Raw genomic sequence first — 61,392 nt, forward strand, 5'->3', positions numbered from 1 at the left:
TAAAACGGAGCAATCCGGCAGTGCTGTCGGGTAAAATCCCGATAAAACCACTTAAACCTGGATCGAACAAAGCAGCATAACTCACACGAAGGCGAGTCCAGAGATTACAACAGCTCACAATATATTACAACACATAGAGTTTAACATGACTTCAGGATTACAAACCAAGTTCCAATTTAACGAAGTACTTTTCAAAGCTAACACATAAGAAGTTCGACAGAGTCCTTTACTTTAGCGGGAAGTACACACGAGAACTAACGACGAAAGGGGTGTCACGATGAAGCCCGGTTCGTGACATCACTCGCTCTTGTCATCGTTGGCCGGGGACGGATCCCACTCCACGGACCAACCAGGCGGAAGGGTGCAAGGCCAGGTTAAACTGGCAAACATGTCCTCCAAAGTATTTCCTGAAACAAAATGAGCCACAAGCAAGGCTGAGTATTCTAATACTCAGCAAGGCTTACCCGACTGAGGGTATACTTAGCCCTTTAACTAGACATGCAAGGCTTTTGGCTTGAGGGGTTTGTTTTGCCGAAAAGCAGTACAGAGTAGATCCTTAATCTTAGGTTTTAGCTTTCCGGTTCTAGTTCAATTAACCACTCTAGGTGAGCATCTATCCAATAGCATACATGGTGGAAACAATTTTTTCATCAATCAACCATATTCATCATCAACATCTTTCACTTCTTACTCTATGTAGCAGAAGGGTTAAGCAGTCCCAAACCGTGAGAAGCGGACGATTCGAATCGAATTTGTTAACCTGGCCAGGCAGACCTAAACACACGTCACGTGGTTACTCACAGAGTCACACGTTGCAACCTTCTTCCCTTCAATTCCCGCCTTCACGGAACAGGCCCACCGCCTCAAGTACAGCAGTACGACGACTCTGTACTCGCCATTAGCTAGATGTGAACGAGTTCAAGACGGTGGGGAGTATATTCCGGCTGCGGTTCAATCCAGTACTTAAGCTTACCGATTACCATATTCTCAGCATTGTGATTAGTACGTTCAAACGCTTAACCACCACTACCACACACTGCGGCCTTATCACTTTTCACTAAACAGACGGGGCATCCAGAGTATCACGACCCCGCCCGTAGACCTTATAGTGGTAGCAAGTAGTAAACAACCAATTCCTATAATTTCTCGCGAGTGACCGGAAATCACTCGACTTCTACCGAACCATTAGCATAGCTAACTAGCGACCTACAACATACTAGTGTTCAAGCATCGGTACCTAGGATCATGCAACTAAGGTTTCAGTCAAATCCTGTAACTTAAATGCACAAGTAGATAGGAACAATAATAAGTTACATAATTTAAAATAGAAGGACATGCTCCGGGGCTTGCCTTCCTGGGCGTAACTAGTTCTGGGCTCTTCCGAAATCGGGTTCGGGTCTTCAGTAGCTTCAGTTAGGTTCACTTGAGCTTCACGCTGCTCACTCTCGGACTCGGGCACCAGCTCGTATGTTCCGTCAGCAAGAGTAGTCGAATCTATATGAAATGCACATGTATGAGTGTGTGTGACGATAACAACTTATAACTTGCTTCACTAAAAAGTTGTAATTCGAGTAAAACCCGAAGTTTAAGAGTGAAACACTTCCACTCATATTTTACTGGGCAATCGTTTATAGAGTAGTAGTAACTCAACATTTCTAACTACGCAAGACAACATGATCAACCTCACAAAGAACTATACTAACTTCACCAAGCATGTTGAAGTGGTTTCCTATAACACGTAAATCACGGTTTGCTAATAAATCAACAACTCAACACATAATTAGCAACAAAATTCAACAAAAAATTACATCAAACATAAGATAAACAAAACTAACTATCCTGCAAAAATCATCCCAACACTTGTAGCCAAATAACCAGAACAATTCATGTAATCAGACAACTCCTAGAACAAGATTGAATTACACAGGTCAGACTAGAGTATAAAGAAACTCAAACTTTAACAGTAGGTCTAAAAAGGAATGAATTAGCTACTGTGAATTTTTCAGGATTTATTATGCACATAACTAATAGGAGAAAATAAACAAACATACATTAGTTTAACAAGATTAATTTTTAGACCCCTGTTCTGGTCATGAACTAGGGCTCAAACTCCATGGACAAGCTAAACTATTCAAAAAGAAAACTCAGAAATATTTTCATGATTTATTATCAACATAAACTATTTATCATAATTACTAGCTACTAACACAAGCATTAATCAAATAAATAGCTACACAAATCTAAAAATATTGAAACTTAGATAGAGGTTCTAATTAGTATTGGAAGTACACAGAAAAAGTTTCATACATATATCTAAGTCATACATCCAGAAATAAAAAGCAAAACATTTTATTAGATCTAGCCAAGACTAGGGTTTCATCTAGTTACAAAGGTCAAATGGTGCCTCAAATTTTTACACAAACACTAATCATGGACTGCGCTACCTACCAGCCAAAAATCACCTATAGATTCTAAGTAGAACTCCTAGAACAATTATAGTCTATGAAATCTAATCTTTTTCCTAGATTAAATACCGACAGAAATTAAATATGTGCATGTAAAGAAAGTTGTAGATATTGTTGCAAGGATTCCAAAACAATTGGATTTGCATTTTTCCGATTTTTTCTACGAATTTCTAGGAATTTCAAAGTTTGCTGTTTTGAGTTCAAGGCGTTTTTGCACTTGGCCCCCTGGACTTGGCTTCTTCTCAGGGAAAGTCCCTGGCCGCGAAACAGGGGAGCAAGGGCGGCGCCATTTCCGGCGTACAGGGTCTCCGGCGGTAGGGGATTCGAAGGGGAAAAGAGAGAGGGGCACAAGAGCTACCTTTGGAGGGGCTTGGAGCTCGCGGATGTGGACCGTGGTGGGCTCGCCGCGAAGAGGGCGGCGGGGAGGCGGACTGAACCGGCGGCGGCGGCGCTCCAGAGGGAAAAGGAGGGGGGTGGCCGGGTGCAGGAGGTTCAGGGCGGCGAGGTGGAGCTGGCTGAGGGGTCTGTGGGGCGCGAGGAAGAGCGGAAGGATGGGCTCGCGGACGGAAGCCTAGGAGCGGCGGCGCTAATGGCGGCCCTGGACACCGTAGGCAGCTCGGCGGGAGCCTGGAGCAGGGAGTGAAGTAGAGGGGGAGGAAGGAGGCTCATTTGCGAAGCAAAGGGAGGGAGGAAAGCCAGGTGAGGGCGGCGAGCGGCTGGGGAATTGGTTCACGGCAACTGCATCGGCCCGTCGTCGCCGTGGCGCACCGACGGTCGTCCTCGGCGTGCGCGCTAGGAAAGAGTGCCGCGTGGAGAATCCGAGAAGCTACGGGAGCAGCCGAGGTGGAGCGGACTGGGGGCGCGGTGAGGGAAGCGGCGCGTGGCCGGGAAACGGCACACGGCCATCGGCTCTGCTCGGTCGGCAGGAACAGGGGAGGAAAGAGGGAAAAAGAGAGAGAAGTGAATTGATTGATTCAAAAATCAAATTTTTTTCTCAAGAATTCCTTTGAAACAAAGAAAACTCTGAATACGAAAGTTGCAGAGAATTTAAAAACCTACAACTTTTATTTCAGGAAAAAGTTTATTCGAGCAAAGGTTTAAAAGTTATTTTAAATTTCCGAAAACTATAATTCAAATAACTTATCATTTCATGTGATTTTTATCATTTGTACCCCTAGCGTTCAACTAGACATTTACAAAGCTTTTCATGGTGAACATGTCTATTCATTTTCATAAACCTACTTGCTTTGGTTTGAAAGTTAATTGAGTTTCCTGACCTAGGCACACATACACATACACACATGCATTTGTTTTGACATTTCTTGGTTAAGGTACAAGATTTGGTGCTAAAGACCCTGGTTTAGCTAATGAAACACCTGGGGTGTTACAGCCTACCCCCCTTAAAAGAATCTCGACCCGAGATTCGAGTAACTAGGCTAAGTGTGGAAGGTGTGTATACCTTGGAGGGAAGCTAGAAAACCACGGTAATGTTCATTTAGATAGGTCTCAGTCTCCCAAGTGGCTTCTTCTTCAGTGTGATGACTCCACTGAATTTTGTACATTTTAACTACTTTTCTTCTTGTTACCCTTTCTTTCCGATCCAGAACTTTGATAGGGTATTCCACATAGGAAAGGTCCGGTTCTACCCGTATATCCTCTTGTTCGACAATCTCCGTGGGAACTCGGACACATTTCTTAAGCTGAGAAACATGGAATATGTCGTGTATGGCGGATAGTTGTGGAGGAAGTCTCAATCTATAGGCCACGGGTCCACAAGCTTCGATGATTTCATAGGGACCAACATACCGGGGAGCTAGTTTTCCTTTCACCCCAAATCTTTGTACACCCCTGGTTGGAGAAACCCGAAGGTATACATGATTTCCAACTTCGAATTGCAAGGGATCTCTTCTTTTGTCGAAATAGCTCTTTTGCCTAGATTGTGCCGCTTTAAGATTTGCTTGGATTACCCTCACTTTTTCTTCTGCCTCAGTTACAAGATCAGGTCCAAATACTACTCGTTCTCCGACTTGCGACCAGCTCAAAGGAGTACGACACCTTCGACCATACAAGGCCTCAAATGGTGCCATTTTCAAACTCTCTTGATAGCTATTGTTGTACGAAAATTCTGCTAGTGATAAGCACTTATCCCCACTCTTGTCAAAGTGAATGACACAAGCCCTCAACATGTCTTCTAGGATTTGGTTTACTCTCTCTGTTTGTCCATCGGTTTGTGGATGATAAGCTGAGCTTCGAATCAGTTTGGTACCAAGAGAAGCTTGCAATTGTTCCCAAAAGCGTGCTGTGAATTGGGTACCACGATCAGAAATGATCGTTTTAGGTACGCCATGTAGGCACACAATGCGATCGAGATAAATCTCGGCATATCTCTTGGCATTATAGGTGGTGTGCACTGGGATGAAATGGGCCGTCTTTGTAAGTCTATCCACGATAACCCAAATGGAGTCGTGCTTCTGGGATGTGTTTGGCAATCCAACAATGAAATCCATACTTATGTCTTCCCATTTCCACGATGGGATAGATAAAGGTTGAAGAGGGCCGGCTACTTTCAAGTGGCTGGCTTTTACTCTCCGACAGGTATCACATTCAGAAACATATTTAGCAATCTCCCTTTTCATCCTAGTCCACCAGAAGTTTTGTCTAAGATCTTGATACATTTTGTTACTGCCGGGATGAATGGAGAACTTGGAAAGGTGTGCCTCATCGAGGATTTGCTTTCGGAGATCATGATTCTTTGGAACGACTATGCGGCTCTCGAACCATAGAATTCCATTGTGATCTTGGCGAAAACATTTATATTTTTCTTCCCCTTGAGAGAGCTTCTGCTTGATGATGTTAATACCTTCATCATGTAGTTGCGCCATGATAACTTGATCGTGGAGGGTTGGTTCAATGGAAATGTGGTTTAAAGTGCCTTGGGGAATCATTTCCAAATTTAGTCTTCTCATTTCAGAACACAGTGTCTGGTCATAAGATTCCACAGCTAGGCAATTACAATGAGTTTTGCGGCTTAGTGCATCCGCGACTACATTGGCCTTGCCCGGATGGTAGTGCACCTCGAGATCGTAGTCTTTGATTAATTCCAACCATCTTCTTTGTCTCATATTTAGATCGGCTTGAGTGAAGATATATTTGAGACTCTTATGATCTGTGTAGATATTGCAATGAGTACCCATAAGATAGTGTCTCCAAATCTTTAGAGCATGAATGACGGCTGCTAACTCGAGGTCATGAGTAGGATAGTTCTGCTCATGTGGCCGAAGAGATCGTGAAGCATAGGCAATGACTCTATTGTCTTGCATGAGCACACAACCAAGACCCGTACCCGACGCGTCACAATACACGTCAAAGGGCTTGGTATTATCAGGTTGAGCCAGGACAGGGGCCTTAGTCAGCAACTCCCTTAGAGTGTGGAAAGCTTTCTCACATCTTTCATCCCAGACAAATTTTATTCCTTTCTTCAATAGTTCGGTCATAGGCTTAGCAATTTTTGAGAAGTCCGGAATGAATCGACGATAATATCCAGCTAGACCAAGAAAACTGCGAATTTGATGAACGGAAGCAGGAGATTTCCAGTCCATCACTTCTTGCACCTTACTAGGATCAACGGCTATGCCTTCACTGGATATAGTATGCCCCAAAAATTTCACCCTGTCTAACCAGAATTCACATTTGGAAAACTTAGCATATAATTTATGATCTCTGAGGCGTTGAAGAACAATGCGCAAATGTTGGGCATGGTCCTCTTCATTCTTGGAATAAACAAGGATGTCGTCAATGAAAACCACGACAAACTTGTCAAGATCAGGCATGAACACCGAATTCATAAGGTACATGAAATAGGCAGGTGCATTTGTGAGGCCAAAGGACATGACTAAATATTCATATAGTCCATATCTTGTAGAGAAGGCGGTTTTAGGAATGTCACAGGGTCGGATTTTGATCTGATGATATCCAGAACGAAGATCCAACTTGGAAAACACCCTAGCTCCAGCCAACTGATCAAATAAAACATCAATGCGGGGGAGAGGATATTTATTTTTGATTGTCACCGCATTGAGAGGCCGGTAGTCCACACACAACCTCAAACTATCATCCTTTTTCTTCACAAATAGGGCCGGACAACCCCAAGGTGACGCACTAGGGCGAATGAAACCTTTGTCAAGAAGTTCTTGAAGTTGAATCTTTAATTCGGCCAATTCCTTAGGTGGCATTCTATAGGACCTCTTTGAAATAGGTGCAGTGCCTGGCTGCAATTCAATAACAAACTCTATGTCCCTATCCGGTGGCATTCCTGGCAAGTCATCCGGAAAAACATCGGCAAACTCGCATACCACTGGGATTTCTTCTAATCTGGATCCGCTCATGGCATATGCACAAGAATTTGTGCACTCTGGGGAGGGTAAATAAAGAGTAGTGGCTCCTTGGGTTGGAGAGTTTATTTCAACGGCTCGGGAAGGAATGTCTAGGGTTACTCCGTGTCGAGTCATCCAATCCGTTCCCAAAATAACATCCAAACCTTCCAGTCCTAAGATGACAAGATCACTGTTGATGATTTTACTACCCAGCTTGATTGGCACAAGGCGTATCATTTGATTAGAAGCAACTTTACCACCGGGTGTTGATATCATGTATGACCCCTTCGTATGACAGAAATCAAATCCCATTTTTGCACCAAATTTTGCACTAATGAAACTATGTGATGCACCGGTATCAAATAATATCACTGCAGGCTTGTGATGGATAGAAAATGTACCCGTCATTACTGGCGCTCCTTCCGGCAGTTCTGCAAGAGTGGTGAAGTTGACCCGACCTTGCTTGACCTGAATAGTCTGCCTTCTTCCCTTGTTCTGGTTGCTTTGAGTAGAGCCTTGACCCTGGTTTTGTTTCTTAGGCTGTGGACACTCTCGGGCAAAATGAGTTGAACTCCCACAGTTGAAGCAACGATTTTTATCGCCTAGACGGGCTGGTGGTGGGGCAAATGGTCTAGGACCAGTTAGCTGAGGAACAGGAGGTCGCATCTCACCCTGTTGTTGCGGCGGCCTAAAAACCCAACGCCCTGGCTGAGGGGCCTTCTGAGGAATTGTAGGAGAAACATTCTGCACGAAACGATACCTCGGTGACTGAGCACTCGAGGGTCCAGGTGGAGCCTTCCGCTTCTTCTCAGCACGATGAGCCACAATGCAATCCTCTTGGGTAATGGCCAGATTAACCAACTCATTGTATGTATCGACTTTAATGGGGTTCAGACGTTCTTTGAGTTTAGTATTGAGTCCTCTACGGAAGCGGTCACGCTTCTTAATATCTGTGTCAGCGTGATAGCCCGCGTACTGACAAAGACCATTGAAAGCTTGGGCATATTGGATAACCGTACGAGTCCCTTGAGTAAGAGCCAGGAACTCATTCAGTTTCCTTTCCATAAGACCTTCTGGAATATGGTGACCCCTAAATGCATCCTTGAATTCATTCCAAGTGACAATATGATCGGCCGGGAGCATGCCATGGTAGTTATCCCACCAAAGACGCGCAGAACCGCGAAGCTGTTGTGCGGCAAAGAGAGTCTTATTTCCCTCCGAACATGGCACTGGAAGTAGTGCAAACTTGGACTCGATTGTGTGAATCCAAGCATCCGCATCTAGTGGTTCTTCTGTCTTGTGGAACAGAGGAGGCTGGGTTGCAAAGAAATCCTGATAACCAGCAGCTTGAGGTTGATGGGCGTGGTGTCCACCTCGCTGCTGCCCTTGGACAAGTTGGCGAAGCAACTCAGTCTGGGCGGCCAGGACTTCCGCAATGCCTGGTGGTGGGGGTGGCGGCTGCTGCGATCCGCTACCACTCGCGTTCACGAAACCCTCCGGATTGCCACGCGTAGATCCCACCATCTGGAACATGCAAAAACTCTTTTGTGAGCAAGTAATATACAATGCCCCAAAATACAAAAGAGTAATGCAGATAAATGAAACTTGCATGAATTATATAACATCATGGACAAAAGGTTGTTCGTTTCAAGATCAGCTCTTGACAGCAGAGGGATATTTTAACATTCTACTCAAGCACTTCGGCAAATAAAGTCCTTTGCTGAGTTCGGTAACTTCCTATATCCAGACATGACAGACAGAACAGAGCCTAGATAGACCTTAATCGTGAACAAAAATAACATGTGCTCAGGTGCAAACCTCAGTATTTTCCTATTACCACATGTACTTTTATTGATTTCCAGATTAAGATCATGATGCATGCACGACCTATTCGTCCTCACAAAACAAACAACTGCCAAATAATTTTGGACTTACGGGGTTAGCGCCGGTAGCATAGCACAAAATTACGTCTCTCCCTATATATGTCTAGCCGAATTCTAACCGTTCTTATCTTAGCGAAATCACGGTTAGTGTACCTGCAAAAGATGCATAGCATGTATATATATGAATATTCACGACTGGACCCTTCGTGCCAGCACTCACGAACGGCCCCCATGTGTCCTACGCCACATGGGTAACGCATATGCAGTTGCCCACATATTCACCCATACATTGCCATTCACTATAGAAACGGCAGCCATACAATTTTCCGCCGTATGGCCAACGTTAACATACGCTACCGAGATAGCGTATTCACGAGTTCCTTTACTCCCAATATAATCGACTGATGGTCGATATATTGGCAGCAGCTCAAGTAGGCCACTGCTTGAGCACAGCGTTCGGTTCGCATCACCGACGGGAAGGTCAGACTCCCTCAGCTGACTGAGTATACTTTACTCCCAATATAGTCAACTGATAGTTGGTATATTGGCAGCACCTTAAGTATGCCATTGCTTGAGGGCAACGTTCGGCTCGCATCACCGACGGGAAGGTCAGACTCCCTCAGCTGACTGAGGATCCTTACCTCCTTACCTTAGCGTAGGTGCGTCGTTACAGAATTCAAGGGTTGATTGTGCACAAAATAAGGTCTGACAGAAGGTAAAGTGCTGGAAGTCAGGTACACACAGACATAAGTTAGATAGCCACCTAATAACTTCCCATAATTTCCCTAGGGCTTTACGAACTAGGCACCATCTTTAACGAACCAACGTATTTTGCAAACGCAATTGTTATGGCCAAAATTTAATGAAAATCCTTCAAAAACTCGTCACAACCTCTGGTGCATGCTTTGTTCGGCTCTGATACCAGCTGTGGCAGCCTCGCCCGACATAAACCGGCTTAAGTGCGCTAACCACCAACAAACCGACAGTCAGGGTTAACACGCACTTAAAACGGAGCAATCCGGCAGTGCTGTCGGGTAAAATCCCGATAAAACCACTTAAACCTGGATCGAACAAAGCAGCATAACTCACACGAAGGCGAGTCCAGAGATTACAACAGCTCACAATATATTACAACACATAGAGTTTAACATGACTTCAGGATTACAAACCAAGTTCCAATTTAACGAAGTACTTTTCAAAGCTAACACATAAGAAGTTCGACAGAGTCCTTTACTTTAGCGGGAAGTACACACGAGAACTAACGACGAAAGGGGTGTCACGATGAAGCCCGGTTCGTGACATCACTCGCTCTTGTCATCGTTGGCCGGGGACGGATCCCACTCCACGGACCAACCAGGCGGAAGGGTGCAAGGCCAGGTTAAACTGGCAAACATGTCCTCCAAAGTATTTCCTGAAACAAAATGAGCCACAAGCAAGGCTGAGTATTCTAATACTCAGCAAGGCTTACCCGACTGAGGGTATACTTAGCCCTTTAACTAGACATGCAAGGCTTTTGGCTTGAGGGGTTTGTTTTGCCGAAAAGCAGTACAGAGTAGATCCTTAATCTTAGGTTTTAGCTTTCCGGTTCTAGTTCAATTAACCACTCTAGGTGAGCATCTATCCAATAGCATACATGGTGGAAACAATTATTTTTCATCAATCAACCATATTCATCATCAACATCTTTCACTTCTTACTCTATGTAGCAGAAGGGTTAAGCAGTCCCAAACCGTGAGAAGCGGACGATTCGAATCGAATTTGTTAACCTGGCCAGGCAGACCTAAACACACGTCACGTGGTTACTCACAGAGTCACACGTGCAACTCTTCCCTTCAATTCCCGCTTCACGGAACAGGCCCACCGCCCTCAAGTACAGCAGTACGACGACTCTGTACTCGCCATTAGCTAGATGTGAACGAGTTCAAGACGGTGGGGAGTATATTCCGGCTGCGGTTCAATCCAGTACTTAAGCTTACCGATTACCATATTCTCAGCATGTGATTAGTACGTTCAAACGCTTAACCACCACTACCACACACTGCGGCCTTATCACTTTTCACTAAACAGACGGGGCATCCAGAGTATCACGACCCCGCCCGTAGACCTTATAGTGGTAGCAAGTAGTAAACAACCAATTCCTATAATTTCTCGCGAGTGACCGGAAATCACTCGACTTCTACCGAACCATTAGCATAGCTAACTAGCGACCTACACATACTAGTGTTCAAGCATCGGTACCTAGGATCATGCAACTAAGGTTTCAGTCAAATCCTGTAACTTAAATGCACAAGTAGATAGGAACAATAATAAGTTACATAATTTAAAATAGAAGGACATGCTCCGGGGCTTGCCTTCCTGGGCGTAACTAGTTCTGGGCTCTTCCGAAATCGGGTTCGGGTCTTCAGTAGCTTCAGTTAGGTTCACTTGAGCTTCACGCTGCTCACTCTCGGACTCGGGCACCAGCTCGTATGTTCCGTCAGCAAGAGTAGTCGAATCTATATGAAATGCACATGTATGAGTTGTGTGACGATAACAACTTATAACTTGCTTCACTAAAAAGTTGTAATTCGAGTAAAACCCGAAGTTTAAGAGTGAAACACTTCCACTCATATTTTACTGGGCAATCGTTTATAGAGTAGTAACTCAACATTTCTAACTACGCAAGACAACATGATCAACCTCACAAAAGAACTATACTAACTTCACCAAGCATGTTGAAGTGGTTTCCTATAACACGTAAATCACGGTTTGCTAATAAATCAACAACTCAACACATAATTAGCAACAAATTCAACAAAAAATTACATCAAACATAAGATAAACAAAACTAACTATCCTGCAAAAAATCATCCCAACACTTGTAGCCAAATAACCAGAACAATTCATGTAATCAGACAACTCCTAGAACAAGATTGAATTACACAGGTCAGACTAGAGTATAAAAGAAACTCAAACTTTAACAGTAGGTCTAAAAAGGAATGAATTAGCTACTGTGAATTTTTCAGGATTTATTATGCACATAACTAAATAGGAGAAAATAAACAAAACATACATTAGTTTAACAAGATTAATTTTTAGACCCTGTTCTGGTCATGAACTAGGGCTCAAACTCCATGGACAAGCTAAACTATTCAAAAAGAAAACTCAGAAATATTTTCATGATTTATTATCAACATAAACTATTTATCATAATTACTAGCTACTAAACAAGCATTAAATCAAATAAATAGCTACACAAATCTAAAAATATTGAAACTTAGATAGAGGTTCTAATTTAGTATTGGAAGTACACAGAAAAAGTTTCATACATATATCTAAGTCATAACATCCAGAAATAAAAAGCAAAACATTTTATTAGATCTAGCCAAGACTAGGGTTTCATCTAGTTACAAAGGTCAAATGGTGCTCAAATTTTTACACAACACTAATCATGGACTGCGCTACCTACCAGCCAAAAATCACCTATAGATTCTAAGTAGAACTCCTAGAACAATTATAGTCTATGAAATCTAATCTTTTTCCTAGATTAAAATACCGACAGAAATTAAATATGTGCATGTAAAGAAAGTTGTAGATATTGTTGCAAGGATTCCAAAACAATTGGATTTGCATTTTTCCGATTTTTCTACGAATTTCTAGGAATTTTCAAAGTTTGCTGTTTTGAGTTCAAGGCGTTTTTGCACTTGGCCCCCTGGACTTTGGCTTCTTCTCAGGGAAAGTCCCTGGCCGCGAAACAGGGGAGCAAGGGCGGCGCCATTTCCGGCGTACAGGGTCTCCGGCGGTAGGGGATTCGAAGGGGAAAAGAGAGAGGGGCACAAGAGCTACCTTTGGAGGGGCTTGGAGCTCGCGGATGTGGACCGTGGTGGGCTCGCCGCGAAGAGGGCGGCCGGAGGCGGACTGAACCGGCGGCGGCGGCGCTCCAGAGGGAAAAGGAGGGGGTGGCCGGGTGCAGGAGGTTCAGGGCGGCGAGGTGGAGCTGGCTGAGGGGTCTGTGGGGCGCGAGGAAGAGCGGAAGGATGGGCTCCGCGGAAGCCTAGGAGCGGCGGCGCTAATGGCGGCCCTGGACACCGTAGGCAGCTCGGCCGGGAGCCTGGAGCAGGGAGTGAAGTAGAGGGGGAGGAAGGAGGCTCATTTGCGAAGCAAAGGGAGGGAGGAAAGCCAGGTGAGGGCGCGAGCGGCTGGGGAATTGGTTCACGGCACTGCATCGGCCCGTTCGTCGCCGTGGCGCACCGACGGTCGTCCTCGGCGTGCGCGCTAGGAAAGAGTGCCGCGTGGAGAATCCGAGAAGCTACGGGAGCAGCCGAGGTGGAGCGGACTGGGGGCGCGGTGAGGAAGCGGCGCGTGGCCGGGAAACGGCACACGGCCATCGGCTCTGCTCGGTCGGCAGGAACAGGGGAGGAAAGAGGGAAAAAGAGAGAGAAGTGAATTGATTGATTCAAAAATCAAATTTTTTTCTCAAGAATTCCTTTTGAAACAAAGAAAACTCTGAATACGAAAGTTGCAGAGAATTTAAAAACCTACAACTTTTATTTCAGGAAAAAGTTTATTCGAGCAAAGGTTTAAAAGTTATTTTAAATTTCCGAAAACTATAATTCAAATAACTTATCATTTCATGTGATTTTTATCATTTGTACCCCTAGCGTTCAACTAGACATTTACAAAGCTTTTCATGGTGAACATGTCTATTCATTTTCATAAACCTACTTGCTTTGGTTTGAAAGTTAATTGAGTTTCCTGACCTAGGCACACATACACATACACACATGCATTTGTTTTGACATTTCTTGGTTAAGGTACAAGATTTGGTGCTAAAGACCCTGGTTTAGCTAATGAAACACCTGGGGTGTTACAGTCGGCCTGCCCGGGCCACCAACCGCCCCCAACTTCTTCTGGCAGGCTGTCTTGGGCCTCCTCGTCTGATCCATGTTGGGGTTGGCTTGTCTTGACTTGTTTGAATTGGGTTCTTGCATCACTTTTGGTCCATCTGACCCTAAATCGGTGCTCTAATAATTTCTGTAATTTTATGTCGGGCCAAAGTGTGCTTGTAACCTGCATATTAGCTTGAAAACACAACTTGCATATTCTAAAAGGTAAAGTGTGGTTTAGGGACTTTATTAGATAAGGATGCGTGTAAGAAATGTAAACTCTCATGATTTTCTGATCAAGTTGACGCCTGGAAATGGTCGTTAGGGAGCATCAACAAGATCCCCCAAGCTATCCTTTGCTTGTCCCGAGCAAAGTAGGACAAATCAGGTTGTTGATCAGAAAATCACTTTGACTCGTACCTTACCTGTCATAGTCTGAAGCAAAGAGATTCATCTATAAGCTTAAATAAGTTGGTTAGCATACATTTGCCCAATTACCTTACTCCCTCATGGGGCTTTTTAGCTGTCTCCTTGTCTTGGGCTGTTGAGAGTTAGAACGGTGTATAAAGTAGTACTTGTTCATAGATCCGCAATCCATCTGGAGACACTTTTTTGAAAGATTTTTGAAAACATGGCAAAGCTCCCAGGATAACTCTCTCGAGGCACTCATCTTGTATTTTCTTACCAGGGCAGTGTTTGCCTTTGATCTTCCATACTACTACAAGCCTTTGTGGAGCTCAAGGTAGGATAAGAACAGGGCACACTTGTATTCTATTTATTGTAAAGTCAAAGAGATGATCCATGGAGAAACAAGTCATGCAATCTCGATCAAAAGGTGCAAGTGTATGAGTGGATGGATGGATGGATGAATATGGCTTACTCCTTGAGGTAATGGCTTTTCTCTCTCGAATCATCCCTGTCTCTCTCTCTCTCTTTTTGGGTCATGCTTCTTTGGCATGCCATCTTTTCTCTTCTTTTTGGGGCAACCATAATCTGACTTTGTTTTATTTCAGGGATGTTCTACGAGAGAGATCACCGAGACATGGAGCATTTATTGATGTGGAATGGATGGTGGTGCTAATTCCCAGTGTATAAATATATCAAATGGATGGGACGTGTACGTGCTTATGATCGAGAAAGCATGAAGAGTATCTCACTAGGGTCACCCAATTTGACAAAACTCAACAGAACATCAAGCAGCATATGTATTAGGATTTTTTTCATGGAATATGACATATGGCTCTGGTAGAACATTGCATATCGCTGGGGAACTTGCCTTTTAATTTATTTATTTTCGAAAACAACTCCAGACTTCAAGCATCACTAGAACAAGCTTGCATAACCTTATTTACCATATCTGAACTCACAACAACTTAGACTCGGATCAAACATATGCAACCCACAGAACTTTCATGTTTATTGGCAATATATTTATATAACCAACTAATATAAACTCAAGAGAACTCTTATTTTCAAACTAGGCACAACAGACATGATAGAGCAAAGCAAACTCATCATTTCAACTTATCAAAAGGGAGTTAAAACATTCTTACCGCGCATCATAAAAAAGGAAAATAAAATAGTAAATTTTTATTTTGTTTTTGAAAGTTTTTATCAAATTTTATTGAAAGCAAATAAAGGGATACAGTTGACTTAGGGGAGGGAACCTCCCCCAAGCTAGCTCTTGGTTTAGGGTCCGAAAAGCAGGACCTTTCTCCATACCTGATCAGGTTGAGGTCATTTCGTCCATACCTGGAGAAGTAGTAGCGGTCGATGACGTCTTGTTCTTCTTGCGCCACACCTTTTTGGTCTTCTTTGGTGGTGTAGGCGGCGCAGGAACAGGATCCTCGAATGCTGGATAGACGATTTCCAGATCTTCCCATACTGTATTGGCAATGAAGTCAAGGATCTTCTGATCATCTTCCACTGGCTCGGTTGGTAGAGTATGAATTTCCCAATCCTCCCAAACTGGCTTGGAAGAAGGGTGATAGTCTTGATCATCCCAACCGGGCTCTACTCATTGCCTTTGTTTCTAACTATCCTCATGAATCAGGAATACCTCTCTCTTGTTTTGGAACTTAAATTTCATGGTCTTTTCCATGATACAGAGGCTGATTCTTCCTCTCCCCACATTAATTCTGGTATTTGTATCCTTGAGGAATGGTCGCCCAAGTATGAGCGGAATTCCAATATCTCCTTCTATATCAAGGACTACGAAGTCCACCAATATGTAGGTATTCTTGACTTTTACCGTTAACCTTTCCACAACTCTTTCTGGATATCTTATCATGAAATCTGCCAGCTGAACACACATAGTGGTAGGAGAAATTGATGGATAGCCTAGCTTCTCGAAAGTTACCTTGGGCATGATGTTGACGCTAGCTCCAAGGTCACAAAGGGCGTGATCAAATTCATAATCAGAGATTGAGCAGCTGATCACTAGGGTTCCGGGATCTTCTCTTATTGTGGCTGCTAACTCGCCCCACGCACCTCTTTTTGGGCGTGTGAGCTTCTCTGCATAGCTAAGGTGTGTCCTACTAAGGGGCTCTTTCCACATAGCATTGATGACATTCACGCTTTCTAGAGTAGACTCGGGTTGCCCCGAAATCTTCTCTAGTTCAGCCGCAGGTGTAGCAGCAGCTAGTTGAGCCAATTGAGTTTCTAGCGCCTTATTAAAACTCAGCTGGTTCTTCATAGCCGTGGAGAATCCGTCCATCTTGGCATGGACAGTCTCCATAAATTTGTCTAAAGCGGCCAACTTCTTCTGAAGGGACTCATTGATCTTCGCTTGGCCGTAGACAAGATCTCTCAAGGTAGGCTGGTTAGGACCGAAAGAATTCGAATTCCCATTACCTCCTTGGTAATATGGGCGTGGTTGATTCCACTCCTGACCTCCTTGTGGACGAAACCCATTGCTGCCATTGAGGAATAGAGCTTCTTCTTGAGTTTCTGGGCAATTGTCGCCCGAATGTCCAACATTCCCGCAGACCTCGCACGTCATGCGAGTTTCCAATGCTTGAAGTGTTTGTATCTGAGCCTTATCTTAGGAATAATCCTCAAATTTCTTGAGGAGGAGATCAATCTTCATAGCGAGCATGTCGGACTCCTTGACGGAGTGCATACCTCGCTGGCGCGGTTGGAGGCGATCATCGCTCCAACCTTGGTTGGAAACCATCTTCTCGATCAATGATGTAGCTCTTTCAATGGTCAGCGAGAAAAAAGCTCCACCCGAGTGGCATCCACATGATCACGGGATGACTATGTCAACCCATTGTAGAAGTTCTGTAGAATGAGTCAATTATCCATTCCATGGTGCGGACACGCCAGAATGTACTCCTAAAGCCTCTCCCAAGCTTCCGGAATTGACACATTTGATGCCTGCTGGAAGTTCGAAATCCGACCACGAAGAGCATTGGTTTTGCCCATCGGGAAGAACTTCGAGAGGAACTCCTTGGCACATTTGTCCCAAGTATCCACAGCAGCCTTGTTAGCATAAAACCATTGCTTCGCTCTCCCCAATAAAGAGGACGGAAACAGACGTAGCCGGAATGCATCTTGCGATACACCCTTGATAACAAAAGTAATGCAGAGCTCCAGGAACTGCTGGAGACGAGCTGTGCTAGGCTAGCTATATCTACACTTTCTCATTGGTTAGCTCGTCAGAGATTAAACTACACAATAGGGAGATCACTATCGAAGTAACGGGAGGAGCCCGTACACCCCGGCGACTTTATGTACCTCCTACCCCCCATACCGAACGTGAAGGATTACTAAAAGGCTCGAACAGGGCTGTCACCACCTACCGGCTACCTCTACAAACCGTGGGTATAGTTGACATCCAGCAACTCTTAGCTAATCTAGACACCATGTCTACACTAGTAAGGGATACTCTAGTGTCCCGCGCGGAGCTCCCACCCTTCGGATGGACAGACATCACACTAGAGCAATCATACGAATACTGGAGCAGTTGATAGAGTTCTAAGAACAAAAGACTAACCATCTCCAGCACAGGGCGATCATGCAATGCAAGCATTGAATAATAACGCAACCATGACAAGAAGCATATACTTGATAACTCAGAATATACTTCAAGCAGATATCGGTAACCATAGTCTAATTCTATTACAAACGACCAAATATTTCAACTTCAGCTTTGAATATCTTAAATTTATCCAATGCCTCAGATCTTTCTTTAATTGGATAAATGTATCCAAAACGGGAGTAATCATCTGTGAATGTTATGAACGAGTCACAACCATCCACACTTCGCACAGGAAAAGGACCACAAATGTCTGTGTGAATTATCTCTAAAATTCCTGCGCTTCGTTTGGCACCCTTTTTAATTTGCTTTACAAATTTTCCTTCAATGCATTCTATGCATTGTTCAAGATCAGAGAACTCTAGTGAATGAAGAATTTCATTCTTTACTAATCTTTCAATTCTCCCCCTTGAAATATGGCCTAAACGACAGTGACATAATTTCGACGATTCAACTTGAGTTCTCTTTCTTTTCTTTGTTTCTTTCTTTGACAAGGACTCATTAACATTCACATCACACACAGAATATACTTTATCATGCATAGATAATAAATAAGGCTCATTGTGAAGGAAAGCATCACCAACACAATTATTATCAAACCATAGTTCACATTTGCCATTTTCAAAATGGCAACCATAACCATCTTTGTCTAGACATGACACACTAATCAAGTTTCTTTGAAGCGAAGGAACAAATAAAACATCTCTTAATACAAGCATAAAGCCATTAACTAGCTCGAGGGAGACATCGCCAACAGCTTCAACTTCTGCTTGTACTCCGTTCGCAACTTTAATGTGTCTTTCGCTTCTTAGCGTAGTCCTTGTAGAAAGGAACCCCTGTAAAGAATTTGCAACATGCACAGTTGCACCAGAGTTAATCCACCAAGTAGATTTAGAAAACTGTATATACAGGAATTTATTTACAAATGAAATTACATTATCACCATTTTTTGCCATTATCATCTTTAAGTAGCTGGGACAATCTGCTTTACGATGCCCCTTGTTATGGCAGTGGAAGCACTCATCTTCCGCTGGAGGGCGCTATTGCTGATACTTATGTGGCATAGGAGCTTTGTCTTTGGACTGTGAGGAAGAGCCAGCTTGGAAAGGCCTTTTCTTTTTATTGTGCACAAAGTTAAGTGAACCATCATTCTGTCGCTTTAATCTATCTTCTTCTTGCACACACATTGCTATTGCCTTTTTCATGTTCCACTTCTCTGGCTGTGAGTTGTAGTTTACAACAAATGTTGCAAACTCTTTTGGCAGAGAGGCGAACACTAGGTGAACAAGAAACTCTTCCTAGAGATCCAAGTCCATTGGTTTGAGCTTGGAGTTCAAGGTGCTCATTCCCATGATATGATCCCTTATAGTACCGGCACCGCCATAGTACTTCTTTGTGACCAACTGCTCTATGATTTGTGTGGCATAAGTCTTTGAAGAACCAGTAAACTGATTCTTTATCTTTTCAAGGTACTCTGCAGCAGTATCACACTCTCCAATTGAGCCCAAAATGTTAGGCTCAATTGTGTTCTTTATTACTGCCACACATTTCTTGTTGGCATTGGTCCACTTTGTGTTTTTCAGATCATATGCCATCCTTATGGGAGCATGATCCCTCTCCTTTTTCTGCCACTGTGCATTAGTGTCATCTGTCGCTCTCACCGGAGACGGTGGCTTTATGGGCTTTGGAGTGGTGATGATCTCATTCACCTCTCCACAGACGAAAGCAAGTTTAACTTTCTTGATCCATTCGCCATAGTTGTCTCCTTTGAGGGTCGGGATGTGATTGATGAAGCCCATCAAGTTCATCCCCGCTGAAAATTTCAAAGATAGTGAGAACATAATAACAATAATTACATATAATAATTGCAACGTTGGTCAAAATAGAACATACAACTATTTATGCAATTAAATCTATATCACTGTTGGGCAGAAATAGAAATAAATGCACAAGAACTATACAAGAAATAGAAATAAATGCACAAGAACTATACAAAAATTATGATATTGATATTAACAATGCTGGTCAGAAAATAACAATATAATAATACACTTTTCAAGTAATCTCTTTAAAACATGATGTACAATTTAATTATCCCGTTGGTTCGAATTAAATTAGAGAGCAAATAACTTTAAACTTTGCAGCGGAAACTTGTAAAACACATATATTCAGAAGCAATAGGACTGTACAACTTTTCTTTTCTCTAAACAAACTATCCCGTTGGTTCAAATATGGATAGAGATCAAAAGACTATAAAAAAAACTACCAAAATTGCCTCTGAAATAATGAAAAACCTTAAATTTTTCTTTCCTGTTCTGAGCCGAACACTCGGCCCGACTCGAAAAATCGGCCCGAGTCCGGCCAGCACTTTGCGCGCCCCGGTTGGGCCGAACATGGCCATCACGGCGGCCCAGCAGGCAAAGCCTGCCCGTGCGCACGTAACGTCCCTACGCCCAAGCTGCAGCCTAGGCCTGGGCTGCCAAACCAACCCGCGCACGGCGCCAACCTGGGCCGAATTCGGCCTGCCACAGCTCCATTCGATCGTGGCCGTCGAAACCGATCCAACGGCGCCCCTTGATTTTCACGGGATCAAAACCCTCGACGGTCGGTTCTCTCCGCAAACCCTCGACGGCGGTGGCTCTCTGGCCGGAGGAGGAAACGATCGGCGCCGCCGCCGCCCCCTTCGCCGGCGCGCGCTCTCCCGTGCGGGAGTGCGCCGCCGTCGAGCGGGTTGGCGGTGGTGCCCTTTCCGGAGCACCCCCGCGCGCGGAGTCTGGCTCTGTGCCGCGCGCCGACGAGGGGCGGCGCGGTTCCATCCCATGCGCCAGCGTACCAGCGCCGCGGGTGCCTTTGACGTGCGGCGGTGGCCGACGTTGGTGCTAGCGACGAGAGCATAGGTAAGGCTCGTCGTCTCTGTCCTTTGACTAGGGTTAGGGTTTGTTTTTTCTCGATCCGATTTGACACAAGTTCTTTCTTTCTTTGTTCGACTTTAGTCAAATCGATGCTTTCTGTGGCTTTTCTGATTCGAGATCGGTGTTCTTGCTCTCTGTTTCTTTTGATTCGAAATGAATCCATCCTTTCCCAACTCGATCTACACTAGTATAGGTGACTGATACCATTGTAAGAACTATAAGATCAACACAGTGCACAATCGAGAGGGATTTCTTTCTCTTTCCTTTGCTCAAGTACAAGTGGTTCCTAGATCTACACAGAGAGTACACAGAGAGGGAGAGAGAGACCGTCACCACTAGGGCTGGAAACGAGCCGAGCCGAGCCAGGCTCGACTCGGCTCGGCTCGCTTCGGCTCGGTCGTGCAGCGAGCCGAGCCTGGCTCGGCTCGGCAATTTCACGAGCCCATAGAAGAGGCTCGGCTCGGCTCGTTATCGGCTCGCGAGCCACACAGCCCATTGCATTATGGAGCAGTTTTTGTAGGAAAAATGCAAACGACAAAGGCTAGAATAAGGCAAACAACAATGTTCTTTAAGTCTTAACAGCAAGGTTCTCTTAGCCCCACTAATTAAGTTCATGAATGTAACAGCAAGAAAAAAGGCATAAAGTTCATAACAGAATATAGCTTTGGTGGGCTGGCCGCTGGCAATTTGGGCTGGTTGCTTGGTTTGGCCTCAGCTCGCGAGCCGGCTCGGCTCGGCTCGGCGTTTTAGCGAGCCGAGAAAAGAGGCTCGGCTCGGCTCGTTCCAAGCTCGCCGGCTCGGCTCGTTCCAAGCTCGCGAGCCGCTCCGTGCCGAGCCGAGCCGCACCGAGCCCGAGCCGAGCTTCGAGCCGCGAGCTTTTTTTCCAGCCCTAGTCACCACCACCGCTTGAGGACGATCCGGCCATCTCAGGTTCGTTGATGGAGATCTGCGCTAGGGCAGCGGCGAGTGACGCAGCGGCCTCACGATCGTGACGGCGTAGTCGTGGACGACGGCGCCAACGCCGGGGAGTCAGTGTCGACAGCGGAGGCGGAGACGTCAGTGTGGCGGCGGGCTTCCCGTCACTGCCTGCGCTCCCTAGAGATCGTATTAGGGTTTGTAGGTGGGGATGTACGGGTGCGACGAACCTCGTTACCAGAGCCGCCGGCCCCCACCATCTTTATATAGCACAGGGTGACAGCCCCCCCCCAACCATAGTTGGGCTGGGCGCCCCCAATCAGGGCGCAGATCTAGGGTTCAATGGGCCGTTGGGCCCATTAGTGGAGAGATCAATCCAACAATAATCATTTCTTACAGGAAATTGTTGATAGAGTAGCTCTATCAAACGCCGTGAATAGAGAATGCTCATAACTCACTTATGCCACTAATGTTCGAGTCACCTGGCCGGTCCCCATTTGCTATGTTATAATCTTCAGGATTTTTAGCCCACAAGATCACTTGATGAGGGCATAAAAGAGCGAGGCAAGTAGGCCCGTGGCTGTCCAGATCGGCGCCGGTCAGCACCACAGTGCTGTGGTGGAGCACATATCTGTTCAGTGCTGGCATCTAATGCCAGCTTATCTCCTTACGTGGCACCTCCAGTTAGTGTTCCCCCCGTAGGTCCTCGTTTAATTATATGGTTACCAATCGAAAGGTGCGAGCTAAGCGTACACATAAAGTTTACCAAATAAAACATCTTATGATGTGGTGCAGGGGCAGTATGGATGTGTGTTTGTGTTTTTGAGAAAACAGGCAGTAGATGTGTCCCAACGCATCATATAGCCAGAACCTGATTTATGCACAAACCATTAAAAGTTTCCCAAAGAGGAAGCATGAAAAGGCACATCATAATTCACTGTTACGGAAAAACACTTTTACTTTTTTTTATGATTACGTTTACACTAAGCTCGATAAGAATTTGACCCCAATACAACATGAAATAGGTAAGTAAACTCTAGTGCAAGTTATCTATATAATCCCCTCTGTCCTGTAATATAAGACATTAGAGAGTTCAAAATTTGCAAACGTAAGGTATTCTAAGATCCTTTGCAAAAAAAATGCTAATCTCCTTGATTTCGGTGCTAGTTTTGTAAAAAAGTCAATTATGGTGGGCCGAAGGAGTAAAAAAAAGACATACTAAAATTAAGAAATTGATTAATTGAACAATGCACTAATGAGGAGTACATGTGTCTTTTCTCTATCTCCATAATATGTCTTAAAAAACCCAAAATACTCTACATTTCAGGACGGGGGGAGTAGACCAGAGCATTGTTGGAACTTAACAACCATGAGTTGAGATTTGGAGACTCAGCATAGCCATCATACCAATGTGCATCGCTGTCACTGCCAGCTCAGCAGCCACGGGTTCTAACTCAAAGCTCGCCAAAACCCCCAAGCAAATCTCACCTCAATCTTAAGGCTGCGGGACCCACTCCAACCCCTCACCCACCGTCCCACCCTCCTTCCGCCATTTTAACCTCCGCATCCCGCCTCACGGACTCCCCCATTCCAGCTCGCCGAATACAAAGCCGCAATCCCCACAGAGCAAGCTGCTCCACCAATCGCAGCTCCGCTGCCCTCCACCTCCTCCCCCATGGACGAACCACCTGTCCATCCACCCCTTCTCCCCCACACCCTCACCACCGGCGAGTAGCACCTCCATGTCCTTCCGCTGGTGGATTCAGAGTTTCGGACTCGCAGAGCAGTTCTGATCCCCCTTTCCTTCCGCCCACCAAGCAGCTTCATCTTACAGAATTCTTTGGGCTTCTCCCTCATGTCCGCGGCGGCGGCCGGGCAAGAGGTGGCGCCGGCCATTGTGGCCGCGGCCGAGGTGGAGGAGTGGGAGGTCTGCGCGTGCTGTGGGCTCAGGGAGGAGTGCACGCCGGCGTACGCGGCCGGGGTGCGCGCGCGGTACGGCGGGCGCTGGCTGTGCGGGCTCTGCGGCGACACCGTGAGCGAGGAGGTCGCTGCCGGGGGTGGGTCGGAGCTGGAAGTGGAGGCGGCGATCGCGAGGCACGCCGCCTTCTGCGGGGCGCTTGACGGGCGCCGGACGCCGGCCGCGGCCGAGCGGCTCATCGCGGCGGTGCGGCGGCTGCTCCGCAACGCGGGCGCCAAGGAGGAGAAGGCCGTCGTCGTGGTGGAGCTCCAGGAGGCCTCATGACCACCTGCCTGAGACGGATCGAAGATTTGTTCTTGCAGGCGGAGCTAGCTAGCTAGCAATATCGCTGGTCTTTTTTCCCTTTTCCATTTGATTGGTAATTTACATTTTAGTTCTGAATATTTGCATGCTTAATTTGCACAAAATGCTGCAATCTTTCCAGCCCTTGCAAAAAGTCCTAGGAGGTGTGGAAGATCAGAAATTTTGGAAAGAGAAGAGCTGGGGGAATTGCATATATAAAAAAGGTACAAGATGGGAGAATTCCATCTTACTTATTACATGTTATTTAGTACAAATTCACCCAACTTGTAGATTTTACACGCGTTAGCAGTTAACACTGCTGTTGATTGAAGGTGAGGGTCATTTTTTTGGTTCATGGTAAAAATGGAAAAAAAATGAGTAATTGGCGTATACATTTTCTCCTTGATGAATAGTATTTAGATAAAACGACTGAATATTAGAGAAATCAAAAGGCGCAGAGAGCCAGAGGCATGTCCCTACTTTTCTTTTTCAGACAAATCACGAGCTATTTTCAGATTTATACTACTGAGACTTCGTCAAATCTAGCAGGCTTGTAGCACACGGCAAACATTCGTGCAAGTGTATCTTAGGTTCCAAAATTAACCAGCAACTGGAAGTGTTGGTTACAGGCTGTGAATTCTTTCTTTAGGAACAGAGTACGGAGGATAATACGATCCATGGAGTCATGTGGAGCAACCAGACCACACGAGTGTATGAGGATGTTGACGACCAAAATTGGCATTAGACAATACAGACCGGTCTGACCGGTACGCCCTAATGGTCTGACCGGTCAGACGCTGTAGTCGGTCCGGCAGCAGCCGATCGGTCTGACCGGTTGGGTTGACCGGTCTGACCGGTCCAAGTAGAATCCGAGTACAACTAGGGATTTCAATAGATTTAGATCTTGTAATATGATTTCTTGCGGGATAAGTCCATCCCACCCTATATATATGAAGGGTCACGGCCGATTGATGGTAATTCCAATCGATTCACACATTTATCTTTTACTTTTTCCTCCAAACCCTAACTTTTCCAATCTCATCTGCTGTTCTTCGATCATCTCCATGGCGTTCGAGGATGTTCTGAGTGGCCTGCCGACCTCAGAGCAACCCTAGATCCACGAGCTCCGACGGGATCCCTCCCGAGCTCGAGGTTTTTAGGTTTTTGCGGATCTCCCTGGAGTACCGGTCTGACCGGTCGCTACAACCGGTCTGACCGGTCTGTGCGCAGGGAGCCCGTTGGTGAAGATCGTGTCGACGATCCGCGCGTTCTAGCGTTTTCGAGTGTGTTGGCGCAAATTAGTGTCAACAGAGGATCACTTTGAGCAAAGAATACAACTTTTTTACTCATTTGATAGCATCACACAGTCCAACTTGCATATGCTACCCGCTATAGTGCAGTGCAAAGCAATGATTGATATCTAAATTGCACATTCCAATAAAGTTAAGCTACTGAATACAAAATTATCCAGATTTTAGGGTGAGTTTCTGAACACAAATTATAACCATCTTTAGTGATATGCTTGGCTTTTTCAAGTAAGATTTGTTCTCATCTGCTGGCCTGCAAGGGAAACCATGGGTGTGTTTAGTTCGCGAAAAGTTTGCGAAAAAGTTGTTATAGTACATTTCGGCTTTATTTGGCAACTATTGTCCAACCATGAAGTAATTAGTCTCAAAAGATTCGTCTCATCATTTACAACCAAACTGTGCAATTAATTATATTTTTAACTACATTTAATACTACATGCATGTATCGTAAGATTCGATGTGATGTGCGTCAGTGAAAAATTTTGAGAACTTTTCGCGGAACTAAACACAGCCCATGTTGATGTTCCTTGCTACCACTTGCAACTGATTCTTTAGTCAGAAGAGAAGTCAACTTTGCTCAAAAAATAAAATAAACTCCGAGAATCACATTTCTAATAAAAAATTTGGAGCGGCAAGCTTGCAACTGATAGGAAGCAACCAGCCAATTATTGCAACTATTTTTAGGGACGTCTGATGTTGAACCCATGGTTCTTGATTGGCTTAAGGAGATGCCAATCTTTCATGGTTTTGCTGGGCTTGATGGAGTGGTTACCAATCATGGCTGTGAACTGTGATGCTCACCTTCACGTGCGCCAAAATGAGCTGAAAACTGTGAGAACCGCCCAATTTGATACTATTTTAAACGAACCGCCGGTCATTATCATCCAGATGAGAGTTAACACGTGCTTGCCAGAGTGCGTGCCACGTGTTATCCCACATCTAGAGACACGAATAACCGACATGTCATTCATCCAAAATAATATCAAATCCGGTAGTCCCGGTATGTGCTCCAACATACGCCCAGGATTCAGCATATGCACATACCGTTTACAATCGAATACATTGCCAAATAAACCACAAAGAGCAGTTTTATACAAACCAGAGTTCACAGCTTAATTACAAGTTCAACATAGGTGGGTTTCAAACTTCACTTTACAAGCCTTGGGCTCACGCGAGTCATATTAAACAGAAACATAAAGTTTATTGCATTTACATACTCTCACGAAGCTCAGATACGATAAGGACTTACTAAAGTAATGACGCCTTGCTCAAGGACATCATTACAGCCACCACGACCTACTCTTTCCCCGCGTTTGGATCAGCGGGGTAGAAGTGGCCAAACACCACCTCTGGCTCACCTGCAACTATGTTTAGAAAGCACCCTGAGTACAAAAGGTACTCCGCAAGACTTACGCGATTAAATAAGCAAGAATCATGCATTGGCTCAAGTAAAAGCTTTAAGGTTAAGTAATTATTGCATCAGCATTAGCTTCTACACTATCACCTATCAGAATTAATTAATGTTGCCCAAACCCCTAAACAATTTTAGTACACTAAGAGTATACAAAATAATGAGGCACAGAGGTGCCATCAACCATTTCCAACATAACCGAAACTTTCTACGAAGAGTTCAACGGACAAAGAGCTTGCTCATAACCGAGAGCGCGGCAATTCGAATTGATTATAACCTTGCAAGGGTGTACTACTTTACCCACACGACGCAAGGACCATGCGACTCACCCAACCCGCTAAAGTTGGATAAGAGGGTACTCGCATCAACCGTTCCCAACATGGCTCAATCATTGAAATCTTCACACCTAGCTTACGCGTAGAGACTTAGTTTCCACCGGGGACATCTCTAAACTTTCCTACTCACAGGTCCACCCGGGGACACCTCTAAGCCTCTCTGCATAGCCCTTGGCCACGTATCTAGGACTGTACATCAATGATCAAGTCAAGGAAGGTAATTGGCTTATCCGTTCCATTATATTGGATATGTGGTAGCACGGAAAGGTGCTCAAAGCCGACGTCATCCACGAACGGTCCTTAAACGATCCAAGCGGACTATGCCCATATGACTCCATTCACTAGGCCCTACCATTCCGCTCGAATCTCGATACTGCACTCTACTAACTCCAGATGCTCAAGTGCGAACAAGGATACTCAGGTAAGTGTGATACTCCAAACCATTCCTTTCTAGCAAGCAAAAGAAGTATTCTAAGCAGGGCTAAGCATCTAGTCAAGTTAAGTGATTAACTATCTAACTAGTGCCAAGGAAATGGATAACAAATCAAGGAAAGGTAATGCATGGAAGCAGGTACAAGAATGCAATACATACATAATATATATTACCCAACATTACCCGGTGATATAACTAAACTAAATCAGATTAAATAGGTGCAATGAATATGCTTAGCTGCTTGCCTGGGTTAACTTCAGACTCGACCACGAACGGGACTCCGGGTTCGGGCTCCACGGACTCGGCGGGTTCCACGGGTTCGTTCTCCGACGGTCCGGTCACTAAAATGCATGAATGCGATGCAAGAATTAAGAAATGATCTTAACAACATGCATAAATCATGAAACAATTTGAGCATGCAGAGAACAAATCAAAGAACGCATGAAAATTGGTTTTGCAGCAAAAACATTTTCCTAGAATTAACCATAAATAAAACCGTTTTCAGCTACTCTAAGCAAGATAAATCGGGAAAGGCATACAAACTGAACTAAACAAATCCAAGAAAATTATCATAGAAACTAGGCATGAAAACAAAGCTAACAAAACTGGTTTTGCCATTTTATCACTTTCCTGCAAAAAGTTCCATATTAAACCACATTTTGGACAGCAAGCATGAAATCGAAATAAAACCCTAACCAACAGCAAGGAATCACATGAGTAAGATGCACCACTGAAAACTACCCCTCACAAGGAGTCTAACAAAATTTAGTTTGACATTTTTCAAGCAGTACACAAATAACTAAGCAATAAACTCACTTTTGCAAGATAAATCTATAGATAAATCTACAACAAAGTAACATGCAAAACAATATTTTTCCTAAGTAGATCTCAGCTAGAGGAATCCAACAAAACAAGTTTCATAATTTTTGGAGCTATACACGATTTTCTATGGATTTTGGAAGCTTGCAGGAAAATAAAACCTAAAGGAACCCTAGCTAATTCGCTAGGTACACCCGGATCAGGCCACACCCGTCAGCCAGAGGCCGACAGGTGGGTCCCACGGACCAGCGACCCACCCCAGGCCGGGTCAAGGTAGGCTGCGGCCTTGACCGCGGCGTGGGCGCGGCCACGACGTCGCGCGGCGCGGCGTGCGCGCGCACGCGCGCGGTGACGGCGGCGGCGGCGCAAGCCGGTGCGGCGAGGCAGGGCGGAGCAGACCAGGGGCGGCGCGCAAGGGGAAGAGGAGGAGTAGGCGAGCCTCACCGGCGGTGATGCGGGCGAGAAGCGGCGGCGGAGGGGCGGCGCGACGGACAGAGGCGGCGGCGGACCGAGGTGCTCGTCGCCGGCCCTGTAGGGAGGGGAAAGAGGCCGGGTCAAGGCTCAAATCGATCGAGGATGGGGAGGTCTAGGTGACGCGCGAGCTAAATCGTGGAGGGCTTCACCGGCGGCAGCGAATCGCGGCGGCCGGCGGAGCTCGGAGCTTGCGGCGGCGGCAATGGCGGCTAGGGTTAGGGTTTGAGGCGGGGAACGGGAGCCGGGCGAGCGCGGATAAGGGGAGGGGCGGCTCAGCACGGATAAGAACGCGCGCGGATCGAGGATCGTCGACGCGTGGAACGAGGATCGACGCCGGCGGCGTGGCGACGCGTGCCGCGCGGCGCGAGCAAAACAGAGGAAAGGAAGGGAGAGGCTGACAGGTGGGGCCCGCGCGGGATTTTTATTTTCTTTTTCCTTCTTTTTTTTTTTAGGGCTGTGACAAAAACCATCCCTGATCAAGGGCCCTGATTTCCTGAATTCTTCTGCAATTTTTTCGTCCCTGCCGACATGAAGTAATCCATTCATGCGATTTTAGTGAGGATTCAGGGCTCCGGTCTGTCCGATGAGCAATCCGACAGCGGTCGTTATCACATACACATGCAATTGAGTGAGTGCTGATAAACTGCCGGATCCCATGAGCTAATTTTGTCGGCGTGCTAGTCAGCATTCACGCAATCTCCAGTTACATGTTTACTGAACTTCAGAAATTCAAACTCTATGCTGTTCAAATTCAAATGTGGCTGAAATAATTCGGAGGTTCTTTGCTGTTGTTTTCAGCTCAGAGTGTGGTCAGAGTTCATGGGAACTTTGCTGAGGACGAATCTTCCACGCACGACGTAATCATCGGTCGATCGCTTCTTTGTGGAGCACTAGACAAGTGCATTGAATTATGTGGAGATCATGATGTGGCCACCAATTACCATCCCCTTTCCCCGAATTCAAAACGCGATTTCGTACAAGTTTTTGTCTTGACCAGGAAATTTTTATAGGCCCGTTCCATCAGGAATATGGACCACTGGATTAGAACCAGGATATGCGTTGCTTTCGATCCTATCATGTATAGATCTTTCCTCGCATAGTGTTCCTGGCATATTCGCTTATCATGATGACCTGCCTCCAATTTTCAGAAGAGGAAAATTTAAGATGACTTGGCGGCTCACTTGTCAGGTTTTCTGCTCTAAATTATGCATCAGCCCATCAGCAAATGCGTCGGTCACATTGGACACTTTCTCCACTTAACTGTTGTTTAACATCTTTCTTTTCATGATCTTAGCTGTTGTTTAACATCTTTCTTATGATGATCTTAGCTGTTGTTTAACATCTTTCTTGAGATGATGTTAATTTTTTTTTGTTTGGTAGTATTTGAGAGTGCTGCCTTGGTCATGGATGCACTCACTACTCAGTAGTATTTTTTTATTTCAAGGAAAAATGTTCAGTAGTAGTAGTGTCGTGAAATACTAGCAACGAAGCCAAGTGTTGTTAGAAGCTTGGAATGTTCCAAAATATTCCATGTTTGATTACTTGTACAAAGAAAGCCAGTGATCATTGTTCACAAACATTCTTTCCCTGGCATGGAGAAAGCAACCACTGGTAGCTTTTGATGTCGCAAGTTGCCTAATAAATTTATGGTAACGAGGACGTTTACTGATTGTTTTTTTCTGGGGAACGCAAACTGTAATGAAGAAGTACACTAGCACCAAATTAGTTTTGACTAGGACTGGTTATACAATAGCTTTGCATATTGATGATCAAGCTGTCTTGATCATGGATGTACTCGTTACTCCATCCGTCCCAAATTATTAGTTGTTTTACCTTTTATAGACATATAGACTTTGCAATATACCTAGATAATACATATGCAGATGCGTAGTAAAGCCTATAAATCTAAAAATGTCAAAACGACTAATAATTTGGAACGGATGGAGTAGCATTTAGCAATGTTTCCTAGAGAGAGATACTCAACAGTAGTGTTGCGATATTACTAGCAAAAAGTTATTACTCTGAACTCTGAATGTATTTGGAATGTTCCAAAATATGCCATATTTGATTAATTGCAGAAATGAAACCAGTGACCATCGTTCACAAGTGTTCTTTTCCTGACAAGAAGAGAAAGCAACCATTGATGTGCATATGTAAGATCGAGCAGCATCGACAAATTAGTTTGTGGCAAGCTGCCTGATAAATTTAAGTTAACAAGGACAGTCACTGATCCTTTTCCCCTTGGGGAAAACTAACTGGGAATTAAGAAGGACATTTGCTCCAAAATAGCTTTGATTAGGACATTGCCATGGATGGAGCAGGGCATCAGGTCCTTAGATTATTTTACAACTCTTCACTCCTGAGAAATATTTCACTGATTCTCTTAATATAAAGTCAGTAGAAAACAGACTATGACAAGATACCAGTACTAACAGCAGAGAGCTGCGAGCTTTGTTATAATGATGGTACTTTCAGTTACTTTTGTCTTGAAATTTTTTCTGGCTATTGATCAATGGAAGATATTTACAAAAAATAAATTAAATTAGTATTCAGTCCCATTTTTTGGTACTTGGTCTTATATTTTTGTACCACTAGGAACTTTAGTCTAGGTACTTCCAAGTACTTCATATCTTGATCACCATATGATTCTATCACATGAACGGCTCTTATTTTATTTTAATCATTGAAAAAATTCTCGAGAGCTACATACATGATACACCTGTCATAAAGCCAACCCCAACCCAACCTGGAGGACGCCAGCCCAGGACGCGAAGACCCAACGAAATATAACAACCCACAATGGGTCGGCTGAAGACGCACGACACAAGACGAACACATTGCTCTATATTTCAGCTAGCGATCTAGAACTGAACTGGATGTAATAGGAACTGGCCGACTTGCCAAGGATTTGGCAGCGAACCTTTTGTCGTTGTAACCTGACCTCGTTGTACCAGTTCCAATTATCATCCCACAATCCGCGAGGGCACGTGGAGGCGTACGCGCGGGCGCTGCTTCGAGTCCTGCCGACAACGTCTCTTTTTTGCCCCTCCTGCTGACCACCATTATGAACTTTTCTTTTCTGTTTTCTTTTTGGGGCGCTGCTAATCACAGATTCATCCCTTTCCCCCATACTTCCTCGGTTTTTTCTTAATAGAACAGTTTGCACCTGCTTCAAGCTGTTTTCTTAATACCAGCTCAACATGGTGGAGCACAAACAAATCAAGCGAGGGGCATCCCTCGATGCGTACCACTCAAAACATTAGAACACCATAATACGCCTACCACTCAAAAAAAAAAGAACACAATGATAAGCTTTGTTCAAAGTACATCAGCTGTTTAACCAAATGGGAATTACATGAAATTTGCTCTCATCATCCTCCAACCTTCGATTATGACACAATCTTCACACAAATTATTCATCTTCCTCAGCATAATGTGTGACTGAGTTTGGTCGAGGGCCCGAAGCATAATAAGATTCCTGCACATTTCCCAGGTTAGCTCCTCCTGTATGCATCCGCAACATGCTAAGTTTGCGTGTTCCATGCTTGCACACTTTCCAACACTAACGACTTTCAAACCTCAAGGCTCAACACCAACCACTGAACGTTGGGAATCAACTAGCATAGTTGTACAGCATGATGAGTTTCAGAATTTTCCCAGCCTTTGTTACTCCATCTTCATCTCCACCTTCCCTAGAAGTGATTAGGAATCAACTAGCATAGTTGTATAGCATGATGAGTTTCAGAATTTTCCCAGCTTTGTTACTCCATCTTCATCGCCACCTTCCCTAGTGATTTTCTGGTCTTCATTTTAGGTTCGAATTCATATTCTTCATTGCAGGAAGCTCTCAGTGCCAAAATTGTAACACTGTCTGGTGGCAGATTGTACACCATTTAGAAGTGGATAACTCAGATAATATGCTGTGTAATGGTCAATTTCCAGTTTCAGCAGGACCGATGTTGGAAGGTCTATCAAGGAGAATAACAAGGATCACCAATCGAAGTACAAGTCACGAACTGACCATGACTAGGTGCAAGTCATGTCATAACATTAGTGAGACAAGGCAAAAACAGCAGTAGCCATGCGTGATATGCCCAACTCACAGGTGGTGCGGGCTGCAGTAACAAATGAGCATACCATAAAGCATCAAAACTGCAGAGAGATTGCAGAAAGGACTGCACTCAAGTGTTTGAAAAGACAGACAGACATGCCCAAAATGATCGTACCTGTATTTGCGTTGGACTTGCTGTAGCCTTTCTTACATGCATTGACTGTAAGATCTCATTCCTTTTCCTATGAGATTGCAACCGATGGAAACGAGGCTGCACACATATTAACTCCACTAGTCCACTGTACATGTACAAGAGTATTGTGGACATGGAGGCTGTTTATGATTGATACCACGATCTTTACATCTTCACATGACTTTATAAATCATCTACTGAACTAAGGAGCTGATCCTCATCTATGGATAACTTTCTTAAAGCTTTAGACAGCAGCGTATATCTGGTGACAACTTGCCTATACAGGTCATGCAACTGCTTGACTTCCCCTGGACTCAAAGTTTCAGTTTCTGAGTCCATGAAAGGGAATCTGGCGCCTGTTGTTTATCAATTTGAACATTACGATTATGAACAATAACAAGCAAAACTGAATTTAAACCCTAAAATTGATTGGGATGCACAACAACCGTTTAAATGGAAATCTGAACACTATGCGGTGTGTCAGAGTCTTAAAAATTAGCTTAGACCATTTTTATGCTAGTTTTCAAGTAAAATGGTTCTTGGACAAGACCACAGGAAAAACACATTTTATTTGATGGCTAAAATAAACTGGTATGTGAATTGAAAACTGAAATGCATATCCATCATCCATGCTCATACAAACTGCTTCGAATAAATTGACTGTATTAGTTTTTTCTCGAACATGCAGGAGAGCTGCGCATCTTTGTATTAAGAGAGGAAAATTGACTGTATTAGTGAGCAGACCTGTTAGATCAGTTTCCTCCTTATGTGCCCTTGTATATGTAGGAAGCACCTGTGAGCTACTAGGGCTAGCCACATATATTTTAGTAGCTAGTCTTGCCGATTCCATATGCTTCTGAAACTCACTTTCTTCCATCGATAGCGAGCGAGCATTAACATCTATTATAAACATCTTTGCTGAAATGAGGTTTGTCAGATAATATTCGACTTCTGAAACTAGCTTTGTTTCCCTTCTAAAGAGCTGAACAAACTTTAGATTTGAGTGCAGCTGAGGAGGATTGGCCTACATCATGTTTTCAGAAAGCTCAGTTATAATCAAAACTGAGAAGAAATATCAAGAGTAAACAGTTAATTACCAAGAGGAGCTTGCCTTGATAGTAATATAGATAAGAATAGGAAGGAACTCATCAGCCCCAGACAGTGTGCGATCATTTGACATCGATATGTTCAGAAGCAAGTTATTGATGACTTGACAGCAGCTCATGATGCATAGAAGTTTCTCACGTGGTGCTTTGAACGAATTTATCTTTTGCAACTCTTTCACTGCAAGCTAGAGTGGTATGTGGAGCCAAAGAATGGTCATTAGCACGGACATTAGGCTGTAGACTGGACTGATTTCTTTTATGTGAATTTTGAATACTATCACTCCGTTCGGATGGGCTGAAAGCCAGCTGGTTGGCTGTTTCGGGCTGGGCTCAACCGCAGCAGCCGTTCGGCTGGTGGGCAGCAGCCGTTCGGATGGTACGAACCCGGCGGTGGCCATCCTTCTTTATTCCCCTCACTCGTTCCGTTGCCCGGCTGCAATCAGCAGCACAGCTGCTGCACTACTGCCTCTGGCTGGAAGAGCTCCAGCCGAGAGCAGCCAAGAGCAGACTAAAATGTACCAGCCGAACGGAGTGTATAAAAATTTTATATGGACAAGTTGAATAATACATGATTAAACCAAGTAACTTCTTGAACATTACTATGAGAATACTATTGATTATTGACAACAGAAAAAGATAGTGCCAAATACTTGACAATTGGCACCCTTTTCAATACTGAAGCTAGTAAATGTCTCCAAATAATACTTGGGGCTTCATTTTGATCAGCATATAAAGGTATTCAAATATGCAGTTAAGTACAGCTAGAGTAGCATACATTGAGTACTCCCATCGTTACAACTACCAGGGACTGAAATAGTGTTGTGAATGTCTAAAGGTCAGAATGAATTACCAGCCATGAAGCCTCATTATGCAGAACCTTAGGTATATCCAAGTGATGAGGCTTAACAAACTGCTGCAGTAGACTAATCTTCTCTGAGATCTCCATGTCAATAATGGCATCCTCTGATGAGGCCCCGAAAGTGCGATTGAACAATTTTGTCATGATGTACTTCTCAAGGCCCTAATGCACAAAATCTCATCAGTGCATCTCAATGCTCATTGTATCAATGCAGACAGCATCCGCGAAAGGAGGGCAAGAAAAGAAAAAAAAAACCCCGATGAGGTTTCACCTCGAGCGCGTGGTCGATTTCCTGGTTAGTGGCGTTGGCCCAGAGCGGGTGGTCCCTGATGGCGCCCTCCATCTCAGTGAGGAAGCCCTGTACCTTGCTGCCGTCCCCCTCGGTGTTGGGCTCGTGGAAGGAGAAGGACACGAGGAAGCTGCGGGCGCGAAGCTAACCGCTGGTTAGATAGATCCATAGCGACTAGCGAGCAATCCGCGCTCCACTATCTAGTCATCTAGATTGATCAATTCAAGCTACGATTTTTTGGCGGTGTGGCCTCGCCGGAGTACGGGACGGGGAAGGGGGTGACTGACCTCTTGATCGAACGAAAGAGATCGGCGGCGGCTGGGCGGCGCATGCGGTCGAGGAAGTCGTAGAAATCCGGACGCGACGCCGCCGACGTGGGGTTCTCCATCGCAACTTCGCACGCCGCCGCCGGCGATTGCCTTGCGGTGGCCGTCCGCGTGCGGGCGCGTCGGCCGCCGATCCGTCTGAGTCTGACCAGTCGGTTCACAGCTACGCTGACTCGCTGAGGTGGAGACGATGCCGTGCGCCCGTGCCCCGCCGTGTGCGCGGGCTGCCGGGTTGGGTTACAATTCCAGCTCCCTCTGCTAGTACAGTGCCGCCCCGAACAGGAGAAGAGGAGATAGCAGTGTTGGATCAGGCTGCAGAAGAAGCGAGTAGTACTACATTTCAACTCCCTACCGAGAAGAAAAGGGCAGGGAAAAAGTCATGAAGAGAGAGCAAGCAGCACTGTCAGACTTTTTTTTTTGTGGGGGTGGGGAATCAGTCTTTCTTTGCAAAAACGCAAAGGGGAATCAGAAATCAGAACACTCCAACGATGCCAACAGACATCAGTTTGACAAATTATGGTTTCTCCGTAGCACAATCAAGAACATACACATTTCTATCCATCTACAATCCCACATACATCCTGTTGAGAATCAATCTTCTGCTAGGGCATTAACTGGTTGTGGCGGCATCCATCTCGCTCAGTTGCTCAAACAGCGGCATGAGTCTTCCTTAGCAAAAGTAACTTGCTGCTTGTTCCATCCCCTAAGTTCCATGGGCACATTTTCCATGCAAGATGCATCACATTGTCGTCGATGTACGGGCACAAATCCCACACGAGGCAATAGCTCTGGAGTTCTAATGTCGGTGTTTTAATGGATAAAGCACCGACAATCCTTTCCTGTAGAGGAAGGTAAATCTACGTTACTCAAAAAGGCGAACTAAAATGATGGGAACGCCGCAAAATGCAAAGCATAAAAGCAAAATGAACATTCTGACACATGGATACAATTTACCTGCATCATATAGTCAAGCTTCAACATGTTGCGAATGATGACCATCACTGTAACATATGATACAACGCTGTCCAATCCATCTACACTTTTATCCACCTCCTGTAGTGTAGAAACACCCTTGTACTCAGTTTCCATTTCACTTAATCATTGCAAACCACAAGTTTTTTTTCTGATCAACATAAAACTGAAAGAAGGGACTAGAAAAGGAATGTTGGGACAGAAAAAACTTCCTACCTCCATGAGGCAAGATTCAGTAGTCAGCTTGCTGTCGATGCTATGATTGTCTGAAACTTTTAGAGCACTTAAACTGGCTGTTAGTGTGATTCCATAGACATCCTCAACTAGACATTCAAGCTCTTCAAGCAAAGCCTTAACTAGCAGAAAATAAAAAGAAGAGTAGCTAAATTAGAATTGGGAGTTTCACAAAAAATGCTAAGAAGGCGATATTATAATTTATAAACCATAGCTTCAGCTTTAAAATATGAATCAAAGATGACAACTGAAAGGCGTTGATGAACACCATAGCAAAATGTTCCCCTCTAATGGAAAGATAGGTGGCACTTCTTCCTATTCTCAAAAAAAAAGGGCGTACCCAGTGCCGTAGGCTTCCCGCACTGTGCGGGGTCTGGGGAAGGGTTGTTTTTAAGCCCCAAGCCTTACCCACACAAATGAGCAGAGGCTGGGGCTCGAACCCGGGACCTTCCAGTTATAGACGGTAGGCTCTACCGCTGCACCAGACCCGCCCTTCCACTTCTTCCTATTCTCGATCTGGGAAAATTGTGGCCAAATGTAGAACCAAAAAATCCATGTAAACCACCTTGACAAATATAAAACTTCGAACTCCAGAAAGTCTATCTGTGCTATGAGCTATCATTATTGCATCTTTTGTAGCATAAAAATCAGAATTAAATATTGTTGTTATATACATTAATTTCAACTTATATATGTGAAACAAGAGAATAAATCCCTTTGAATCACAATCTAAGTGCTGCATCAATCTAAGTGCATCTGGCCACTCAAGCAGTTTGATAATTTTGCAAAGGATTCCAGCAAGGTTTTCACCATTAAAATGCTTGAGAATATTGAATACGACAAAGATAAACCAACTCACATATGATACTGAAAGATCAACTACCTTTGTTTATATGATCTTTAAGTCCATCTTCGCATGAACGTACTGGTACAGGAAAAGAAAATTTCAATATCAAACTGTTTAAAGGGCATGGACTTTGGAGTTATCAACGAAAAGAACAATTAGGTTGCCTAAAGCTCATACGTTAACAAAGAAAACCAAGGGCCACAGAAGAATACATAGAATTTGCTCAAAATCACAATATGAGATGAAACTGTACAATCAGGACCTCACATAGTCAGTACTACTCCAGCTCAGAAATAAAAAAAGCACAAACCTAGATAGCAAGTCATATCAATTATTAGCATACAAGAATAAGAGAAGGTTTTCACTAATTAAGCTATATAACTCACACTGATTTATGTTTGAGATATCGTGGCAGTGAAGCCTGCAACCAGCTTCAAGATAGAACCACATTCTGCCAGTGCAGTTAGATTTAAGTATATGATTCATGACATCTGATTCGGTAGGAATCTGCGGCCTCTGAAAATAACCTGAAATAAGATAGTTCAGTGCTTCTATCAATCATAATTACGGAGGAAACACCGGCAAAAAGTACACGATATATCATCATAATGTATTAATGTTGCAGAATAAAGGGCACAACAACAGATTATCCCATAAACTGAACCTTCAAGGGCTATCGGTTGTACTAACAAAAGGAGAGGGATAGAATATCAGAGTCACTAACCAAGTTCCTGATGGAATCTCACGAGCAATCGATTTCCAGATTCAGCTAGCTCCTCGAACCGAGCCACCCTGTGTCACGGATGGAAGAACCAGAACAGCACGTGTTAATGGGAATTTCAGTCGACGAAAGAAACAAATTTCAGATAGCGTACGAGGATAAATTACTTGGTCATGAACTCGACGAAAGCATCGCGGCAGGTGCTCTCATCCTCCCTCGCCGCGCTGAAGCCTCTCCCTCCATTGCCTGCAAACTTCCACGGAGCTCTCTCGCCTGTCAGTGATATGCAGGGTAGGCGGCCGCCGGCGACGCAGGGCTGGGCGGCCGGGCAGGGAGGAGGCACTACCGGGCGGAGTCAGCCACGAGGCGGCGGCGGCCGTGCCCGGCCGCAGGCGGGGGCGAAGGCTCTGGCGGCGGCGGGCGGGGGCGAAAGCTCTGGTGCTCGGGGGCAGGGGCACGGCCGCACGGGCGGGAGCACGGGCGTGGTGGGTGGGGGCACCGGCGGGAGCGCGGCGCAGCGGGCGTGACATGGCCACATGGGGAGCGGAGCGATGAGTCGACGGCTCAACGCGCCGCTGCCTGGAAGGAAGGAGCCGAGCCGATGCGGAAATCAGAAGGCGAGAGCGATTCGAGCCGCTGAGCAGACGCCGTCGGATGGGCCCAACACGAAGCACATCGGCCCAAGCTGCCCAATCTAACAAACAAAGCCCGGCCTATCTAACAAGTACCCTTCCTTCGCGCGGCGTCCCGTCGTCTCCTTCCTCTCGACGTCATCTCCTGATTCCCAATCCCAGACCGCGCGCCCAACCTCCGCGGCAAACCCTAACCCCGGCCCCGGCCCCGGCCCCAGCCCCCAGAATCATCGCCTTAACCGTCAATTCCCCCAAATCAATCCGCAAATTCGGCATGCCCGTCCGCGGAAACCCGTGCCCCTGACCTCGCCAGCGATGATCGCGTCGCAGCCGCGCCGGGTCCGGCCCCTCGCCGCCGTCTCCCTGGTGCTATTCCTCCTTCTCCTGTACAGCCGCTCCGATGGGGGCTCGGCGCGCGCTCCAGGGTTCCTCAGCTCCGGGTTGCGCCCGGTGCACCGCAGATTCCTCTCCGGTGCCGATCCTGCCGGCCCCGCACCCAGCGGCGCGAACCTGTCGGAGGTCGCTACGTTGAACGGCGAGCAGCCGGAGGATCCTTCCGTCGCGTGCGCTGGCATCGCGCGGCACGAGGGGTTCGAGACGCAGTGCGAGTTCCTCCGGGCCCACCCCCATTGCAGCTCCGGCGGGTTCGTGGACTACCTAGGCTTCTTCTACTGCAGATGCGAGAGGTTCAGGGTGCTGGGCTACGCCGTGCTCGGGGTGTGCCTGGCGGCGCTGTTCTATATGCTGGGTAACACTGCCGCCGACTACTTCTGCTGCAGCCTCGAGAAGATGTCAGCCCTGTTGCGGCTCCCGCCAACAGTGGCTGGTGTGACGCTGCTCCCCTTTGGTAATGGGGCTCCTGACGTGTTTGCAAGCATTGCCGCGTTTATGGGGAGCGGTGCAGGTGATGTGGGGCTGAATAGCGTGTTGGGCGGAGCCGTATTTGTGACTTGTGTCGTGGTTGGGGCAGTGTCGCTGTGTGTCGCAGAGAAGAATGTGCAGATTGATAGGAGGTGCTTCGTGAGGGATGTTGGGTTCTTTCTTGTTACTCTGGTTGCGCTGTCTGTAGTGTTGATCGTTGGGAAGGTGACTGTTTGGGGAGCTATGATGTTCGTGTCAATTTATGCAATCTATGCATTTGTGGTGGCTGCAAATGAGGTATTGAGGAAACATGCCCGGAGGCTGAAGTTCGATGTGGTCACACCATTGCTGCCTGTGAGGGGAAGTATCTTTGAACAAGGAACAAAGGAGGATGAGTCAATCTACAGTTCACTTCTTGTGGAGGATGCAGATGGCGAATCCTCCCAAATAAACACATCCTTGCCTCAGTGGATGTGGGCTTCTCATGTGGCCATCTACTCAAATCATGTGACTGGAGTCGGTTCCCCTGATAGTTCAAGACCATTGTGGGGCTGGAGTGAAGGAGAAGCGAATACCTCCACGCCTAATATCTCCAAGCTGTTTTTGTTTATGGAGCTGCCCTTAACGATACCAAGGAGGTTGACGATTCCAATTGTTGAGGAAGACCGCTGGTCGAAAGAGTATGCTGTTGCAAGTGCTTGCTTGGCACCTGTTCTTTTGGCGTTTCTGTGGAGCAGTCAGGATGGGGTTTCCACCAAAGCTAGCATAGCAGCATATGTGATAGCTAGCATTTTGGGGATTGGACTAGCTGCTCTGGCTTTCCTGTTCACCAGTAGTGAACGCCCTCCACGGAGATTTTTGTTCCCTTGGGTATTTGGAGGGTTTGTGATGAGCATCATTTGGTTCTACATCGTCGCTAATGAACTCGTTGCACTTCTGGTTGCTTTGGGTGTGATATTGGGGATCAATCCTTCAATTCTTGGGTTAACAGTTCTAGCATGGGGAAATTCAATGGGTGACTTAATGTCAAATGTTGCTCTGGCGATGAATGGAGGTGATGGAGTGCAGATTGCTATGTCTGGATGTTATGCTGGACCTATGTTCAATACACTTGCTGGTTTGGGACTATCAATGCTTCTCGGAGCATGGTCAACAGCACCCAGTTCGTATGTTCTTCCGCAAGACCGCTCTCTTTTTTACACAATGGGCTTTCTTGTCGCTGGATTGATCTGGGCTCTTGTTATGTTGCTGCGGGGTGACATGCGGCCTAACAAGATACTTGGAATTGGTCTAATTGCTTTTTACTCAGTTTTTCTTTTTATTAGGGTAAGCAATGCTATGGGGATATTGCCACTACCTGGCTTGAGTTAGTACATGTACTTGAAAAGATGCGATGCACATCAAACTACTTTTGTCCTTGATTGTCATTTATACAAATGAAATGGAGTTATATGGTGCCCTTCTGTTCTCGCCTGGTGTGTCAAGTTGTGTATGTTCTTGGGTTCGGGTCTTACTGAACAAAAACTCAGCTGCAACTGGTGTATGAGTGTATCTATTTGTATTTTTTTCAGCATTCACAGTAATATTGTAAACACTGCCATAATCTTCCTGTTGCACACATGTGCTGTTGGTCTTCCATGAACTAGCTAATCAGTGCAGACTTGCACAGCACCATCTCCTTTTTCTTGCTCTGGATCTGGCGCATGTGTAAGTCATTAGTGGTATCTCATGTTGCTTCTTGATGATACTCAGACTAAAATGCATCATTATCCATTAACCTCATCTTTTTAACTGTTTAACCTGATTGTTCACATGTAACTTTTACTCATCCAAATATATTCCCAATTTATTAGCTCTGACAAGAAAATACTGAGATGTGCACTACTAAAAACCTTGAAACCTGGAAATGGTGAACTTTGCAAATAGTCAGAGTGAAACAACTTGTCAAGAATCAAACAGGTCAAAATTTGATACATCATGTGGTCTCAAAGAATGCTCTACATAACCAGCGCTGGCACATCGCCATTGCAGATCTACATTCGTCTTAATCCCCCCTCCCCCCAATAAGAAAGGAAATCAAGGAACACAGTTAGACTATGCAAAACTGAAGCTTTGAGGTTTCTGAAGATTAAACTAATTACTCCTGGATCGATTTAATCATCCGATCAAAATGATGTATTGTCGTTTAGAGTTGGATGACCAAACACAAGAACGTCGCAGTACCTCTTAATGGAGAAGAGAATAGAATGCTAGCCAGGAGAGGAGAAGCAGTCAGTTCACTTTGCAGGAACTGGAGGATGTGGGCAACTCCCCTCCCATCCCTCACCTCAACCGCCTCCTCATCCAAAAAGGTGATTTCAACCACAAATGCAATCTCAACTGGAATATATCTTCAGAGCACTTTCAGCAGGGAAGTTTCAGAACTTGAAAATCTACGCGTTTCAAATATAAAAGAGAGAGAATGGTTTCCAGTTTCCACTCAATTTCCCATTTTGAACTTGTATATTCTCGGATTTTTAACTCAGTATGTTAATTGTCATACATTCAATTCCAAACTTTTATTTCGAACTTTACTAATGTACAGAGTATATTTGATTTTCCTAGACTTGCTTGTGGAGTATAGCCTGATCACCGACTCTCCAGAAGAGAAGATTCAGTTTAATTCAGGAGTGAAACTCGCATAGCAGCATAGATTTGCTTAAAAAGCAGTGCATTTCCTCAAAATAATAATAGTGCATCAACCCATAGGAAGAAAAAAAGGAAAAAAAATCATGGGGTGTCTATGTCTTCTTGTACACCGGCATCATATGGAGATGCTGTTGGGCACGCCGCGGCAAGTGACCCCCGGCGGCGAGCTGGGCGCCAGCAGCTCGTACGGCAGCACGCCGGCACCGCACCGGTTCTTCCTGCTCTGGTCCGCGTTGCGCCGCTCGATGGTCTCCTCGGCGCGGCGCACGTCGGCCGCGAACATGGCGTGCGCCGCCACGGCGGCCGCGTCGCCCGTCCACTGCTCGTCGCGCCCCTCCCCGAGGTACTCCTCGTCGGGCGAGTGCGTCGACAGCGTGTCCACCACCGCCATGAACTTGGTGGCCTCCAGCACCCCCGGCATCGCGTTCAGGAAGAACCGGTGCGGGTCCGCCAGGAACGCCGCGTACTCGGCCGCGTCGCGCTCCGGGTCCGGCAGCAGCCGCCGCATCAGCGGAGGGCGGTTGGGGACGTACCCGCCCAGCGGGTACTGCCCGAAGTTGAGCGCCGCGTGCTGCGCCGACGCCAGCCAGATGAGCGTCGTGAGGATGGACGCGAGGTCGTCCGGCGTGGAGAGCGTCGGCCACCAGGGCGCGTGCTGGATGTCGGCGTGGCCGACATGGACCGTCTCGTGGTACCATCCTTGGAGCTCTTCGTCGGACTGCACCGTGCCGGCGTCCGGGTAGTAGAGCTGCACGTACGACTCGACCCAGCTGCGAATGGCCGACCACAGCAGAAGCCCGTCGTTGGCGTAAGGGTAGTCCTCGATGAGGAGCCTGATGCCGTGAGGCTGCGAAGCGTCCTCCACAGCCACTCCCCTGAGAAGGATGACCCCGAAGCGGGAGGATGTCAGTGACCATGATACTGCAGAGCTTTGTGATTTGCAAAATCAAGCAATGGCTTGTGGTAATGGATAGGGCAATGGCATGCCTGCGGACGAGGTCAGAAGGGAGGCCCTCAAGGTCGAACCGCCAGTGGTTGCTGTAGTATGCAGCGCTGATCTCGCCGGAGACAGGGCCAGGGGTGAAGCAGGATTCGATCACGCCATCCGCGCTGATCAGGCTCTGCCGGGCAAGCGCATTGATCTCCAGCGTGTACCTCATGTGGGGGTGCAGCAGCTTGAAGATTGGGTGCATTGCGCTCATTCGCCGGTGCGCTGCCAAGATGAATGGCTCCATAATAGCATGTGTCCTCAGCCTGAAAGAATTTGTCAGGTAAGCATTAGAGGTTTCATGTTGTTAGGAATCGCCTGTAGTGTCATTTGTAATGTACTCAAATGTGTGTGCACCACAATAACGGCTAATTCTGGAATCCATACCAGTGGTTTACAAGCTGATGAACGCCGGCGTCATTGGAGCTGACATGAGCTTTGGCAAGCATCCAGAGCCAATTCGTGGTAGCGTCATAGGGAGGGGTCAGGACCTTGCTAGGCCGAGGCTGGCCTGGCTGGCTTGGAGGAAGACTAAGTTCAATAGCAATTGGTTTCAGTGTGCCAGCTTGGGTAAGGAACAAAACTGTCCGGGTTGCATATGCCTTCCTTCCCTCTATCGCATTAATCCGGTCCAAGAACGGCAGGAAGATATCATAGTAGTCTAATATGAACAACTTTGCCTCGTCCATTGCCTACACTCGTGACATGTGATCAGAGTCAGCAGAAGGAAAAACATTGGTACATAACTGAAGTGCTGAACACAATTTTAGGCTTCATCGTATTGACAGTACCTGTTGTACTGTGAGTCCATTGAGGTGACAAGTGATGTCTGCTTCTGTAATCGATGATTCTGGTGATCCATAAATTGCAGGATCCAACTTGCTCACTGGTGGGAAAACCTATTTTCATATAGCCACTAGTAAAGTACTACTCTAAAAAGAAGGCTATGGATTACTTCTGTGTTGATCAACATCTAAAATCATGTTTTCACTTCATTACCGTGAGCCTTGCAATGTTAACTGGGTTTATTCCTGCCACAATCTGCCGAGCAAACTCGTCATCACGGAGCCATGCAAACTTGTCCTCTGTAGAATCAAAGTATGAGCATTAGAGCAGCAGTTCTCTAGGCATGAAGGCACTTGAATCCAAGAACATCTGGCGTTGACACACTAGCTTCAAGCAAAAATCTAATGAATATTTACTTACTGGAAAGGATGCTAGGCGTATCATAGCGAAGCATCCCCTCACTCGATTCCTGAATCTTCTGAACAAGGGGTATCTTCTGGAATAGGTGCTCCTGGAGACCCAACTTCAGCCTAAGACCCTCCTTGTAGAGATTATCAACGTGGTGGAAGCCTTGAAAGTTGTGGGTCTCAGCTGAGATGGTTGCAATCATCGATGGAATAAGGGTGTGAAGTACCGCCCGAAGCCTTCCAGCTGAGAAGGCTCCCTGCTTCAGCTCCTCAAATGCCTCATCCCGAGGTACGTATATCCGATGCGGTTTCTCTACTCTGCTCTCAGCCAGCATGCCTACACCACAGGGAAATTCACAGATTAGCCACACTGTCTCTATGAGGTGAAAGGCATACATGCTTAGTCTTCAAAAATTAATGAAACCAACTTGTAGTAAACTGCTTGATCGCCCATTTAGATGCCATAATTTACCATGAACGATGATTAAAATTCCAAAAAAAATCCTCCAGTGATAAGTCCTATGGAAAGTCTTAATTCCTAGGAATTGAACCAAATTATGCAAATTAGTTTCACCCCACACACACAACACATAGAGCAATGCTATTCTACACCCACCTTCTATTACTAGCCAAAATACTGAACTAAATTTACCAAGTTACCGAACCATGTTCAGTAATAGCTCGCCAGTTACTGAACTATTGAAAAACTGTTCAGCAATTCTGCTCAGTCTAGCTATTGGTGTAGAATAAACTACTACACCTAAAGTGTATAATAACACACACACGTGTGTGTGTATTTAAATATGTTTATTAGAAAGCTTGTGGTTGCGGGCAAAATTACAAGCTGGAAACTTTAGTGTCATGCAATGGATAAAAGAAAAATCAATGAGGAGAAACGGCAAGGTATACTTTTCTCTGCGCTTCATTGTAGACTTAGTAATCAATAGCATGGACAGCATTCAAGAGTCAGTTTGCCTCAATGGAAAATACAAAGAATCTGAGAGCAATAGCACATGCAAAGAATCTGTAGGTGTTCCTGGTTGCTACTACCATTTGGTCATGTACATCCAACCTACCAAACAGAAATGATTATTACTAATCAACACTCATGACCTATAAGGAATTTTCCAATGATCCTTACTCTTGACCAGAAGGAATTTTCCAATGATCCTTATCTCAGCCTGTTGAATTGTTCTTCTGCTGCAACGTGACAACTCAGTTTTTCTTTTCTCCATGGAGCGTGTTGAACAGATTTTTATGACCAGATCTAACTTTCAGTGTTGCTCAAGTTAGGGGTCAAACAAAATTCAGGATCATATGTTTTTTTTAACCAAAATGGCAGGAGCTCTGCCCTTTTTTTTTGAATGGTCAGCTCTGCCCTTCATTAAGATAGAAAATAGAGTTTTAGAAAAGAGACACAAATCACAAGCCAAAGACCTTGGCCGTGATGAAATCGCCAAGTGAAAGAGCTACTCAATAACACAAAAAACACTAGAAGGATACTGGAAGAGATTTAAAACAACAACATGGCACACCTTCTTTGCATAATGTCTTCTTTTGTTCGCGAAGCAACATGGCACGCTCAAGAATCATATGTTTTTTTTTGTTAAAAAATTTGGACAGCATCAAACCACGTGGTGATGGTGGCTGATTGGTCAAGCTATCAAGTCTGAAAGTGACATGCCATTTGATCAAAGTAGAATTGGACATGCACATATGCCATTGTGACTGTAGTTGGAAAATAACATGCACAATTTTGTTTTGCCTTTGGCCAAATTCTAATTTCCACTATCTGCCAACAATTGCAAAGGCAACAGAACTTACTGGTATCAGTTGGTGGACGACCAGTACGGCATCGCCGTGGGTAAGGGATTTTCTTGCCTCCAAGGATCGGCCTGATGAACTCTTTCCCTCGATCTGGATTCCCCAAATCATTGTATGTCGCATAATCATATATTCTGTCACATAACTTTCGCACTCCTGTGCCATCTCCTCTCAGATCCTTCAGTTCCTTATCCCTTAGTTCTCTAAGCCCAGGTGGTGTTTCAGATGGCAAATATGGCTGCATGAGATTACCCAGGTCTAATCAGAAACATGATGCTCAATTTCCTAATGGATAGATCAATGCTTGGTATTAATACCAAACTCAAATAGAAAAGGTAATCCAGTAGGCCGCATATGGGGATTACAACCTAAATCTGGCTATTTGGTGGATCTACTTATATTTATGGATTTTCAATGGTTCTCGATTTATTATATAGTAAACAGTAAATGTAACAGATCGGTGGAATATCAGATTTGACATAAATTTTGGAAATTAACTGAAATACACATGAACTAAGGATTGGTGTCCCACTAAGCTCAATTAATAGGTGTCTTAGTAGCAAGAGGGCTTTTTTTTTCCTGGGAAGGTCTACGGATATGTTCTACTGAGGCCTACTTAAAAACTGGACATTTAAACAGCTCGTAGACAATGACATATCAGTTAATCATGCCTTTAGACTGGGATCCTCGTTTTTCAGTTAATGACCTCCTTTGGGCTATCAACATCAAAGAAAAGGATGCATGACCAGCCTGCTTATTTAGCAAGGATTGATGTAGCAGGCACATAATTATGATGAAAATCGAGTACTAGAAAGTCCAGGTCCAGCCATAGACCCACACAACGTTTTTCTTGAACTATTAAAAAATCGAAATGCAATCCAGGAGTACGTTTTTTTCTCTAGCAGAAAATGCTTATATTACCTTGTTGCTGAAGAACACCCTCTTGGTCGGCAGTTCCCTAGTGGACTGCACCCAGGAGTTGCAGGCAAAGTGCACCGGCCCACACGGCAGCCCGCCCTCCACGACGATGCTCTCCAGGAAGAACTCTCGGTGGTGCCGGTTGGCCACGGTGATCGCTCCAGGCTCGCCAAAGTCTGAATCCACCATGAACTCTGCAGTGTACACGACGTGCTCTCCCTTGCTGCCACTCTTCTGGCACCAGTCCTTGATCGATGCCTGGCCGCTCTGCATCGGCTTCTTGGTCCCTGGCAATGATTGACGTGGCACGAGCCGGATAAAAGTTAGAACGAGACTGAGAGGGAAAAGTCAAATACGGAGACATGGAAAGTGACTGCAACAGCTTTGCCTAGGTGATCACATGGCGCGAATGGAGAGGCGGGGAAAACATGTTTCTTTCATTATTGCGCAGTGACTGATTTGATCTTGAATTATTCTGCAGTGATCAGGACGGGACTACTGCGAAAGGGAGCTTTGCAGTGCTCTGGAGAACTCTGCTCAATTTGTTCTCTTCTTGCAGGTAGTCGTGATCTAGTGAAAGATGCCAGTGGTTAAAAAGTTGAACTCCTCCAGTTGTTTTGTCCTTCTCCCTTTTTTGCGATTAAATAATTTGTTGGGAAAATGAAGAGCGAATATACTAATGCAGAGAATCGCACACACGGCCTTATCATGTCTCCATTATTGAAGATCTGATGATCATGTGCATCTAGTTAGCATCTTCCTCTGATTGCTGGTTCCACCTACCGATCACGGTCAAGAACAGACGGAGCTGCCCAAAAAGGCAAGAACTTTGCATATCCAGCTCCCGATAGCTCTTGCAACGATCGTAAGAAAGCGAAAAAAAAATCTAACTGCTCCGAAAGGTTCAAGCTTGAGAGAGCAAAGTCAACTCGGACGGATACTGGTCCCAATGGGGGAGAAAATGGCGAATTGGACGAGGAGCAAGCAAGGGGGAGAATGGGGCGCAGTGCTTACTGGGGTGGATCTTGGTGCTGATGAGCTCGAGCGCGACGCTCTGGCCGACCAAGTCCCAGAGCGCGTCGAGGTGGCCGGCCAGCGCCTCCTTGAGGTCCTCCTTCTGCTTCCGGCGCACCGTCAGCGCCGCCCGCATCAGCACCTTCTCGGGGCGCCCGCCGCCCTCCACCGCGCCCTTCTTCCCGGGCGCCGCGAGCCTCGGCAGGTCCTCGCTGATGGCCGCCACCGCCTTGACGCCCCGCCGCAGCTGCCTCCTCCTCCCCGGCTGCTGCTGCTGCTGCCGTGGCGCGCGGTGGTGGAACGGCGCGAGGCAGAGCTCGTTCTCTCCCCGGCGCCCCGGCACCGGCGGCCAAGCTGCCGCGGCCGTCGCCCGCCGGAGGCCGGTGAGCTCCCTGCATGGCACGGCCATGCTGCGCGCCCGCGCTCGTCCCCTGCGCGCTCGGGGATCTTTTGGCTTTGGCCCTGCGCAGGTGGGGAGCTAGTGAGGTGTGGTGGTTGGCGTCGTTGTGACGGAGCAGCGGCCTGGTCTGGTCTCGGCTGCACACTGCGGCAGTAGGTCTGGTCTCCATCCTCGTGCGCTCCTGCCATTTTTATATTCGCGTTTCGTAGTCGGCAGGTCTGGTCGTCTGGATGGGCAGATGGCGATGGCCCATGGCGACCCGGCACGGAAGCTGCTTGGCTCGTGTTCATCTGGACCCGTGCTTGTTCTACTAGGCACAGGACAGACATCTTCAGAGCGGAAGGAACAATAGTCATTTGAATTCAAAATTGAACAGCTTGGAGTTTCAGACCAGGGAGGATCGCCATCTCAGTCTCTGAAAAGGATGCTGGCTTCTGTCTTGCGAATTGCAATCATCCGTAGAAACCAACCACCTAGTACTAGTAGTTTTCGTCATCGTGCGGGTCCGCGCCGTGTGCGTGGACAGAGAAATGCAGTCGCCTACTTGGCAGTAATAGTATACCGTGTGCTCTTTGACCATGGGGCCATGAAGCTGCCCACGGTTTTCATTTTTTTGATTTTTCAATCTGCCGAAAGATCCGAATTCACATTGGGAGCTGGATTCATCTGCACCGAAATTCGTATAAAACCCTTTAAGAAAATAAAGTAGCATGTTAATTGTTAAATCATATCATGTGTACTGCTCGTAGAGGGGGGCCATTTCAGCACATTCCTGTTTTCTTTCGGTTCTTGTTTATATGTTCTTCTTGATTGGTTCTTGTTTATGTTAGCTTAAGGAAGCTGGAGTTGGCAGAAGGGTAGCGATCGACTGATCATTGTGTGGCAGCGGATTAGTGGTACGCATCTGTACTGTACTGTACTATAAGACGAGCTCTTTTTTTTTTTTTGATGTTGCAGCAGGGTGTCGTCACTGGATCCGATTCGCTCGCCGGGTCACCAGTACGGTACCAGAAGCAGCTGCCAGCGGGCATCCTGCCATCCTGGGACGGGTGGAGCCATGTCGATCGATCTCGTGTTGGCTGGTGACAAATCGCACGCAGTTTTTCCCCGTGGTAAATAGTGAAAAAGGTGCCTGCTCGATTCCAGCACGTACTACGTGCACTTCTTCTGGAGCTGCTTACCCTGGTACCCCCGATCAATGCCCCCGCCGGCGACGGCGAGCCAGGCCAGCCAGTCCTGCGGCGGCTCGTCGGACGATCTCGCACGCGCACGACGTCGACACTCGACGGTCTTCCTCTGAACGTCTCTAATGGTGAAAGGGAAACTTGGGGTGGGGCGAGAGGGACATGTCCCCGCTCGTCTTTAGGCTGGGCCTGGGCGGCCGGCAACCCCTGCCATCCCAAAGCGGCAGCGAATCCAACCCCGTTGTCTTCCACCTGCTGTCGCTCGTGGAGCCGTGGGCGCCGCACGAGCACTAGCAGCACTAGCTCCCGCGCCCCTCGGCGTGGATCACCGCGGATCGCAGGGCGCCCACGGCTTGGATTCAGTGGGTTGACTGCGTTCCGAGGTCATGAATCTGTTGTTAACTAATACTGCGTTCCAATAGCTGAGGCCACCGTGTTCCATGCTTCCAATCCTAGGCTTTCGTGAATCTGCTGCTGTGATTGCTGTGACCAGGACTGGCTTGCGGGGGTAGCTGAAGCTGACTGAAGATTTTTTTAGTATGTTTAGATCATTTGGCAAAAAAAAATTTAAAGGGAATCTTGCTATTTAGGAGTGTTAAATAAAATCTATTTATTAAATTTTTGCATGGATGGATCGTAAATCGCAAGATGAATCTAATAAGTCTAATTAATTCATAATTAGTTTATAATTAGCAGATAGTTACTGTAGCATCGGTGTTGCAAATCATGAATTAAATAGGATTATTAGATTTATCTCGCAATTTACAACCCATTCGTACAAAAAATTTTGTAAATAGATTTTAGTTAGTACTCTATGTATGTATCCAAATATTTGATGTGATGTTTTTTTAATGTAAACTTTTGGTATAAACACACCCAGCTGATGAGAGAGTTGCGGTGCTAGTGGAGACAAAAAATCACTGTCTATTAGGCCGCCTCCAGCATCTGTATGATGCCGTTCAAGTGCAACCTTTAAAAGCAGCATGGGCTTGGCATGGGCCCTCCAGGGTCTTTTCCATGGGCCTGACTCTGTTTCTCTCGCGCGCCAGCCGAGCCCACATGGGCCAACTCCGGTGTGCTCGGTTTTATCACCCAACCATGAAAATGTAAGGTCCTCTCAAAAAGAAATGAAAATGAGCTTAAAAAAATGAAAATGTAAGGAAATCCGGGGCCTGCTCGGGGCAGCGCGCGCGGTCCCCTCACAGAAGCGGATGCCGGGCTTTATGTTTGGCCTGCCGGCCTCAGCTATTGGAACAAATTATTCCACTAGAACAAATTGTTATTGTTCCACTGGAACAAATTGTTCCATTAGAATATAAAAAATTTCATCAAAACAAAAAATAAATTTGTTCAATTGGATCCAAGCCCACTGGATAAAAAATATTCCACTACACAAATTATTTCATTGGAACAAATGGGGAAAAAATGTTCCATCGCAATTTCCAAGAGGAAGAAAAAGAAAAAGAAAGAAAAAAAATTAGCAAAGCTGGGTCTTAACCACTAATGGGTCGGTGAAAAAAAAACAAAAATCAGCGGGCCACAAGCGCGCCGGCGCGGGTGCTTCTGCGACCAGTCAGCACGCACTTGCGTGCGTGACTGGTAGTATTTGGGGAAATCCTGGAGCTAGTTAACCAGTTTTTATGAATGTCTCCTGTACTGACATCACTTTTGCTCTTGCCGCCGGCCAAGATACTGAGAGATTTGAAGCCCTCGGTTGAAGGCCTGATTGAATAGCAATCTCGTCTTGAATCCAGAGACAAATGGGAACCACGCCAGCCAGCACTGCCACCGGGATGAAGATGACGATCCCCATCCCGGTGCCACCTCGGGAGACACTTGACAGATCCCCACAGCCCAAATGCCTTGGACAGTTGGACACCGGTATGCTTGCTTGTGATACCTGTTGTAAAGATCACAAATGCAGCCTATGAAATGTTTTCTATAGCAACCTTAACATTTTTACAGTAGACATTGAATACTTGCAAAGACATTCCAGGTGGGCACCAATAGTTCAAAGGTAATTTCATCTGTCAATTTTATGGCTTCATCACTAGGCCCAGCAGATGACATTTAGAGGCTTGAGAAATGAAATTAGATGGACAATGCTGATGGACATACCTGCAGAATGGCCCATCCTGCGGGTGCAAATGCAAGGAAGCTTGTGAATATGTCACTAACGTCCAACTGTAAGATGCAGAACGACCACAATAATTGCCATCGTTCCAACAGATCCGATGAACAAGAACAATTCTAAGAATCCGGAACATGAGCTAGAAAGTAGAAATCCACACTAAGTTTCTTTCTTCCCGTGGATACCACCTAAAGAAAAATACTGATCAGCAACTTAACAAGGGCAGATCCATTTTGAAGAACTTTACAGAAAAAAGAGTAACAAGATGCACATATAATTCAATCAGCATATACTCTAAGTTTAAAAATAGCAGGCAAATGAAAATTTACGTTTAGGACCATCACCACAGAAACAATACTTAGCCAGCAAAGACCATAAACCTGATGCCACAAATAATATTTTTTCAGTAGGATGAACACAATAATAGCATTAGGTAGTGCTTTTCAAACAACAAATAAATAATTGTGTGAACAGTATTCAACTTGTTTATCCACCAAGCCTTCTGTTCTATGAACTCTTAGATAAACTCAAATAAATTAAATAACTTACAGAGGTGCTTTTGTTGCCAGCAGAGATATTCAGGTAATACATGATACCGTACTGGAATATGAAGAATCTGAGAGATAGTGTAATCTCACAGAAACGTCCCAGCAGACCTGTAGATTGTAAATGTTCCTGGTATTCCTTCCACCAGGATTCCCAAGCTTTGTTAGCAGGAACTCTGATGCCACCTCGACTGCTAATCCACTTGGTCCGGTCATCCCAGTCATCTACTATTTTCTGCCACTCAAATCCTGATGGATTGAAGAGGAATGAACCACATTGATGATGTCATGGACCTGGATACAGTGAACCTGAACCCAAGGAGCGCGGCCTCGCAACGGCGGCGGCCGCACTCCAAGGGCAGGGATAATAGGTACTAGATCTAATCTATTTCTAAACCTATCCTTGATGACTCCCTAATCTCCCCTTAAATAGACTACTAACCCTAGGCGTGCTACAGTACTGGGCCGGCTACAGTAGCCTGCTGGCCCATAAGTCTGCCCGTGACATTTCACCCCTCCTTTTTAAGCAGCTCGTCCTCGAGCTGCAGATTGGGCGGTCACAGCGACTCGACTCAACTAACCAACTAAGACACAATACTCAGCCTTTTACATCTCGACTGAGTATTTTATTGACAACTAAAACAATGAATAAACCAAAAGCCTTTATCTGTGGGGGTGGCGTGATGCTGCTGCAAGCCGGTGGACCCCAGCCAAACGCACGGAGGGAGAGGAAAAACACCCTGACGAGCAGCAACTGGAGCGCTCAGAGAGGCAACAATAGCGACAGCACGTGTTGTTGGCCTTATCTTCATTCTTGGCCACACCATAGCAACATGCGAATCCATCCAGCGCCACACGTGCCTCCACCAGAATCCCATCCAAGCTCGAAGATAGGAGAGATGCTTCAAGTGTCCAACCACAGGGGGTCGCCGGCGCGGGAGGCGCACTGTCGGCAGCTTGGCGACGCCGTCGCCTAGTGGCGTGGGCATGGATCGTGCCGTGGCCGGATCACCCCCCGACGGCGCCTTCGGCTGCCGTAGATGCGGCAGCGAGTCGATGATGGCCAAGCCCGGACTTGGCCACGTGTGTTCAGCGCATACCTCATTACCTGCAGTTGCACCCTGTGGTGCAAGCAGACGCCGTCGCGACGACGGCCCCCTCCTATATGGTAACGAACGGCTTCGGAGGGCAACCTGTACCGCGAGTGCCACTCCACCCGAGCGGGGCGGACCCTTCCTCTTGAATGCCACCCGATGTGGAGATGGGAAGTAGGGCGATGGAAAGTGTACGTCCTCGGAACACACCATGGCTTCCTCCGTTGGCGGCGCCCATGGGGATGGCGACGGCGGAAGCAGCGACGGCGTGTTGTACCCGGTAGTAGATTGGAAAGGCTGCGCCACAACTGGCTTTGGTGGCGTCACCCATAGGAATGGCAACGGCAAAACCAGCGGCGGCGCAGCAGGATCAGTGGCAGCAGTCATGGATCGAAACTGAAGCTAGCTGATACCAATTTGTCATGGACTTGGATACAGTGAACTTGAACCCAAGGAGCGCGGCCTCGCAATGGCGGCGGCCGCACTCCAAAGGCAGGGATAATAGGTACTAGATCTAATCTATTCTAAGCTTATTCTTGATGACTCTAATCTCTCCTTAAATAGACGCCGTGGTGGCGGTGCCGCGCCTCAAGAGACAAGACTTAAACCCTAGATAGAGGATAACTGATATTATCATCGCTTGCCTTGAATGACATATCTCCTCTCTTTATATAGAGAGGGTTCCTTGACCCCTAAGTAAGACCTAATCTGATCCCTAAACCTAACCTTAATGGGCCTGCCTAGCCGGCCCATAAGACCTCCGACTGCCCATGACATTACTCCCCTCTTTTTGAGCAGCTCGTCCTCGAGCTGCAACACACCTTGCTTATAGAGACGACACGACTCTTTATAAATTGAACACCTAAAAAATAAGCCTTTTACATCTCGACTTATTTTCTTATTTCCTATTAAGACACAAACTAATTTGAAAGACTCGATTTGCGGAGCTTTCCCGAAGTTAGGTGGACCCCATCCTGACGCATGCAGAGAGAGAAGGCAGAAGCACCTCCATCCATGCGCCATCAACCCCTCCTGGTAACTCGTATGCAACGCGCAATTAGGCGTGTATGCAGCAACAGATCCCCCCAGTAAGCATTCACATGCAGCAAACACGACAACTCTTGGCTCCCGTGGAAACTGCAGACTTGTGGGCTGCACGCGAACTGCTGTGTCATGAAATATGTGGCAGCCCACCGGCCAAACAGCAGCTTTTTTGGCCCACCATAAGCCTAGCTTCGTGTCTCTCCCCACGGGGAAGGCAAGCTCTGTCGCCCTGTTCATTGCCGCAATCTGCGGCCGAGAAGATGCACTGGAAACCTTCAAGCTGGAGCGGAAGGGCAGCGACACGCGGTGACTCGAAGAAGCCCTCCACTGCTGCTAGCGGAGGCGATCCGCAGAGGCCATCGGTGGCGGTGGCCTGGCATCGACCAGCATCGTGCGCTTGCAGGCAGCAGACCGCGGAGGCGACCTTGCTGCGGCCGGCGCCGTGGGCGCCATGGGGGCGGCCGGTTCGTGGCCACAAGCGCCTAGCTGATGGTGCCTTCCGTCTGACGAAGCGGAGGCATAGTCGCCCTACGCGGACGCGGAAGGACGTCTGCGGCGGCGCCCCCATTAGGCCATCACCCGCAGACACTTTTTGCTTTGCTGACGAAGACTCAGAAAAGCGGTCGCCGGCCTCCATGTGCTTCACCTCCGACGGCTGGAGACTGGTGCAATGTGTTCGCTTGGTCCCGCGTAGAAGCCGCGCCCGCTGCCGTGCGAGGAATCCACGCGCCGCCGTCTGTAGCTACACCGCCGCATCTTTACGCCGCAAGCTCTCCTTCAACTTCAAGAGTACGGTTTTGAATCTGTGCACAACAAGCCAGTATGTCGACACACAAATCCTTCGCCGATGCTAATGGATCGCTGGCATCATAAGCCATGGAATCAGATCGAAATCAAAGCTAACTGATACCAATTTGTTACGGATCTAGATCGGGATGGCCCTGGACCTCTAGGGCGCGGCTTCGACGCCGTGGTGGCGGTGCCACGCCTCAAGAGACAGGACTTAACCCTAGATAGAGGATAACTTATATTCTCATCGCTTGCCTTGGATGACATATCTCCTCTCTTTATATAGAGAGGGTTCCTTGACCCCTAAGTAAGACCTAATCTGATCCCTAAACCTAACCCTAATGGGCCTGCCTAGCCGGCCAATAAGACCTCTCGGATGAATTTCGGCATCTCTTTCCCACGTTTCAGCTCGAGGACGAGCTGCTTGTCCAGGGGGATGTCATGGTCGGATTGAAGTATAGCCGCCGCAACAAGTAGGTTAAGAGTCCTAGTTAGTTTGGATTGATAAGATTGAGTCGGTTTGTTTGTTTTGGGAGTCTGTCTCCAGGCTTGGCTTATATAAGCCATGACCTGCGTTTTAGTTGGAATCTAAGATTGTAATCTGAACCAGGCTCGTGCCCTGTCTCCCAGGCACGCCGTGAGCATCCAGGGGCATCCTTGGGCCCGTGCGGGCTGTGCGACCGCACGGGCCCCCCAAATTTGAAGGGCCTCTAAAATATGAAGCACACCTTAGTATATAGCAGTATAGGAGGCTTTAATTTCATGAATTTGCAGCCCATTCGGTGAAAAACGAGGTCCAAATTGCTAGAAGTTGAAACGATCGTGGCCTTCCAATTCCTGATTCCTCTCGGCCCACACACGCATCGCAAAACCTCAAACTGACGCTTCGGTTTCCTCTCTGACGCGGCCGGCATCGCCCAACGCCATCGCGTCGCAGCCGGCGGCATCGCGGACGCGTCCAAGTAGAAGACCTGCTCAGCATCGCGGCCCCTGCGTCCGGACGTCGGCGAGTACGACCTGCTCGTGCCAGTGCCCAGAGCCCCTGCCGCCCATCCGATTCCATCGCAGGCTGTTGCTGCTGCCTGTTCCATCTCCGCATTGCAATTGGTTGCAGAGTGAGAGACACTCGACGGACAATGCAGAAGGCTTAATTCCAAGAGTAAGACTTAATTCCTTGTTATTTTCTTCTTTCCTCGTTTAATTATGTTGATATTTTTTGTCTTGATGATTAAAATACATCTATTAATTTTGTTCTGAAATTCTGAATTTTTTGAAGCGACATGATTGCTTTCCAAATGCAAGTATTGCACATTGAGTTATGTTGACTATTCCTGTGACTGTTGCATCAGTGGAACGAAGCTTTATAAAATTGAAGCTATTAAAGTCTTACTTGCGTTCTACAATAACACAAGAAAGACTCAACGATTTGGCTATGATAGCACTTGAGAGTGACATGCTAGAGAAGATTGATTAAGAGCGCATCATTGAAGATTTTATTTCAAAGAATGCCCAAAGAATAAAGTTTTTCAAGTGAAGAATAGGTATGATACAACAACAACAACAACAACAACAACAACATAACCTTTTTTCCCAAGCAAGTTGGGGTAGGCTAGAGATGAAATCCGAAAGAAATAAGTTCAAGGTTCAGGCACATTGATAGCTAGTCTCCAAGCGCTTCTATCCAAAGCTATCTAGGTACGATAATTCTTAAAATATCTCATTTATATATTACTTGTTAATTTTGTTTAATTTTACTAGACTACTAGGACCTCATCTTAACATTTCGCACTGGGCCCCAAATTGGCCGGAACGCCCCTGGAGCATCAGCCATTGCTCCTGCGCGCCGGCGAGGTCCAGGGCCACGGCCGGCTACCTCTTTCGGTTATAATCTACGCAACGTTCCTCCCACCAATTCCCATCCATCCATTGCCCGTGACACCTGTCAGAAGTATATAGGCAGTTGAATCTGCAGCAGCATCACCAGACAACTGATAGACTACTAACAGTAACATCATCTCAAGCCCTTTCAAAAAAGTGGCTTCCTGAGTACATTCCGTAATTCTCAGTAAACCTTACAAGCGAACAAAACTCTGCCACTTGCTCTATATTTTGCGCCACCATGGAGAATTGCACGGCGAAAATGATGTGACTTGGTCCCAAGAGAGAAAGTGAAGGACACTGGAAAGAGATGAAGCTGCATGATTATGAAATCTCCTGGGGCGCTTCTGAAACCTCTTTCTAGTCCAATGGAGGGCAGCATCTTCTTCCCTGAAAGAGAAGATGAAAGATTTTAAATTGGAAAGAAGAGTAACGTGGCCAGTGGCCCAATTCAAACGACCATCATGGCTGTTCTTCCACCAGCAGCCACTATCTATCTTGCAAATACTGCAAAAGACAGGAGTATGTGTTGAGACTGCAGAAAGGCTTATGGTATATGGTCTGGACTGGATACCTTCCAAAAATCCTTAAGCACAAGTGAGGATTGGGATCCTGTTCAACTACCAGATATTCTGCTGTATGTTGAAGAATGTTATATCTGAGCATTATTTGGATTTCCAGGGACTGCTGGATCAACCATATCAGGAAGCATAGAAACAACAACATGCAAATTGTATGAAAACTGCATCCTTCGAGCCAAATTAATGCAAGTTTTCACTTCCATTTTAGCTGTGACCATCGGCTTCAGGGATACGAAGCATTTGGGTAATGCATCAGGTATGCCAGTGTTAATAAATTTCTTGGGGAAGGACTATTGTCAGGGAAATTAGGGATACTTAAGTTGACAGTAAAGAGCAATCCATCTCAAACGAAGTTATTCTTTATGCAGGATTGGCTGTTATAACTGTCATGTTATCAGGTTCAGTTAAACATTGTTGAGCTTCCAATGACAAATCACAGTCTGCTTTGGAGAAAAAGAAACTCCTTTTCCCCCATTTCTTTCGGTTGTGTTGCGTAGAATAATCTGTCTCATATTTGTATGTTGCCCAATTTTCTTTCATACAACCATTTTGTTTGCAACCGAAAACATATGTCCTTGTTTTCTTTCCTTTTGAGGATAAAACCTATGTACTTATTATGTGGGAGAAACTAGGAACCCATAACGTAAGGTTAGTGAGTGCCTGACTACCTGTGTTAGACTCAGACCACAGGTATGTCTTGCAGAGTATTGGTCAACCATGTTGTTCGGAGTTTTTCAGTTTGGCTTCCAGACACTTACAAAATCAATCGGTAGTTCAGCATTAAATGACACATCAACTAGACACATAGTAGCATCACACAATTCCATGATGGACACATTTAGCAAGATAAAATTTTCCCACTTCTAGGACAGGCATTTAGTCAGACAGTATGATAACAATCTAAAAGGAGAATAAAAAATGAGAGTAAACTATATGAAATTGAGATGAAAAAACTAGATAAGAAATTCACCAATTATACTAGCAGGCAAATTCATAAAAGGTTTAAGGAAGGACAGGTATGTCATAATTTCCAGAAAGATCGTTTTTTTAATTCTTTCTTTTTTTTTAAACTTCCTTCTGCTATGATTTGTGTGAATATGATACTTTTGAAGTGTTGGTGCTCCAGGCTGGCAGTTCTATTAGCAAAATGGTTACACTGAGTTATATAGTCTTCCAAAAATTTTAATGAAGCCAATCTTCAACAAAAAAGAACAAATAATGAGATAACCATTTCACAGAAACCACTTAATTCAAGTGACAGGCCAACTAAAATAAGCTTTATTCTCTGAGGTAGACCACAATGGGGTACCAATTAGCAAGATGACAAAACACTTATCATATGTTCCTATACACGGTGATTTAAAATACATGAAGTTAGAAAATGTAAGCATAGTTCGAGAAGCTGAGAGTCCGAAAAGCCTATATGAGATAAAGCTTCAACAGGGAAATTCAATAATAACAACCATATGGATATGGATAATTCCCTAATCCAGCGATACTAAATACAACCTTTGAAAAGATATTAAAATACAACTAAGAACTGTTGTGGCCATCAGATATTGGGTTGCTATACCACCTATCGAACAGAACCTAGCTAGTTTCACTAGTTCAGTCAGTAACCGCCGGCAGTTTGAAAATTCCCTATTTCTGTGCCGCATAAGACCGACATTCAATGATTTGGCCATAGATCATACTCACAAATACTAATCTCAAACTGTTCAAAAATGAACAGCAACTGATTGCTTGAATTATGCCTACCAACATTTATGGGTGAGAGACATATCCCCATGACGAAGTTCATCATTCGTAAAAAAACGAAGTGAATGTCCATGAAATTATTAACAAGAAACACGTGCTTATGGTCAGGAATTTCACTCCCTAACCCATCTTGGCCTGCTCGGCATCCATTTCTGGCTGTGGAAAGGCAACGCAGTAGCACCAAAAAAAATTACCCGTCCATGCCTGAACTGAATACGTACAAGGAACCAAATCGACAGCATCAATGGAAAGGGAAGGAGGGTGCCTTACAGATCGTCTCCACCCTCTCCTCCTCCAATGCCGGCTGCTGCCTCCCACCATCCGTTCTGTCCTTAGTAGCGTCGCTGCCATCGGCCGCCGTCCTCTGCCAAGATGGCGAATACCTGGAGCTCTCCGCCCCGAACAGGATATCCATTCGGAACCGGAGCAGGTGCACCGGAAGCCAATGCGACTCCCGTGGGTCGTGCGTTTGCTATAGACGCCGGGTGTCTGCCGCCTGCGCTCGGAGGGGAGGGCGGGGAGGCCGCGTCGCAAGGAGGACGGCAGTCGCAAAATTTACAAATTAGCTCATTTGGATCGTGATTATTCTCCGCGGTCCAATTGTTTACGTAAAACCCCCTAAATCGGATCGCGATTAATAATCGGGATCCAACTATTTTCACAAAACCCCCTGGTTGTGGCCCTATTGTTTACAGACTAGTCCCTTCTATTCTCTTCTCTCACCACGGGGACGCAGCGGTCCCTTTCCCGTCCGCCGCCGGCGAGGTACACCGTACACTTGCTGGCGAGCTTCGCCTGGTGGGGCGGTGGCACTTGTTTAGGAGTGCCCTGTCACACCTTCTCGTCGTCGTGGCCGTACTCATGCTCCTATCCGAAGTCCCAGCCTTCCTCCTCTCCTCCGCTACTCCATGCTCCGCGAGTCCGCGCGCTCCTTTCCTCCCCCCATCTCCGCCTCGGGCGGATGCGGGAAGGGGTCTCGACGGGGGATCAAGGGCGATAGCTCCTCGTGGTATATGCCCGACAGAGGGATCTGCAGTACAGTGGGCGAGCTCTGGAACGGCACGGTGGTCGTCGCGCTGCTCAACCGCAGTCCGCACCATCGATGTGCGACCCCGTGCTCGACCACCACGCCACAATACGATGGAGCTGCCCCAAGTCCAGGGTGGATGCCCCCGCTGGCCTCGAGTGCTACCGTCTCCCGTGATCCCGTCTGGACCGAGGCTGTGGGGAACTGGAGATCCTTCGGAAGCCGAGGTAAACACCGCACATTTTGCATTCAGTTGGGCAAGTTGGTTTGGTCATTGGTATCGCTGAAACTGCTTAAAGATGGCCTATGCCTTTTGCTTGCATCTTGCGTCTTGTGAAATAAATACAGGGCTAGTAGTTGTTCGGAACATTGCGGTTTCCTGAAACAAACATCTGGCTTGTTTCCTGTTTCCCATATGAAAAGGGTGTTTGCATAGTGTAGAAGAGATCAATGTCCTATTTTGTAAGGGAGAAAGAATAAATGCTGTATGTGGCAGTGATTAGATACCACTGATGAGAAGGATAACCTTGGCTTAGTCTCCTGAACCTGTCTGTCCATCACAAGGCACTCAGCATTGCCGTATAGCATCCAGCAAAGTAACATCGGGACATGATTAGGCAATAGTCCGTCCCAGGTAAACGTAAACACTTCAAAAAGGTAAGGATAAAGTAGTTTGGTAGCCTAAAGCAAACGTTTTCAAAGATTCCTGTGGGTCCAGCAGACCTGCATAGTTAACATAGTCGTGTGTTGTTGC

The 61,392-nt window shown here is 46.1% G+C and overlaps 6 protein-coding genes and 1 long non-coding RNA gene across 17 annotated transcripts in view; 3 read left to right on the forward strand and 4 right to left on the reverse strand.

The window, feature by feature from the left end:
• Window positions 1–22,985: 22,985 nt before the first annotated feature.
• Window positions 22,986–24,094, forward strand: LOC120692505. The gene has a single exon (XM_039975831.1). It carries the CDS (start codon window positions 23,308–23,310, stop codon window positions 23,692–23,694), a length of 387 nt encoding a protein of 128 aa, XP_039831765.1. The 5' UTR covers window positions 22,986–23,307; the 3' UTR covers window positions 23,695–24,094.
• A 7,563-nt stretch (window positions 24,095–31,657) lies between these two features.
• On the reverse strand, window positions 31,658–35,619 carry LOC120692493 (vacuolar protein sorting-associated protein 9A-like). 2 transcript variants are annotated; one of them, XM_039975807.1, is made up of 7 exons: window positions 35,277–35,618; window positions 34,972–35,119; window positions 34,692–34,862; window positions 33,847–34,026; window positions 33,480–33,759; window positions 32,718–33,091; window positions 31,658–32,606 (listed from the first exon to the last, which is right to left on the reverse strand). In XM_039975807.1, exons 1-6 carry the CDS (start codon window positions 35,375–35,377, stop codon window positions 32,919–32,921), a joined length of 1,053 nt encoding a protein of 350 aa, XP_039831741.1. In that variant the 5' UTR covers window positions 35,378–35,618; the 3' UTR covers window positions 31,658–32,606; window positions 32,718–32,918. The 2 variants fall into 2 exon arrangements, with proteins under 2 accessions (XP_039831741.1, XP_039831739.1); XM_039975805.1 differs by lacking the exon at window positions 31,658–32,606 and having other exon boundaries at window positions 32,945–33,759; window positions 35,277–35,619.
• Window positions 35,620–35,754: 135 nt separating this feature from the next.
• On the reverse strand, window positions 35,755–38,653 carry LOC120692494. 5 transcript variants are annotated; one of them, XM_039975808.1, is made up of 7 exons: window positions 38,257–38,650; window positions 38,093–38,160; window positions 37,755–37,895; window positions 37,405–37,446; window positions 36,504–36,643; window positions 36,270–36,386; window positions 35,755–36,154 (listed from the first exon to the last, which is right to left on the reverse strand). In XM_039975808.1, exons 1-7 carry the CDS (start codon window positions 38,262–38,264, stop codon window positions 35,963–35,965), a joined length of 708 nt encoding a protein of 235 aa, XP_039831742.1. In that variant the 5' UTR covers window positions 38,265–38,650; the 3' UTR covers window positions 35,755–35,962. The 5 variants fall into 5 exon arrangements, with proteins under 5 accessions (XP_039831742.1, XP_039831745.1, XP_039831743.1 ...); XM_039975811.1 differs by having other exon boundaries at window positions 38,033–38,160; window positions 38,257–38,648; XM_039975809.1 differs by having other exon boundaries at window positions 36,270–36,368; window positions 38,257–38,644.
• A 188-nt stretch (window positions 38,654–38,841) lies between these two features.
• Window positions 38,842–41,198, forward strand: LOC120692495 (cation/calcium exchanger 4-like). Its single transcript, XM_039975813.1, has one exon. It carries the CDS (start codon window positions 39,037–39,039, stop codon window positions 40,951–40,953), a length of 1,917 nt encoding a protein of 638 aa, XP_039831747.1. The 5' UTR covers window positions 38,842–39,036; the 3' UTR covers window positions 40,954–41,198.
• Window positions 41,199–42,121: 923 nt separating this feature from the next.
• Window positions 42,122–48,769, reverse strand: LOC120689760 (probable lipoxygenase 6). Its single transcript, XM_039972158.1, has 9 exons — window positions 48,208–48,769; window positions 47,197–47,480; window positions 46,276–46,513; window positions 44,465–44,788; window positions 44,258–44,343; window positions 44,050–44,157; window positions 43,646–43,950; window positions 43,258–43,524; window positions 42,122–43,145 (listed from the first exon to the last, which is right to left on the reverse strand). Exons 1-9 carry the CDS (start codon window positions 48,614–48,616, stop codon window positions 42,386–42,388), a joined length of 2,781 nt encoding a protein of 926 aa, XP_039828092.1. The 5' UTR covers window positions 48,617–48,769; the 3' UTR covers window positions 42,122–42,385.
• Window positions 48,770–57,339: 8,570 nt separating this feature from the next.
• Window positions 57,340–60,205, reverse strand: LOC120687211. The gene is made up of 2 exons (XR_005680655.1): window positions 59,882–60,205; window positions 57,340–57,662 (listed from the first exon to the last, which is right to left on the reverse strand). It is a non-coding gene; the product is annotated as an uncharacterized LOC120687211 (long non-coding RNA).
• Window positions 60,206–60,274: 69 nt separating this feature from the next.
• LOC120691289 overlaps window positions 60,275–61,392 on the forward strand; it is a 12,594-nt gene continuing 11,476 nt past the window's right edge. For 3 of the 6 annotated variants that reach the window (XR_005682169.1, XR_005682170.1, XR_005682171.1), the window contains exon 1: window positions 60,287–61,392. This exon is cut by the window's right edge and continues 505 nt beyond it. Coding sequence is in view for 1 of the 6 variants with exons in the window: in XM_039974333.1 (XP_039830267.1) it covers window positions 60,473–60,865 (393 nt within the window). In the remaining 5 variants the exon portion in view is untranslated. The other 3 variants (XM_039974332.1, XM_039974333.1, XR_005682168.1) reach the window with 3 other exon arrangements.

Source organism: Panicum virgatum, chromosome 9N (genome assembly GCF_016808335.1).
Source record: "Panicum virgatum strain AP13 chromosome 9N, P.virgatum_v5, whole genome shotgun sequence".
In the NCBI taxonomy this organism is placed as follows: domain Eukaryota; kingdom Viridiplantae; phylum Streptophyta; class Magnoliopsida; order Poales; family Poaceae; genus Panicum; species Panicum virgatum.

Bases quoted from the DNA above. Each gene is read 5' to 3' on its own strand.
- LOC120692505 (XM_039975831.1), top strand. From the start codon at position 23,308: ATGTCCGCGGCGGCGGCCGGGCAAGAGGTGGCGCCGGCCATTGTGGCC.
- LOC120692493 (XM_039975805.1), bottom strand. From the start codon at position 35,377: ATGGAGAACCCCACGTCGGCGGCGTCGCGTCCGGATTTCTACGACTTC. The intron at 35,120-35,276 runs GTCAGTCACCCC...TCGCGCCCGCAG, and splicing joins CTCTTTCGTTCGATCAAGAG to CTTCCTCGTGTCCTTCTCCT. The intron at 34,863-34,971 runs GTGAAACCTCAT...TTTGTGCATTAG, and splicing joins AAATCGACCACGCGCTCGAG to GGCCTTGAGAAGTACATCAT.
- LOC120692494 (XM_039975808.1), bottom strand. The intron at 37,447-37,754 runs GTGAGTTATATA...TTCCTGTACCAG, and splicing joins TATCTCAAACATAAATCAGT to TACGTTCATGCGAAGATGGA. The intron at 36,387-36,503 runs GTAGGAAGTTTT...ACTGAGTACAAG, and splicing joins CTGAATCTTGCCTCATGGAG to GGTGTTTCTACACTACAGGA.
- LOC120692495 (XM_039975813.1), top strand. From the start codon at position 39,037: ATGATCGCGTCGCAGCCGCGCCGGGTCCGGCCCCTCGCCGCCGTCTCC.
- LOC120689760 (XM_039972158.1), bottom strand. From the start codon at position 48,616: ATGGCCGTGCCATGCAGGGAGCTCACCGGCCTCCGGCGGGCGACGGCC. The intron at 43,951-44,049 runs GTACTGTCAATA...TCACGAGTGTAG, and splicing joins ATGGACTCACAGTACAACAG to GCAATGGACGAGGCAAAGTT. The intron at 43,146-43,257 runs GCATGCCATTGC...CATCCTTCTCAG, and splicing joins CCTTCTGACCTCGTCCGCAG to GGGAGTGGCTGTGGAGGACG.